We start from the raw sequence: 72,089 nt of genomic DNA, 5'->3' as shown, positions 1-72,089 counted from the left end.
AAGCTAAATCAGTGCATTTTGAAGGTATTTCAGTAACTGTATTTTTGTAGTAGTCATAGTGAAAAATCATGTACTAAGTTTTGAAGGGAAATACAGAGAACTGGTGAATTTATTTTTAATTCATCATATTTATTCCTGTGTATTTTTATTCCTTCCTTAATGAAGCCTGGTTTTAATCATTTGAACTATATCGCAACTCCACAAACCTGTACACCACTTCAGAGCTGCTCTGCACTGAGGTAGTCAAAAACAGCCCCAAAAGCCATATCATTAACCAGGTGAGGCATGATGTCATGGCTGCACAATTACCTTTTCAGATACAAGTAGAGTTGGACGAGTCACCATAATGTATGTAATTCAGGACACATGCTGTCTTACAGACCCTGCATATGTGGAGATTTACCAGCTATGTGATCTGTTTACCCTTTTCTATATTGTAAATACAATACAATAAAGCATTTCAGGTCCCACAACTGTGTCTTGAAGGGCTGTTACAGATTTACTGCTTCTGATCATTGATTTACACAAGGAATAAACATCTTAAATATCATTCCTTCTCCCTGTGTACATAACTTGACGTTCAGACTATATTGGCAGGTACATATATGTCCATATTAAAAATTGGTGACAGTTAGCTTTGGTGGAAGCAAACATACTCTGACATCAGCTACAACAATCATAATTCACAGCTCAGCTGCATTCCAGAACATATAGGCAGATGCTTTTTTTTCACACTTCACCTAACCCAACCTGTTTCAGAGATTTTATTGTGATACACACAGACACACACATGCATACACACACACATGGGTTTCCATGGCAAGGGTTTTGCTAGCAGAGAGACAATAAGGGTGACTTCTGTGAGAAAACATCAGAATCTCCTCTCACATCAGGCAAAGCCAGTTTCAGCTGGCTTCAGTGATGCTGATGATAGTGACAGCTGAGACAATTTGTGACTTTGGTAGAACCTACGTGGCAACATATTTAAGTAAATGTAAAAACTGTCGGACAACAGCAGCTGGAGAGAAGACCAAGAATATGTGAAAGAAACAGCCCTGCAGACATGAAGGTCAGGGAAGCAGGAGGGGGAGAAGGTGCTCCAGGCACCAGAGCAGAGATTCCCTGCAGCCTGTGCTGAAGACCATGGTGAGGCAGCTCTGCCCCTGCAACCCATGGAAGTTCATGGTGGGGCAAAAACCTACCCTGCAGCCCATGGATGATGTCACTCTAGAGCAGGTGGATGTGGCTGAAGAAGGCTGTGACCCCATGGAGAGTGTGTGGTGAAGCAGGCTCCTGGCATGACCTGTGATTCTGTAGAGAGTCAATCATGCTGCAGCAGGTTTCCTGGCAGGACTTGTGATACTTGAGGGGGACCCATTCTGGACCAGTCCATTCCTGAAGAACTGTATCTTGTGGGAGGGACCCCACACTGGAGCAGCGGAAGAGCAGAAGGAGCAGAACAGAGACAAGATGTTATGAACTGACTACAACTTCCATTCCCCATCTCTCTGCACTGCTCCAAGGGAGGAGGCAGAAGAGTTGGGGGTGAGGCTGAGCTGGGAAGAAGGGAGGGAAGCATGGAGAGAGAGGGGTTTTTATATTTTTTTGCTTGTTTCTCTTTATACTCCTTTCTTAATTAGTAATAATATAAATTAATTTCTTGTCCTGGTTAGAACGGCTGGGACCAATTCATCCCTGGATGGGTGTAACCCAAAACTGTGTATTCTATAGCCTCCATGCCATTTCCCAAAAACTGCTGTCAGTAGAGGCCTGCAAGGTGGGAAGATGTTCCTGTACCCTTTTATGGAATTCCCCGCTCTGATATCCTTATACGGAATTCCCCGCTCTGATAAGAGGGACTGAGCATCCACATGCCCTTTTATGGAATTCCCTACTCTGAGGGAGGGACTGAGCACTCCCGCCTGAACTGGAGAGTATATAACTGGGAGTTTCAGAGCCTTGGGGCTCTCTCTCGTGGGACCCAGAGGAAGACAGCAGACCACCGCTGCTCCCAACCAGGCTGAGACCACCACCCTCGACTGGACTGCAATCACCACTTCTGACCAGACTGCAGCAGCTCTCCCACCAGCAGGTTTATTCCCTCTCCCTTTGCTTTGGACTCGGGGGGTGGGCCAAGGTACACCACTTTTGTTCATACCCCAGGGTGCTGGGTTTGTACATTTGGGTTTTGTGGATTAAAACCAATTGTCTGTCTGTATAATTGTACTTATTGCATTATTTTAATAAATTGTTATTCTGACTTATAAATCTCTCTTTTGAATTGAGTTCATTTTGCCTTGCTGGTTAACTTTTAAACCAGCACATTTCTACAAGTTGAATCTGATCACTGCTGAGTGATCTCTCTGTTCCTTATCTCAACCCACAAGCATTTTTGTTGTGTTTTTTCTCCCTCTATGGAAGTGGAGTGATACTTAGAAGTCAGCCAAGATCAATCGTGGCCCACCGCCTTCCCTCGGAAAATTAAAATACTCCACACCTTCCTGTGCAGTATCTGCTGGTTCATTTTTATATGTTTACATATATACACATATATAAACAAAACATACTGAGATCCTTACCAAGGCTAGAACTGGGAAGCACTGTAGATAATTTCTTTTGAATGAGGTAGGCTTGTTGTTTACTTGCATTGCTGTATCAGACACAGACGATGTTACATTCAGTCAAACAAAAAGTGGTATTCATGAACAAAACAGCATCACAATAAAAGAAAATTCTTCTATTGAGGGAATCTACATTTGTGAATTATTGAGATGGTGCATCAGTTTTGAATTTCATTCCTTTTATTGCTACTAATATTACTGTTGTTGCTGCTGCTGTTATTATTAATTTTAGTCAAAATTTGAATCCACTCTGGACTCTGAAACAATAAAACTAATGGAATCTTGGTATCCAGGTTCAATTTTGGGAAAGATAAAGCCTAGGAGAATTACTAAATACTGTGCTGTTGACTTCTCGTGTCTTCTTCTTTTAGGCTCTGTAGCTTCTGATGGAACCAGCTCACTTTCAGTGTACCTGAGCAATTCATAAGAAGTTGTTGTTACCACTGATATAAAAGAATTTCTTTTGAGCTGGTCAGGAAGAGACATGAAGAAGGACAAAATGCTCTCATTTTTTCCCCTATCTTTCTATGAGAATATATATATCCAAAAATATTGAACAGTTTCATGCTGTTATTCCTCAGCAAGTCTCAAATTCAAATGATTGATTTTCAAAAACATAGGTTTTTCCTTCAAAAGACAGTGTTTTATTGATAGTCCTCAAAGATGCAAATAGCAAACTAATCAAGAAAACTGATTTTCTACAAATTGTCTATAAAATTCATTCTAGAAATATTTCTGATTTTTTTCTGAATTGTTTGAAATTTAAATTTCTTCCTTTTTTCATTTTTTTACATTTCATTCTTATTCTTTCATTTTTCTGTTCTTGCTTTGGTGGTTAATAGAAATGAGAATGTCTTGGATTTATTTTTCTTGTCATTGCTCACAAATTTTTTAAAGTTTGTTCTACATAATTTGCATAACTTTTTAAAATAGCAGAAATATAGTTTCATTGTTGCTTTCATTTGCTTCTTATTCTAGAAAAGTCAGTGGTAAATAAAGGGGAAAGAAAAATAGGAGGAAAAAGGACAAAATGTTCTTAAACAAGCCTTAGGTTATACTGTTAAAGTGGGCAAAAGCAAACTATAAGAATAAATATATAAATTATGATTAACAACAATTTTAATTTTTTATGATATCCTGTGAAATTTGAAGTATTTTGAATGAAACATTTTCAACAAGGAAAAACCCTGAAAGATATAAACCAATTCACAGTATGTTTGAATATAAGATACCATTAACTATGTAACAGAAAGAGAAGTGTATTGAATGTATTAATATCAAATGAAGATTTGGGAAGGCAAAGCATGAGAAAATGAAAAATTCTTAATTATCATTCAAATTAATAATTTCCTTTCTATGTCTCATCATATTTTCTTTCAATATTGCCTATTCTCACAGTTTTATCGTGCTGTAAATCTCCTTCCCAATAGCCTCGTGGGGGTAGTAAAGTGCACAATGTCCATACTTGCTCAAAGCAAATCCATCTAATTCAGCATTTAATCTCTGAAGTTGACAATACACAGATATCTGCAGAGGATACTTTGATGCTGAGAGACTGAGTTTGTTTATCCTTAAAGAGAAAGCTAATGGGAGATCTTATTGATGTCTTCATGCCATGGTACAAAGGGCACCTTTTCTGTAAGGCACAAAATAACAGGGCAAAAAGCAGTGAATACAATTTGGAACATGGAAAATTCAAATCAGATAGAAATAAAAGGTTTCTTTGCTTCTTCATTGGTTTATTGAGGTTATTTGTTTAGTTCTCTTTCTTTCTTTGTTTTAATCATGAGGATGGCTAAACAGCAGGTGAGAGCTTGCCTGCAAAGATTGTGGCAAATTCTTGGGTTATCTGGTCTATTAGGAACTGCTTCAAGTGGGGGACTGGACCAGAGGATCTCTAGAAGTCCCCTTCAGCCTAAATTATTCTATCAATCTATGAAGCTGTCATTATTCAAGAAATTCATCACTTAGTGATGAAGAACCACTTTTATTTCTTTTCAGCATTTCTCCTAACAGCTTCATTTCAAGCCCCTAGGTTTGTTGCTGTAGTAAACAACCCATAATGATATCTTCTGTAATTTCTAATATCCTTCCAAGTTAGTTTTTCTTAAGGTTGAAGTACCCTGGCTTGCTCAGTTGTTTATCACACGCAAGGAAGTTCTCTTTGGACATTTTTTGCCATTGACTGATTTTTTTCCTTCTCATATGCCTTTTTTTCAAATGGAAGGCATTAGACGCAGAGGCAATTTGCAAGGTGTAGGTATTACTCTGAGTCCACTCATTGCAATAAAGATATCTCTGCATTGTCCATTCCTTCAGGGAAAGACAACACACAATAGAAGATTTAACCACTTAGAGAGTGCTTTTGGTAAGACCTCCCTCTCCTATTTTGTCACTCGCTTTTGCTTCCCATCACCCACTCATCTTACTTTCATTTTTTCTTCATTTCAGCAGGATACTATTTTCTTACCCAGGTATTCAAAACCTATCCATGTCCCAGCTGCAGCAAAAAGAGGCCTGGATAATTCAGTCATTTTTTTCCCCTTTTTATCAATGAATCTAGACAGACATCGTCCTTTCCCTTGGAACCTCTGACTGTTCAGGGTGTTCAAGTAGAAGTATGCCACTCTACTGAGAGATTTCAGCAGTAAAATATTCTAGTCCTCTTAAGTCTTCAGAGCATAGGCTAAAGCAGATGCAGCTGTCCAAACTGATTTAGAAGATGCAGATCTGTCCTCCCCCAAGTCCATTTAAACAAACCCTTTTTTAACTTTCTTTGAAATTTTGCTTTCTCTGTTTGTATTGTTATTAACTATTTCTTGTGTCACAGCATGCTGCAAGAAGGACTATCACAACAGACATTTTCAATCAAGTAAGAAAGGGTGAGATGTGAAGGAGCAAGATTCAGGATGGGAACAGTTTCAGGCGTGGAGAAAAGCATACAGCAATTGGCAGGACTTTATTATATGGACCTTTCAGTTATCATATGGACTTTACTGTTATTATGTGGTTTCATTGTATTCACACTACACAGTGCACAACCTGGACATGCCCAGGCTTGCCATGAGTTTGCCAGCTGCCTGCTTCCCCCACTCCTCCCCCTTTTGCCCGTGTCCCTATTTGTTCCCCTGCTTGTCTGTCTCATGCTCCGCCCTGTGTTCTGGCCCTTTCCCCTCCGGAGCTGATAAAAACCCCCGTGGGCGCTGGAATAAACTCTCTACCTGCATCCCACCTTTGTGTCCCTGACCCGTGCTGTGTCGCGGCCCCATTCCCCTCCCCCCTATCGGACCGCAGCAGGCTAACATTTGTTATCTGATAACTGCACTATCCTCAAAACACATGCATATGAAAGGACTACAAAGAGAGCCTGCTAATATATGCCTCACTGAGCTTTTCTTTACCTTTTATTTTCTTTATTTTTAATTTGCACTACTTAAAATGAAAATAATATTGCATCACATATTTTATGTGCAATTTCTTATTTTGTTTCCATCTATCCTTAATTTTAATGCTACCTAAATCTGTCTTAAGTTATTGATACCACTGTTTCATCTATCAAATTTTTTCTGATGTTACTTTTCTTTCTTCTCTTTCTAAAACTTTTAGAATGCATTGTGTAAACTCATGTACCCAGAGAAATATGAGTACTGCTCTTGGCATTCAACTCTGAAGGAAAAAAAATTGCTTTTCATTCTTCTTTTACTTGCATGTTAACATCCACGCAACATTGTAGCAGCAAATGTTAGGTACATCTTAAGTTCAATCTGTCTCTTTCTTTAAATTACTTCTAAGTGTTTATTTTCAGCAGACTTCTATTATTCTGTCTTGACAGCCAGTTTCTTCTTGAACTTTTCTGTTAGTTTCATCAATGAAAATATCACCTTTATCATTTTGAAAAGTATGTTACCTACTCACCTTTATACATCAATTTTTTTTTCTTTTCCTGAGTGTTCTCTTATCTTTTGGTTCAAGTCAAGCTCTTTTTCAAGTCTAGTTAGGAGGTGGTTTAGATATCTGTATTTTATATATTAATAAACAAATACTAGAAAAATATTAATCTGAAAGGAAATGTCCTCCTTTTATATTTTTTCAAGGTGAACCTGACCTCAAGAAATGTTCTTGCCTCTGCTGAAACCCTTTCACGAACTATGAATATGTTTGTGAAATGTATCCAACATTTTTTTTTATTTAGAATTTATTAGTCACATGGAACCATATCCAACACTTTTTTAGGATATAACCAATTAAGAGTAGGTTCCTTTTGCTTTCTGATTGGAACAAGAATCAGTATCATGTGCAACTGTGTGCCAGATACCACAGATACAGAAACAGTAAGATCTTTGTATTGCACTAAACTATTAAGAATTGTGCAGCAATGGAAACGTGTGACTCAGTCAGACAGATTAACCACTCTGCTAAGGGAACTGTAGATCAGTCACATTATGCTGTCAGTGATTATGTCACATGCTGTATCTTTCTCATAGATTCTGTCTCATAATATAGATATCTAGCTATATAAGTCTGAAAATATGATTAACTATAAAGAAAAATTAAATTCATAAACACTTTTTAAAAACTTCTGAAAATAACAACATTGCCAAGAATCAGTTGTTTCACTCATTCCAAAATTAAATAAAGAAATGTCAACAGACAAAGCTGTTGTTGATTGTTATGAAGACGACAGAATCATCTTGTATGAAGAAAGAGTATCAGAGATGACAGAGGTTGAAGATGTTTAGATCAAGGTAAAAATTTAGTTCCCTTTCACTATAAGCCAGAAGATTGACACGAAGCCTGTTATTCCAAAATCTTATAGTGTAAGTAGACAAAATAGGTCTAATGGTGGTGATTAATCAGATCTGATTTTAGATGTGGACACATTATAAATATCCAATCAACTGGGGAAAACTACCACTTCGGAATGAGATGAACCTGAGTATTTTAGATCTTGGCTCAGATGTCTATATGAACAAGGTAGTGGTCTGCATCTGCTCAGATGAATCCCAATTGAAATGTTGATTATAATTTGGCTGAATTTAGAATGAAATAGAATCACAGAATGGTTTGGGTTGGAAGGGACCTTAAAGACCACCTAGTTCCAACCTCCCTGCCATGGACAGGGATGTCACTCACTAGATCAGGTTGTTCAGGGACCCATCTAACTTGGCCTTGATGACTTCCAGGGATGGGGCATCCACAAGCTCTCTGGGCAACTGCCTCACTAGCCCCTCAGTAAAGAATTTCTTCGTAATATCTAGTCTAAATCTGTCCTCTTTCAGTTAAAAACCATTCCCCCTTGTCCTCTCACTATCTTCCACTATCTTCCCATATAAAACATCCCTCTCCCTCCTCTTTCTAATCCCCCTTCAGGTACTGGAAGGCCACAATGAGGTCTCCCATAAGCCTTTTCTTCTCCAGGCTGAACAACCACAGTTCTCTCAGCCTGTGTTCATAGGAGAGATGCATCGGCCCTCTGATCATCTTCATGGCCCTCCTCTGGACCCACTCCAACAGGTTTCTGTGTTGGGGACCCTGGAGCTGGATGCAGTAGTCCAGGTGGGTACTCATATTGCTCATGAGGGCAATATAAGAAAGCTATTAAGCTCTTAGTGTCCAAAGGAAGGCAATGAAGATGGTAAAGGGCCTTCAGGAGAAACTGTATGAGGAGTGGCTGAGGTCACTGGGTCTGTTCAGCCTGAAGGAGACTGAGGAGAGACCTCATTGCAGTCTACGGTTTCCTCGTGAGGGGAAGAGGAGAGGCAGGCACTGATCTTTATGGTGACTAGTGACAGGATCTGAGGGAATGGCCTGAAGTTGTGTCAGAGGAGGTTTAGGCTGGATATTAGAAAAAGGTTCATCACCCAGGGGGTGGTTGGATGCTGGAACAGGCACCTCAGGGAAGTGGTCACAGCACCAAGCCTGGCAGAGTTCAAGAAGAATTTGGATGATAATCTCAGGCACGTGGTGTGACTCTTGGGTATGGCCCTGTGCAGGGCTAGGGGTTGGACTTGATGATCCTTGTTCAAAGTTTCTGAAAAGTTCTGCAGTTTACCTAAGAGTTTCCTGGTTTTGTTTGTTGTTGATGTTTGTTTCTGTGTACTATGAAACAAGGAGTTATAAAACCTGACTTAAAGCAAAAAAGGTGAAAATAGCACTGGGATACTGTTGGAGGATGTTACACAGAAGACAGCTATGTTCTTGTTTTTATTGCCAGTTAAATACTGTCCCTAGAGCATACTCTTCATTGAACTGAATCTAGGATATGCTTCAACAGGAAAAGGCTGGCATCCTCCTCACAGAAATGTAAACCTGAATTATAATTAATGAAGTGTTCCTGATGATAGAACTGAGATCAAAGACTGATTTGGAGTTTAAATTATATGAGAGTATAGAGATATACAAGGATAAAACAAAATTTTTTAACAATAATGACAGGGTGTTTTTTTTCTTTATCATCTGAAGATAATTAAAATAAAAACAATAAAAAAAACCCCTAGGCCTAAAATAACCCTTGGCTTGCATAGAAAAGTATTTTAGTCTTACATGGTAATGTTCTTGTCATGGTTTCAGCAGGCCCAAAATCCAATTCTGATTCCTAGCCCCCCACCCACATCTCAACCCCATGTGAGATGGGTTTTCCAGACAAAAACACAAGACTCAATATGGGGGGAAGGAATATATTACAATGACTATACACGTGAATAAATACTATAATACATTACAAACAATCTTAACTCTATATCTATCTCTACCATGACAATAATATTTACAATAGGCCAAATCTCTTCTCCCTCCAAATAAAAGTCCAGGAGAGAAGAAGAAGAAAAGACCCCTTCCAGTCTCTGAGCAACAGGTCTTCCTCTCTAGGCAGCAGGTTCTCTTCTTCTCTTCCACCAGAAACAGTTGCTGGCTCTCTGCCAGCACACACGAGGGAGGTTTCCAAGTCTCTCTCGGCCCCTGTCTCCAAACAAGGGGTCTTTCCATGGGCTGCGTAACCCCAGACACGGCCGCTACACCATGGTCATATCACGAAGCACCGGGGTCTTCGTGACGGTCTGGTATCTTCAGGGGAAATCAAGCCCCTGTGCAGAGCTCCCATGCTCTGCCTCAAAGATGGCTGCCAGCTTCTCTGAAGCTGGAGCAGGGGGGGCCAAGGTCACCCCCCACACACACACATTCCTTCGGCCGTCCTGGCTTATCTCTCAGGAGGCCATGAGCTTCCTAGCTCCTCTCAGCAGTGCATACTGCACTTTAGGACTCCTCTCAGTCCACCACCCCCTCCTCTTTCTCGGAGGGGTCTCTAGCGAGTTTGGGGGTTTTGGTTTATCCAGTTCTTACCCCGCGAAACTCTGTTCCTGCTGCTGGCTTGGGTCTCTTGTCCTGCTTTTCTGCTGTTGGCTCTTCTCTTTTCTTTCTCTTTAGACAGCTCTCTGTCTGCCCTGGTTGCATACTGGCTTATGTTGTTCTTTTGGTCTTTATCAGTTGGCTCTTTGCCACTGTTCTTCGGACACTGCTGTCTCCGCTGCTGCTCCGTCGCTGCTCTCAGTGTCTCCCACTTCTACTTACAGGGGAGAAAACTCTCCCAGCTCCTAGCCACAGGCACTCAGTCCAGTCTGACACTGTTCTGAGTCCCTGCAGCCCCCCAACCAGGGGCTGGGGGGGGCAAAGGCCCCCAAGGGGCCGGAGCCCCTTCTCCTCGTGGCCTCTACAACATGGCCACCTCTTCTTCTCACCACAAGAACCACTGCTTCTTTTCCAGTCTCCAGAGATATGTTTATATTTTGCAGGAGCACTGATTGGTCAAGCCCCAAGGGTCACCACCCCCTGGGGGTTACCACTTTCTTAGTTTCAGGGGGAAAACCTGGTTCAAACCACTACAGTTCTGTATTTGATTCTCTTATGGGTAACTTCATATTGTCAACTTGCTTAGTTGAAGAGAAAAAAATCTGTACTAGTTTTTACTCTAAGATTTTACAATCAATCTGCATTCTTTAGTCCTTGTATCTCATCACCCATAAATAATGTTCTTGCTGATAGAACTACAATTGCATTTCTCCAAATTATACCCTAAGGCTATGATCCTCTAAAATGACTTTGCTGTGATTTGAAGTCATCTTGCAGGAAGCACAGAGAAATACAGCAGGATGACTCCAAATAAATTATCTCAGAATCTTAAAATGCTTTTTCCTTTCCTGATTTTTTTCAAATGAACTGATTTCTGTATAATCAAATACTTCTTGAATAATATTCCTGAGCGATTTTCCATAGAAGGAATAATGAAAGAAGCTTGCTTTATAGTTCACTAGCCAGTAGTTATGTGTATGTTGAGATTTCCCCTGACTAAAAGACTGAAAATATTCAAAAGAGAAGAAAAATGAATGTTGAGTAGCAATAACTTTGGCATGATTCTCCTTAATCCCCAATAAAAGTAAGGTGGATAACCACGCAATCTAAACAGATGTATGAACTCACAAAACCTTTGTAAATCTTTGTTACAAAGTTCATCTGATGTTGAAAAAAATACCGATGAGAGCTATATTTTGTCTTTTTTTTCTTAATCTTTGTTTTTGCTTCCAGACACTAACTTGATTCCTAACATTTTAGTGTTTCTGTATCTGCAAAATTAAGATAATACACCACCTGGAAAACTATTGTGAAGGTTCCTTAGATAATTTTCATACTTTGAAATTTCAACATGCTAATAAAAAATTACCCCAGCTTGTGAAAGGAATATTCTGTACCATATGACATCATGCTCAATAAAAAACAAAATGGAAAGAAGGAAGGTGAAATAAGAGTTATGGCATTTTGTGAAGGAACAAGATTCAGGATGGGAGAGGTTCCAGGCATGGAGAAAGACATACAGCAATTGACAGGACTTTATTATATGGACTTTACTGTTATTATGTGGTTTCATTGTATTCACACTACACAGTGCACAGCCTGGACACACCCGGCCTTGCCACCAGTTTGCCTGCTCCCTGCTTCCCCGCTCCCCTCTGATAGGCTGAAGAAGCTGCAGAGAGGAGAAAGTTACCATTTGCCCTTTCCTTCCCCGGGTCCTCCCACGTTCCTCCCCCTTTTGCCTGTGTCCCTACCCCGATTTGTTCCCCCGTTTGTCTGTCTCATGCTCCACCCCATATCTTAGCCTTTTCCCCACCTAAAACTCATAAAACCCCTACACACCTCAATAAAGGATCCCATTTGCACCTCTACCTTGTCTCTGAACCCATCCGTGCTGTGTCAGGGCCCCATCCCCCTTCGGACCGTGGCAGCATTTGTTCTGCAAGTAACTATTAAGCACGATGGAGCCCTGCTTTCCTGGAGATGGCTGAACACTTGCCCACTGATGGAAAGTACTGACTGAATTCCTTCTTTTGCTTTGCTTGCACACGCAAGTTTTTCTTTATCTATTAAATTTTCCATACCTCAGTCCATTAGTTTCCTCGGTTTTATCCATGCAGTTCCCACTGGAAGGGAGTGAACAAGTGTCTGTGTGGAGCTTATCTGTAGTTAAACCCCAACTATAAAAATGATTGCTGTTATTCTATTCTATCCCATTGCTACTGCAATGAGCAGATGACATTCAAAGAAAAACTTAAATGAAAACAAATGCAATTCCTATTAGGGCTCTAGCAGAGTTTTCCTGGATATGAAATAGCTAGAATAATCTGATCTAGTTTTCACTTAGGATTTCAGTGTTTAAGATTTGCTAGGTACATAATTTTAGCCTATATGTAACAAAATCCTGTTGTAAAAGCAGTTGAAAAATCTCCAATTTATAAGTTGATCAAATGAACCTTTTTAAAAAATATTTTAGTTGTTCTGAGATAAAGCTTGGAAATTCTAGCTGTAGTAATCAATTGTTCTCAGAATATCCTGGAAGTAGATTTTGGAAGGGAATGGCTACCGAATTTAATTACTGAAAGTGATAGAGGGAGAGCTGTGGCTTGTGAGGTCAGTGAACAATGAAGCATGGAAAGGCTGATGTCCTTTCAGGTCTCTCTTCTTGCCCTTTTTTCTTTGTCTCATTTCCCTTTCTCTTTCCCCAACAATTTGCTTTTGTTCAGTGGTCTGTACTGACTGCATTGAAAATAATTTGATCAAATTTGTGTAAATTGAAGCACAATCCTCCAGACAATATTTTCATAAACCTATCACATTCTCCATTATTTGGGTGTTCAAATCTACCGATATCAGTGAGAAATGATGACAAGGTGAAATCAAAGCAGTGTAATGTCATCCCCTCTCCAAACGAAAAATGCCATCACTGTGAATTGAAGGATTGTGTATGCTCACCCCAACAGCCACTATGCCTACTAAGTTTCACAGAGTCATGACAATCTCTCTGTGGTAGCAGAACTTGGGCAAAGTGATGAAATTTTTATTACTGAAGGTGAATTATACAGTCTTTTCCTTATTCCTTTGGAGAATTTAACATTTGAGGAAATACCACTCCTGATTATAGCTTATAGGCTGCCACACAATGAATTTCACAATATATGACTGACTGCACTGCTGAGCTTATACTGCTTTGCATCCTATTTGTTTGAACTGTGAGTGTGATTCAGAACTATTGAGGCATCTGTGTACACGTCAGCACCCACATATTTGTGTTGTGTCCAAATGCAACTCATTTCCACCCTAATGCTCAGGCAATGCTCAAATCAGATTGTCCTTTGCGGTCAACTGAACTTCAACACGTTTCATTTTTTTTAGGGAATCCTCAGTTTTAGGGTTGAGGCATCACTATAGCCAAATTGATGACAGCTAAAATATGAAATCACTTTAGAACTGTCATATTCAACATATATTTTGAATGTGTTTATAGTTTATGACAATGATTGAAAACTTAATTTTGGCATTTGAAGAAAAGGAATAGCAGGGGGGAATTTAATTATACTGCTAGAATAGTTCTTCATAACAGCAAATAGAAAATTTCAAAATGTTTAAATTGGTTTGTAAGAGCAACATAAACTGTAGTGCAAAAGTTTATTCCAATAATTGGGGACTGTATGCTAGAATTAGATATTTTAGCAAAAAATGCCTTTTTTTAAAAAAAAACATGCTGCAGTTCATTTTTAGCTTTATATAACATGACAATTCGATTGTACTATTATCTGCATTTAAAAATATTTCTGAAACGATCAAATTAGAAAGAGTCAATGTATGGAACCAAGCAATGTATTATCCAGCTGATAAGTAAAAGACAATAACAATAGTGAGTACAGCAAAACAAACTGGTTGAAAGTGATTGCCAGTTTGGGTTTGGTAAAGTGTTTTCAGAAACATTTTTATAACAAATCCTTAGCTGCTTCTCACACCAGTTTCCTGTTCTTATTGGGCTTTCATATATAACTTCAAATACTGAAAACATATGCCTTAATTTTTTACATTCAAAGGAAAATTTGGAAATCAAAGTACATGATGAATTTTATACTAATACATCTATATGCATATCACATAGTTTGTCTGGCAAATTAATCTCTCTGGTACTTCAAAAACATTTTGGAAAGCCTTCAGGTGAGAACTGGTTTTGAATAGGATAATTAACCTTGACAGTAATTTCTTCATATCCGAGCCAAATAGCGGTTGGAAAGATGTATTCACTTTTCACAGAGGGCCAGGTACTTATGGCCTGGAAAGAGGTTATAATGTGTTCAAAAACTATGTATTTCAAGCAGGCATGGAAAAGTATTCCAACAGAGAGTCATCCATCAAAATCCTGGAGAAGGACATGATTCACACTGGAGGTAAAAGAGGCCCTGGCTGAATGTTTATAGTAGGTTATTTTCAGTCCTAAACCAGTGTAAGTGATTATTTCCTGAACTAATATGATCAAAATTATGATTACATTGTCTTAAACACTACTTTACAGATTATTGGAAAATTAATCTTAATTTATTTCCTCTTGAAAGGAAATTGTGAATAATTAGTTAAAGTTTTATCAGCTCTGTATCAGTAGTTGTGTAGGTAAATCTACTTACAATGCAATCTGACATACATTTTTATGGTTTTAGCAAGTCAAAAACAGGTCTAAAAGGCTCTTTCCATGTTATCCATTGCGTATTTTTCACTAAGTAGTATTCTTCACTGATTATATTAGTATTTCATTGGTCTGCATATGGTGTAACTCCTTAAGTTTCTAATATTCAGATTCAAGCTGTTTGTATACTTTGAGCAGAAAACAGTTGTCTCACATGAATTTAACTGAGACATTTTAAAATAACCAGTATAAATGCCAAAGGACACATTTCAAGTTTTCCACAGGGTGCTGCTGCTTAGAATTTTTTTTTTCTGAGGCAGCATGTAAATATGTAAAACAGAATTTGAAAGGAGCAAAGCTAGACCCATGGTTAAATGTTGTTGAAAATCTTAGCTATCATTTGAATGAAAATTTTTCTTTAAGTTATTCAGATTTCTCTACGTTTTCTTACTAACTGGCTTTTCAGGCAAACCATGGGTGAGATTTCCTAAGATTATTAAGAAAGCTGATACAAATTAATTTTTAATCTACTTGCAAAGCCTAGCTAAGTAGAGGGAATGTGCAGAAGGTGCAAATTTCAAGTCTGTTTTGAAAAATATGTAACTTCAGTTTGACCTGAACAGCCTTATATTTCATGTTTGCCTACTGAATTCCAGTCACTGAAGTCTTGAGAGCTACATTGGCAGGAAAAGTCTTTGCAGTTCACATACAGCTGAATAGTTCTCTGAATTCTGATAAATGCATTACTTAGATCTTTATAAAATCATAAGGAGAGTTTAGAAGTTGCTTAGACAACTGTTTTAGATTCCTACTCTATAGGGGCTGAAAAGATTCAGTGAGCCCAAAAGATTCAGTGGAATACAGCAATTATGAGTGAGTAAATTGTGCCAGTTAACTACAGTAGTAATTTTGGTTGTATCAACGGGAGTTATCCCAAAAGAATGAGATCTGTTTTGCAAAATATTTTTAACGGATAAACGTAGTAGTCTTAAATAACTTGCCATATGTTGTAAACTCTCCTACCGATTTATTGTAATGCATGAATTGTCCTTGGAAACTAATGGAAAATTCATGCCAGTCTGTTGCTTGCGGTATGACATTTAAGGGAATACACTCTTCCATGTTTCTTTCAACATTTCAGGGACATATCTCTCAAATGGACAATTCAGGCACTTGAAAGAACCTGTGTTTACAGATATGCTTTTGTTGCAGGAAGATACTACTGCTTCTCAGCTGGCCTGTAATGCAGCCTTTTGCCTCTATGTTTCCTTATATATGTCAATGTCTAAGGAGATATGTTATTGTAAAGTATGTCACTATAATGGAATTACCTGAACAAGCTTAATTTTCAACTAATTACATTTATTAGATATTGTGAGGGACAAGTTTTTATACTGTGAAGAATAAACACACTTAATACTAGGGAATAAAAAAGAAAAGTAGTCAGTAATATATATGCAAAACACAGGTTTCCCTGTTTTAGTGCTGGTGATATCAGTGGGGGAATGCTAAGCACAGTCTCAAGATGCTGTGTCTTAAAAAGAAAGAAAGACAGAATAAGGAAGATAAAACTTTAGTGGACTTAAACAGTGCCCTCTTTTTCATAGGATTCAGGTTTTCTGGTAGAATGCACATACCCTTTGTTAAGAAAATAGCAAATGTCCTCAAGGAGTGATAGCACTTATACTAGAGGGGGAAAAAAAAGACAAAGATTAGAATAAAAATAAGTAAGTAAACAAATGATGTGTTTAAAATTCTTCCTGCTTATGTGTAGGCACTCTATCTTGGAAATCCGCTGTCCCAGACACTTCTGAACTTCTGTGGTTGACAAACAATAATTAGAGCAGTAATCTCTAAAGGTAATTCCAGGAAGGTAAATAAAAATGTGGCAAAAAATATGTCGTACTCTTAAAGATTTTACATTCTTAGCAAATTTTTAACTTTAGTCTCCAATTTTAGGATTATTTTCTCTACAAATTTAAACTAGATATTTCAGATTTGTGCCACTCAATCAGCAACTAGATCTAGTCTCACCTATCATTCTTTAGAGGACTATATAATTGTCTGAATACTGTAATTCTAAATCATAACTCTGTTTTCTTTAATATATAAAAAAATAAACTAACCTGCAAAGAGGGAGCTGAGTGGTCGACAATTTTCCACTCTGAAATAGGATTGAATTTACTCTGCAGTTCAGTCTGTCACAGCAGATCAGACACTGGTGATGTCACACCTGTAATACTGTTTCCAGTTCTGGTCTCAACACAAGGGAGACAAGGACATACTGGAGAAAGTCCACAGAAAGGCCATGAGGATGATGGAGGGACTGGAGCAGCTCTCATATACGGAAAGGCTGAGAGACCTGGGACTGTGAAGCATAGGGGAGGTTCTCATCACTATATATAAATACCCAAAGAGATGGTGCAATGAGGATGGGACCAGACTCTTTTCAGCAGTGCCCAGTGAGAGGACCAGAGGCAATCAGCACAAACTGAAACACAGGAGGTTCCATCTGAACATCAGGAAACACATTTTTATTGTGATGATAACCAAGCCCTATCATGAGCTGCCCAGTGAATTTGTGATCTCCGTCCTTAGAGATGTTCATGGTTCTGGGCAACTGTCTGTAAGCAGTCCTTCTTGAGAAAGGGGATTGGACCAGGTCACCTCCAGATGTCTCTTGCAACCTCACCCATTCTGTGAATCTGTGATTCTGTGATCTGTCTTGACGTGGAGGATTCATATTCATATTTTAGAAACATAGATTAAAATTTCTAAATATAGGACTTAGTTTGAACATCTCATGCTTTTGAGAAGCTACTGGATACTGACTTAACTTCCCAAAGTCATATTCTATCTGCCAGATCTGTGCAGATGTCTCAGATGCCATACAGCATGTAAAATGGCATTCTGTGGGAGCACCTAAATCAAGAAAGCACCAGCATGAAGATTGAGGTACATACATATGATAGGTGTTTATTTTTTTTAATGAAAGTAAATAGAAGAAATATAAAAATCTCTATTGAGACAGAGTTTGAAGAATCATTCTTCAATTCTTTAGTCTAGCTCTAACCCCTATTGACACTTACCCTGCAAGGGACATTCATTTCATCAAGCAATGCCAGTTCTCTGCACTTCAGAGGTAATTTTTTTACTGAAAGCCATTATCTATTCTGTGTGCTCTTTGAGAACTTCCATAAATAACTTCAGAATTAGGGGGATTATGGCTTGTGTGAAACTTAAAAAATCTATGAATGGTTGCTAACCAGGGTGACCAGAATGGAGTTCAAATTAAACTTCACATATTTCTCAAGTTGCTCTAAATACTGTGCTAGGCCTTGCCTCGGTATAAATTAGGCCAAACATGATGTCTTTCAATCTGATCATAATATGTTTTCCCACTGTTTCCCATGTCTTTATTTCCTGATTTTTTCCTCTCCATCTTCATCATGGGCTTTAGCCCCAGTTAATCCCATCCCAAATTTCAAGTCATTCTAATCTCATCATTCTAGCTGTAGTCACATATATATATAAAATATATTTCTGGATTATCAGAAAGATTAAACATAAGATGCTCAGATCAATTTCATAGAAAACCCTCTTGCCCTTTTAATATTTTTCATGACTATGCTGTTGAAAAACATAGGTATCTATTAGAACAAGTAAACACAGTCAGCAAATTAATATGTCAAAACACAGAAATAGTTGCAACAGAATCTAGACTTCCATCATATATTCCCACACATTTATTTGAAACATAGGTAGGGTAATCTGCTTTGTTTTTCTACATGCTGGAATCAATAAAACACTTTTACACTCCAGAACACAGTATCACTTAAGCAAAGTATCATTTTGCCTGAGAAGTCAACTGGACATTTCAGAATGGAAAAAGTCATGTGGCCACTGTAATTTTTAATTTTTGACTTGAAGAACCATGGGCACACAGAGCTACTTACTTGGATCTATTGTCTGAAATAAGTTGCTAATGGAAGAGAATAGAAACTCTGCCCTGTGAAGGACCAGTTCCAAGGTACACTCACACAATGAGTGTACCTTAATTTCTTGAAATAAGGTGGCTTCAAAAAATCATCTATAGCAGCAAGGTAAGCACTTGAATATATCTTCTTACTAAAACACTAATAGAAGTGTCATGCCTATTTTTTCAAGGACAAGAAAAAATACCCCAGGCTTGATGTCCCTCTTTTTGTTTTCTCCCTTTAAATGACTTTATGAACTACATTGCTCAGTGAAATCTTGGTTATGAAAAGAGTAAGTTTTCTCCATAATCTGACCACTTGAATAAAGGCACAATAAGAAATGAAATGCTTATATGCAGGTTATAGTAGATGCTGCATTAAAATATTTTTTTTAAAGAAAAATAGTCAAATGAATGTGTCAATTAGTACACAGCATACAAGAGCCAGTTATGGAAATGACAGCCCAAGGTTAGCGTGCTGCAATATTTTTTAATTCAACAAATAGTGAAATCAACTTGTTCCTTCTGTAATAGATGGTTTTGACAGAGCTAAAGAGCTCAAAATGTTTTTGTAGTTCCCTGTCTAATTAACATTTCTCTTGTATGACCTACATTTCCCAGAACTGTAACTGCAGAGTCCCCCAAAAGCCCATTTTTCGTCTGAAAAATCTTTTGTAACCTGTTTAAGATATCAAAGGCAGAGCAATCAATGATTATACACCTTCTTCTGTTGGAAACAAGTGACAAAGTCATGTTGGAAATAAGTGACAAAATAAAGTCATATTGCTGAAGCAGTTTGCAGATGAAAACCTTTCCATACTAGTATATCTCGCTTGACTCTAATGGAAGCTTACAGATGCTGTTCTGTAATTACATATGTTTAGGCTATACAGAAAATATTCTGCATGAGTTACATTCCATTTATATTTCTTCCTGTTGCTTTTTCATTTTAACTATCTTTTTTTTTCTTTTAGAAAGAAAAATATAGAAAGAAAACAGACTGAGTGTTTTAATGCCAATGATGTCAGCTAAGTTTCAGATATAATCAGAATCTAACACATTCTAGATAGATTTACTGCCAGAATATATTTATGGAAAATGCATTACTGCAGTCAATGGGAATATAAATATTTATTTTAAGGAAAATTACTAAAGTCTGCTTTACTAAATCTTTTTGAAATTTTTATTTTTCATCTATGTTTTGACATTAAACTCTGTGTTGGATGAATTATATCAAAATGTACCTTTTATGTTTTTTTCTCTAAGGTGCTAATGGAGTGAAGCCTGAAACACTGATTCCAATGTCTAGGTCAGTCCAGTCTTGTCACTTTCTACTTAGTATAGTACTATGTACTGCAAAAATGCTACAAATGTACCAATTACAAGCCAAAGGGAAAAAAAAGAAAATGAAGGAGACCTAGTGCAGAGATATTTGAAATTTATACCTCATGTAAATGTATTGTTTCCCTAGTTATTCTGAAATTTTGTTTTCTCTAAGGAAGATGACCTTGTATTTGTATTCTGGTTTTTATAAGCAACCCCAAAAAGCATATGGAATTGACCAGAGAATTGCAGAGAAAGAAAAAAAATCCATAAAACTAAAGGCAGATAAACTTCTGAATCATTAGAACATCAAGAGCAGTATTTCTTTATAAGTTTGGAGAAAAAAAAGTGTCTTTGAATTCTCTGAGCAAAGAATATGCATGAACTACACTACATATTAAAAATAATTATATATCATACAAGTTTATTTTTAATGGTCCAGTAGAATGGTAAACACCAGAATAATTTTTTTTTTCCCACAATGAACCTGTTGTGATTTTACCATGTTATATATACTCATGCAAAAAAATCTGTCTATTCATATATTGTAGAAATGAGTTATGATTATACATAAAATTTTCATGCTTCATGAATTCAAGACAGGGACTTGAGGGATAGAGTTGAATGGAAACAAGTGTGTGCCTGGGACAGTGGGAGAACCTCCTCCTTGTCTACCCTGTCTTCCCAGGTGTCCTCACACAACCGATGTGAGACTGGAATTAAAAGAACAGGGACATCCATCTATGTTAGAGGAGTCACCAAGGTCAGACCAGTTTATCCTCTACATCATTATTACCTCCAGCAAAGAGGTGAAATTTCTAGAAGACATAAATTATGAAGAGTGACTGAAGATATGAGTTTTGTTGAGCTTAAAAAAGAGAAGACTGGTGGGGGGGTTGGGGAGTGACCCCACTACTGCCCGTGATTTCCTCATGAGGGGGAGCAGAGGGAGGTGCAGATCTATTCCCTCTGCTCATCAGTGATAGGACACGAAGGATTGACTTGGAGCTTTGACAGGGGAAATTCAGATTAGATATTAGAAAAAACTTCTACGGTAAGGGAGTGTCAAGTACCAGTACAAGCTCCCTAGGGAACTGATCGTGGCCTGAACACTGTCAGTGTTCAAGAAACATTTTAGAAACATGGTTTAACTTCTATTTTGCCCTATGTGGAGTCAGGAGTTGGACTCGAAGATCCTTCTGGATCTCTTCCAAATCAGGACATTCTATGAAGCTATGAGCTAACATCTCATCTTATCAACTTTTTAATCTGGGTAAGTGAACCCATTTTGTTTGTGTGCCCTCTTTACTGAGTAGAGCCACAATAGGTAATAAACACATTGCCTTTGCTTCCTTGATTGAAATCATGGCTGGAAAAGAAAAATTGGTGAGTTTAAAATGTTGTTCTTATCTTTATCTGTGTAAAGGAAAAAGTGTTAATCTGGCCTCACAGGCTCACACCACTCGGTTGATAGATGTTGGCAATCTCATTTTAAAGTCACTGTGAACAAGGATTATTTGCATCCCAAAATCTCTGTTTTTGAAACAGATGGAATAATTTGAAAAATAAATAAAAAAAAAAAAGATATGAACATTACCTTGAAAAATAGCCATAAACAATTTACATTTCATTTTATATATCAATAGGGGGAAACTATTCACTAACATGCACAGGATACCTTTATATTATTAGAATTTTTTCAGATTCTATTTTTATTTAACTTTATAAGTAACAGTCCACCATGCCTTCTTTTTCCACTAGGTAAATAATATATACTCATGGGAGTGATTTTTTTTTTTTTTTTATTAACCCAGATGATTTATCTCATCATGTCCATTACAGAGAGAACTGTCTTACACTGATGGTAAACTCATATTGAAATTCCTTCTTTCCCACAGCTTTCTGAACAAAATATATAATTATCTTGCATTTTTCCTGTTTTCACTTACAGCTTCTTACAATAGAAAATATTTGAAAGGTCTATTAACCTTCATGCTTCATTGGGAAATCTGAACCAAAGCTAAGGTCAAAAAGATTTTTCTGGAAATGGTCTGACACTAACATCGGCTAAATTATTGTCTTTTATTCATTAATCTTGCTCTGAAACATGTGATACAACACTTCAGGGGAAAAAGATAACTATTCTAACATTTCTGAGTGATATTATTCCTTTCTAAATTATAGTGTAGGCTTCTGAACACAGATATATTGATTAGCTTGTTATACAAGTTAAGGGCAAGGGCTCTTTTTAAATTCTTTTTATAAGTCAAGTGTCAATTTTTTTAATCTTCTTTCATTGCTTCCTAAGTTGGTGTAAGCTAACGGTTTTTTAATGTAGACAATCACGTTAAAGCAGATGAACATCTGGTCAGATGAGTCTAGCTAAGGCAAAAATGCAAGAAGTCTTTCCACACTAAAGATACTTGGGTGAGATCTATAGAATCTGATTATAGCTTCCCCTTACTCCCTTTTAACCAGAAGAGAAAATCATAATTTTTAAAGGCTATTCATGTTTAAGAGGATTTTGATTTAGACTTTTAATACTTAATAAAGCACTGAAGTCTAGAGATATCTTTAGATCTCTACTGCGAGGGTTGTAGAAATGACAAAGGCTTTTCAGAAAGGGCACTCCAAAGTCCAGGAGGCAATTAACACAATTTGTGGCAAACAGTTAACATGGATCATGGAGACTGATAGAAATCTTTGAACTACAGGCCAATCAGCTTCACTTCACTTCTTGTGAAAATCATCAAACAAGTCCTCTTGGAACATATTTCTGGGCACATGTAAGAGGTTTAGTAGCCTCGATCCTTAGATGTATTCTAAACCTTTTTTGAAAATATAGTTATCAGCCTAGTATGGCCACATACTTGAGCCTACTTTCAACAGGAAGTTGACCTAAATGATCTGCATTCCAGTCTGAATTACCCTAGGATCCTATGATCCTACATTATGAATTGGAAGTAAAGAAAAGGAAACAACTCAGTGACCATGGCACAGTACCGAAATATTTTCCAGGCAGTCTTTGAAATCTGTATCAATGAATACTAGAGTGTTCATACAGATGGGCTGTTACTTTGATGTAATCTAATTATGAACAAATATGAGTTATTTTGAACAGTTTATGAGTAAATGTTTTCTCTGAGGGTTCATACAGTCCATCAAAAAAAAAAAAAAGAAACCATTTTATTCGTCAAAAGCAGATGGGAAGTGCAAAATTCATATTATCTGCAAAAATTTTACTCCAGGTAAGGCTTTTCTGGGGAGGCAGTCTTGGCTTGAGGGTGGGTGGAGGATTGTCCTTTTTTATCCAGGATATAAAAGTTTGACTTAACCAGAAGTTAAAGTTTAAGTCAGTGAAAAAAAAAAATCCCTCTTATAAAGCAATAATAATAACATTGATTTAATCTATAAGGTGCTGGTTTATTATCCTAGGTGAAAGACTAACTCCCCTTCTTCCACTGTTTGTCTATTTCCCTCTATTGTAATAGATCAGATATCCTCCTTATATTTTCCAATGTTTGCTGCTATTTTTATTACAGGACTAGCAATTTACTCTTACTTTCATTCTAAAAGTGTTTTGATGTCCTTTTCACAGATAAGCTTTGTCTAGCTTTGAAGAAATAGGAATCATCTCATCATGTAATTTAGTACACCTAAGATACATTCAAAACCTGTGATTGCATATAACCACGACTATTTTTTACTTAAAACACTCAAACTACTATACATGATTATTTTTAAACTAGCTATTTAAAGAAGATCTGATGGCATTTCAAGGTTCTTATAAGAACAAAAAGAATGTAGGAAAGAAAGAATTCTTGCTTATTTGTTTTCCTACATTACAGATCATTTTTTGTCTCACTAAGAGTGTCAGTGGCATTCCTTTTCAATACCCTGTGCCTGTCTTGTTCATTGGAAAAAAAAAAACAAACAGATTTTTCTTTATGTTTCAGTGTCTCCATGGGTGAATATTAAGTTAACTGGATTTGATTATCTTCTCAGTAATATAGCCTTGCAAGACCAATCTTAAAACTAAAAGGGAAGAAGAACTTACTAGAAGAACAATGCAATGATGATTTAACTGGACAAAACTCTGAATAAAGAATAAAATTATTTGTCCTCAACAACACACATCAGCAAAGGGTTCAGCTGTGAAGATTAAGGTAAATAACCCTAAGGGCAAGGATTGTTCATAACTAGTTAGAAAAATGTATTCAAAATCTGATCTGTCCCCATTTTGCTTTTCAAGTCAAAATGCTATTTTTAAAAGCAAGTCAACGTGATACAATGTCGGCTCTGTGTCAAAACAATATGCAGCAAAATGATAGATATCTATATCAACAATGCACAGAAAATGTTGATATAAACACACACATTCATGTGTGACAGAGTACAGGATTAAGTTCAAAGATGCTAACATATCTAAAATAGAAAATACGGTTCACACAAATAAAGAGAATGGTGGTTTTCATGTACTGGGAAGGTTGCTCTTGATACCTCTGGAGGAAAATTTCTGATGGAGAGACTAGGGAGAACAACTGGTTATTGTCAGGAAAACAAAAGGGTGCACAGAAGAGCTGTGAAAGTAACTGGGACCAGGGAGGGGGAGATAATTCTGCAGACTCTCTCAAGGACTAGACAGCTGCAACAAGTGAATTTAAGAGAACCATTGTAAGAAGGGCTCCTAAAATAACAATTCATCACTATTAAAATAATTAATATCTGTCTAAAAAGTACCACACCATTATATTCTGAGGCATTATAGCAAAGTCAGTTTGACTGTAAACAACCTGTACATGGGTATAAAGTTTTCTAAAGCCTTTGAATGAAGGAGAGTAATCAAGATTCATTGGGAAGATCAAGTTTGATCTGAAGTGTTAGCTAAGAAGCAGGTTTTCATCTCCATATCATCATATGGATATATTCAGAGGGACTTAATAAATTTTAAGCATATTTTTTTAATTACTCTTATAGACTTGTGAGCTCTTGCAGTTTTACATCCTAGTCACTGCACAGTTTCATTAAAAAACATATGTTGTACAAAGTCATGCACTTAAATCCCATATAGAAGTTTTAAATTTTGACTCTGTTATCTTTGCAGAGGGAATTTTGTTTAAATACAGTAGAGAAATCTGTCATTGAGTCTGCTCAGATTTCTGCAGATCTGTGGTCATGTGTTGCTGTTACTGGTCACAGACACAAGCTTTTTATCAGTTTAATAACACTGACTTGCAGAACGTAGCAAGCCTTTTTGGACTATCTATTCTTAAGACAAAAAGTAATCTAACGAGGCTGTAACAAATGCCTGTCTTGATTTTAGCTGTACCTTAGCTGTGTGCAATTGCTTTTACCCTAAAAATATGCCATATGTGGTAAAGCTTTAAAGTAATCATTGTACAATTAAACTCGTGGACCGACAAGAAACATATGTCAGCAGCAGACAATTTGAAACAAGGAAAGTAACTCCAAGATGAGCTAAAATGGAGGGGGCAATAACTCTCACCATCAATGTCCTTCTTCCAGCAAAAACCTCAGGGCACTGATGTCTCAGTGTAACCACCCATCTGGGGAAGACAGACCTTGACCTCAACTTGAGAGTACTTGAAAGAGTGACCATAACACCACAGGAAAGGGCAGATATTAACAGGTTTGTGCATAATAATTGAAACTGTATTATTAATGAGAAATAGTTGCAACAGGCAGATAATTTGGACTACAGGTATTAATGTAATTTTAAATGAACTACTAAAACCACTCAGACTTTATATTTGACCAACGTTAAATTCTCATCTCCATATATATGAAGCATTTTTCTTTCACTCACGTAAAGTACACTTGATGTATTTTACTCAATACAGCAGTTCAGACTCATGCAACTTTTGAACCAGTTATATTTCCTATAAGATCATCACTGAAAAATAAGAAAATAAAATTGCAGACATGGATCCAGAATTTTAAGTGTTCCTCTCCTCTAGGTGAATCCTCTGGCATAATTTGCCTTTTATTTGTCTCTCTGTTCCCAACTACCTCTAATCCAGGGTGTACTGGCAATATCTTTACTTATGATATTCACGATCTGATGGAGAAGATACCTGTAGGATAGGAAAGCTAAACTGTGTCTTTCTCAACCTCATACATTAGAAGGCAGATTCTTATTCCATGAGTGGATGCTTTCACTCTACAAGTATTATGTAAAAACAGTCATGCTTCTCCAGTGTGTGGCTGTCTCCTAGAAGGACCAAGATCCGAAGTGGATGCTTACATATAAGAGAACTGGGATTGATCTTATAGCAGTCTTCCAGTACCTAAAGAGTAAAAAAAGGGAGAAAAAAAAAAGAGAACAACTTTTTACACAAGCAGATACTGATAAGACAAGAGGGAATGATTTTAAACTAAGAGTGAAGATTTACATTAGACATTAGGAAGAAATTCTTCAGTCAGCAGGTAGTGTGGCACTGAACAGATTGCCCAGAGAAGTTGATTTCTGGAAGTGTTCAAGGCCAGGTTGGATGGGATCCTGAGCAACCTGATCTAGTGGATGGTGTCTCTACCCATGGCAGAGGGGTTGGAATTAACTGATCTTTAAGGTCCCTTCTAACTGAAGTCATTCTACAATTCTATAATTCTGTGCTTTCCTGTGATCCTTTGTACTGTAAGAGGAAAAAGTAGAAAACAAATACAAACAGCATCCTCTGAAGGCCTTGAAAGAAAAGATACATTAAGTGGAAAGGCAAAGCATCAAAATTATGTGGATTGATTTATTCACCCCTACATATCATCAGAGTTGTCTGTCTGTTCATTGACTAGAACATAGAACTAGAATAGAGAATTTATTCAGTTAGATTCAACAGACCATAGCAACTCCAGTGGGAATTAAAGTCTAAAGTGCTAGTGGGGCATTCTTCTTCCTCTGAACAAAAGATATGATGTCCTGTATTACCTTTGTCAGAATGAACAGATTTGCATTACGAATCTGGATCTACATGGATCCAGAGTTGCTTAAACTTAATATTATTTCTCATTCTCACTTCAGTCATGCAGAACTACAGTGTGCTGCTTTCTCACAGTTATAATAATTGTCTCACAACTCATTTACAATAATTTTATTGCCTCATACGTTCTATGAATTATAACCGTGTACTTCTACATTGATCTTTACAATATTCAGTTTTTTGACTGGCTGGACACTCAACTTATTTTCCTGTTTATTGCCTTAGCAAGCTACTCATTAGACTCTGACCAAGTTCAGATAATGAGGGCAATAGAAACAGATACTAACTGCCTATATCAAATATGTTAGAGCAGACAGAAGTAGAAAGCAAATAATTTCAATAGATTTCAAATCAGTTTATCCCCAGTTATCAACTTTCAAATTATCCTTAAACACTTGGGTCCTTCTCTAATGTATTCTTGAAATATGCTTCATTGTATTGAAAAGAGAAGAAACTTGTATGTTGACTGTGAAATTTTATTCATATAGGGCTACCTGAGAAAATGAACAAAAATTAAATAGAAAGTCAAAGTAATTATTGTTCTGTGTGTTAATATAGTCAAAATGAGAACAAAATTTTGTGTCCATCTAAAGTACTTGATTTTGTGTCTGATTTCAAAGCAGGAAGGCATCCCACTTGAGTATGGTAAAATGGTAACTTCTCTTGGCTGAACTTTTGGAAACAATTCCTTATGTAATTTTTAAAATTACTTAGACCGCTTGGTGTTTGCTTATCGATCTTATTTGTTTTAAATAAATCCCCAAATGAATCTTCTTTTTAATGTAAGAAGCATTCTTGTTATCTGAAATTGTGCAGTCTTTTCTTATGTGTATTTTTCTTATCATGAAAGAACCTATTCCTACAATTCATTAAAAACTCCAATCTATTTTTCTCCTAGCAGTATTATCGTTACCTTTTATCATTGCCTTTACTAATCATTACCTTTACTAATCATTACCTTTGTTATACAATTTTTGTTCATGCTTTCATTTTATTCATTTTTTGTTATTTCATTTTGTGATTCTGTAACCAAAAAGTTTGCTCATTTTTGAAGAACAAATTCTGTACTAGATCAAATTTGAATTATCTCTTCATAGATAAATTATTTAAGATGTATTAAAGAGTATGAAGTTAATTGTATATTATCCATATTTGTCTTAGAAAATATTTCTAGACGGTAGTGTAACGAAATCTGAGGTTCAGGATATTCACAGACTCAGCACTATATTGTTTTTATATGAGCTGAGTAAAACTGTAATACAAAACATTTTCCAGACTTGTTGGTACTTTTAAGTCTTGCAGAAACACATGACAAGGAAAATACCAGGAACTTCTGATGAAGAGACTAATGACATACAATCCTTCTTATTAATAAAATTTTTATGTCTCTAGTCTCTTCTTCACTCAAAAGAAAAGAAGTTCCTGATATTTTCCTTACTATGATCAACCAGAAAGAAAAAAAAACCAAAAAATGACCAACACAGGAGCCATGCAATCACATGGGAAAGCCTGAAACAGATTTTCTAAAATTGTTCATGAGAGAACTCGAAAAGAATCTAAAGACAGTAAAAGAGGATGTGATGCAAGTTTCTGGCATAGTCCACAAATGACAGAGACTGTGATGAAACAAAAGAGGGGGGGGGTTGTTATCTGTACCTTACGCTTTCATTGTTTAGGTTTTTTTTCAGGAATCTGCATGGAAGAAATGAGATGTGCCCATTCAAATAATTTTCAGAAATTAAACATGCAATCTGCATATATTAGTTGTTTGGTTTGCAGGGTATTTGTGTGAAATGTCTGTATTCTTATAAATATGTGTGTGTTTCTCCATGTTACTTATGCTACAAAAATCAAAAGTCACTATTAGTATTCATATGTATTATGGTGTTATCTGATAACTACTATCAGAACTTTAAAATATTAGCTGCACCCTAAAAGAAGACATTTTACCTCAACATCACATTGGAAAAAAGGGAGGTAGGACTGTGATTTCAAAGAATAAAATATTCCCAGAAAAAGAAGGAAGCAAATGTTGACAAAGTCTCAACAGAGAGAGTCTATAAAAGAGACTTCTTTGTTTGCTCAGGGAAATCACTGTCTACCTAGTTAAAGTTCCCACCAGGTTCTCCCATACTCATAACTGTAAAGTTATGAGAGGAGCAATACTTCTTAAGGCACTTTGCACCACAGTATGCTTAATTTCCATTTAGGATTAATATGCTGGAAATTAATGGAGATAGTTATTTCATCTTGTGTCAGAGTGTTCTTGCACTGGCTAGATAAAGGAAGTGTGAGAGAGATGAAGTAGGAATCCAGCTATCATCCTTTAAGGACCTGTACAACTAAAGAGCCAGGTGAAGAGGAAAGAGAGAAAAGAAATAATGAAGAGGTTTTAAAATTCAGAAATGAAGCCATAGATAAATCAGAGAAGAAAAGTGGAGTAATTCCTGAATTCCTCTCATCTTTGAATATGTACAGTGATGTAGGGGAAATTGAGGCACTGGGCTATGTACACTAATGATTTGTTGTTTTGCCATCTTCTCAAGCTACTTAAAAAAATTTAAAAGAATCTTGGGAGCACTTGTAAAAATATCAATTTTTCTTCACTTTTTACAAGTCATTGTAAATTATATCTCATCATGCCAGCAGTCTGGGAAAGGATTTTTTTGGTTAGTGTCTTAGTGTCTGTGAAGGGAGCTGCAAAAAGGATCTAAACCAGTTGATTGCACTTCGTGGATAACCTGTGTAAGATTTATTTCATTTAACTTTAGAACTTTGTGACACAGTCACTTGGGTTCCCTCCTAGCTCATTCACAGAACGTTTTCCAGCTTAAAATTACCTATTTAATCATATCTCATTCATCTGTGCCTGGAGGAAAGGACAAAGCTAAGGCAGGCAACACTTTACTGTAGGTCATGCTCTAGCTTGAAGACTTTGGGCTGAGACGATAAGACTCACATAGAGAAATTTACTAAATGTGGCTGACTGTAAGGTCTTCTCTGAAAGATTAAAGTTGTAAGCATCGCCTATAGTGCATTTAGGAGAGAGAGAATAATCTTGAGAAAATTACCGAGTCCTGTGCTGTAAACTCTATAACATCACCTCTATATGAAATAAGCTCTTTTGATAGAATGGTTGAGGAACACTCATAGACACAATGCGGTTAGCATCTTATTTGAAACACAGATTTCAAAAGTAATTTATGCAGACAAAACACTTTACAGGATGTAGTTATAAGATTATTCAGTTTCACATTTTTTGTTATTTTTCTTTGAACAAAGAGATTAAAGCAAATTAAACTAAATGTCATTCTTGTACTACTGGGATTTATTTTTCTTTTTAACTAAGTCTTTGTAGCCAATGTCAGTGTTCTCAGAACAGTTTCAGAGGACTCAGTATCTTTTCAGATAATGTAACTCACTATGGCACTAGAAATGTCACACATACACACACACACATACAAAAAAAAGAAACTATTTTTTTCCTAATTTTTGCAGTGAAAGAGTGACTGTTTATCCAGTTTCCTATTCTGTGATTCCTGACAAATCAGAAAGAGATGTAACTGTGAGATACCAGAGGGAAAGAAAATTGACGATGAAAGCACTAATGTGCATCTGCTTGAGAATGTGGGATCAGGACGTGGCTGGAGAGGACAGTATGAGCTCAAAAACTTTTCTGTATTTGGTAGCTTGGATATGGTGTACAAGGTTCAGGCTACAGATAACTTGAATCTTTAACTACTGGCACGGGAAAGACACTGAAGTTTTGAGAGGGAAATAAAAGATTGCAGGATACCGTAGAATATTTTCTTCAGTTTAGGTAACACTTAGCATCCAAGCAGAGGGTGAAACTGCACCAGTGTGCATATGCTGATGTTCTCATGTTAATATTCTAATAGAAATGTAACAAGGTATTCATTACAGCAGTCCAAAGCAACAAATCATTCACCCCTTAGAAGCAAATAGAGCCTATGTCTCCTGTGATTTACTGTCACACAAGTTAAAAATTTAGAACCTAAACAAATATTGTTGTTAATGTGACACTGGTGAAATGCATTGTCTCATGATCAGACTAAACCATTTAATAGTCCCCCTGGCCTTAGATTCTACCATTATTCAAGTCCAAAGGAGGGCAGTGAAGATGGTGAAGGGCCTTGAGGGGAAGCCATATGAGGAACAGCTGAGGTCTTTTGGTTTGTTCAGCCTGGAGGAGACTGAGGGGAGATCCATTGTAGTCTACAACTTCCTTGTGAGGGGAAGAGGAGGTGCAGGCACTGATCTCTTCTCTGTGGTGACCAGTGACAGGACACGGGGGAATGGCCTGAAGTTGTCAGGGGAAGTTTAGGTTGGATATTAAAAGAAGATTTTTCCCTCAGAGGGTGGTCAAGCACTGGAGCAGGCTTCTCAGAGAAGTGGTCATGGCGCCAAAGATTATATGTGCACAATCAATTCTGTATATAACTTAACTAAGATTTCAAAGTTTATTATGCTATTAGTCACTTAGTGGGAATCTGTTGTGGCAAGGAATCTCTCAACCTAGAGCAGTAACCTTGAGAGGCATCCCTACTCAAGAGGAGATCCTCTGCAGCTCACAGTTGTGCAGGACAGCTCAACAGGCCCTCAGCTGACCACTATTTATAGAGTAATGAATGACTTATAGTTATATTTGCATACTACCAAGAGGTCTGGGTCACTGTTTCCAGACAGCCCTTGGCCACCATGTTGTCATTGGTCCCCCAAAATTTGGAGTAAGCTGGATGCAGCCATTTCCGACCCCACTGGCGGTCATGGCTTATTCCATGATCTTTTAAAGAACTCCATAGTGTTGCATTTCTTGTATATTGCATCCAAAGTTGTTTATATTGTCTTTATATAATTTTTTTTACTTGCTTACTTTATTGATCCTTTACAGTATGTCATAGTGCTTCACTACAAAGAAAACACTTACCACATACTTTGCCTAAGTGAACACCGAAAAAGATTAAGGATGAGTTAATGATATCTTCTCTTCACTTTTGTAGGTTCTCTCATCACTGGAACTCCGGGTGTTGTACAGGACTTGTTCATTCAGTCTGTGAGAGTGGTAAGTGTTATTAATGTTCACTTCACCTACCACTGAAATGCAGCAAGGACTGAAGAACACACATAAGAAATTGAGGCAGAAAGTCTGGAAAAATAGCACATCCAATTGAAATCCCAGGAAATATAGGTAGACAAAACCTATTCCCCCAAGCTGGAATGAAGCCATAATAGTAGGAACTAGTCTAATGAAGTGTATAATGGGATCTTTAGTTGCCTAATTCTCTGTTCTCATACAAATGAGGACATATCAAGAAGCACTAAACACCTTATCAACAAGGGATTGTGGACAAACTTGTGTCTGCTATCAAAATGCAAAGTCAAGCATAGGCAAAAGAGCATTAGAATCCTATGGCTCTTGTTTTAAGCAGCCCAGATTTTACTATTCCATTCTTATTAACTTATCTCAGGACATTTGAGTCATCTATAAATATGTGTCAGGCAATACATTAAACTCTTCAGGATGGAATTCGCCAGATCTAATTTCAGTCATTTAAAGTTTAGTCAGCTAGATTTAACTCTATTCAGTAGAGGCATCTCTCTCCCTCTCTCCCTTTCATTCTTCATTAGAGTTGAACACCTCACTAGACACCTAACCTTTAGATAGCTAACATCAGAATAAAGGAACTACCTGCTGAGGGACTGACCTCTCCTGAAGGCCTTGCAATATAAATATTAAAATAAAAAGGAAAAAAAACACACCAAAACCAAACAAAACATAAACCCAAGAAAGACAAATAATAAAAGGCAAGAGGTCTAGAGTACCAAATATCTTAATATAAGTTATTTTTGTGATCTGTAGAAAAGGTTGGAATACACTTTACATTGCCAATACAGTGTTTTGTATTTTGACTGCTTCAGTTTCATTGTGTAGGAATTGAAAGATGAGTTTTCATGGTTAATCCCGTTTAAAAGGACAGCTTCTTTGTTCCTAATACCTTTATTTTTAATATTTCATCACAGTGGAAATAAAACATGCTCAGTGTGTTAGTGTCAGGACCACGTTGCCTAGTATTTTATGTAAAAAACCCAAGTCTGTCTCAATTCTGTGCTCACTGTGCTTGCTATACAGAAGTCCATACGAAAACAAAACCAAAAAAAAAGCATGATTAAATCTAATGTTCATTCTTGTGACATGCAATATTTTTACAGGCAGAGATGTCAACAAATAAATAGGCATAGTACTTAATACCACTTGATACTCCTTTGAAAGATGAATCAAGAGCAGAATGAAGATACATGCACTGCTAATGCTCAGACCGCATTTGCTGGCAAGGTTATTTTAGATTTCATAGCAAGTGAAATTATTTCAAGATGTAATATAAAATGAAACACGTGGGAAGAGGGATTCCCAATTTCATATTTAACCTTCATATTTGTTTAAAAAATATTAACTTTAAGTTACTACACAGTAGCAACATGTTGGGCTTATTGATAGTTACACAAAAATGCCATCTGGAAATGGATGGAGTCTAAGATACATATATGGAAGTGTCATATATCCTTACCCTCTTCTCCTTATATTACTTAGATACTTGGTTCTGGCTGCCATAGGCTAGATGGACCTTTAGTCTTACTCCTTTTTATATTAAGAACTTAAACCTATTCTGTATCAGAATCACTACTCACATTCAGTTCTGAAAAATTTGTAAATTAAATGAAACTATTTTTCTTGTACAAGTAGCCACAAAGCAAATGAAAATAACTGCAGACATTTCACATACCTTTGGAATGTTTATACGTGAAGATTAAAAATTAATAAATATGACATTGCTAACATTAAAATAAGAAGAAAAAAAACCTAAAAAAGTAACCCCCCTAAGGTAATAACAGGATTGATGCTGAATAAAAGTTAATTTTTGCCAAAAACCATGTCTGCAATTCCTAGAAGATAAAAGTCATCCCATTAGTGATAATATACCTATACTAAACCTCTGCTTGCAATGTAACTTCCCCATTTCAAGGGAACATTACTTTTGCTTTCAAAAGTTTTTATTGCAGTAAGATATTTTTGTCCAATTAACTAGAAGTATTCTAGAAATCTAGTTCTTCTGCCACCATGACCTTGAACATTACAGAAGGTAGTGTTAGATAAATAGAGCAAGAATGGATAAACAATCTTTGCAATTATATAACAATAAATGAAGTTTGACAGTTCAATGTTATGATAAGAGACTCTGGAGCATTTCTTTATTTGCTTAGTTGTTTAATACAAACATCTGCATGATAAATTCCATGTGCATGTCGACAGAATGCGTTCAAGGAGATTCTATACTAGAGAGTTATTCACTATTTAACATACTTATGAACTAAAAGAGCAGATTCAATAAAAATGTTTTAACTATAAAATGTATAAACATGTAAAATAAAGAGGCAATGAAAACATGGAATTGATCCAATACCACAAAATGTAGTTTGCTGTAGTGTTAATCAACTAAATAGAGTTGAGAAATATTTCCTATATTTTTATAGGAAAGTGGATCTGCAAAAAAGATAGGTTAAAATGTTTAACCATTATGACGACTTTTAGATTCCTCAGTAACAATTTTGACATCTAAAGTCTCTTAATTTTTCAAATTGAATGCATTTAATGGGAGGCCAGATGTTCTCCATGTCATTTACAAAAAATGAAGATAGATAAACAGTCCAGAGGATGTTTCAGCTCACTAAATTGTCCTTTTTAGGTTTCCACCGATTATAGAAAAAATCTGAAGTGGCCAGGCTCGCAGTTTTGGTACTTCGGTGAGGGTTCAGCAGGGTGCATCTATAATTTTTTCCTGTGCTTGTCTTTAAGCATAGGTAACAACACATTTCTAAAAGGCAAACTACATTTTTCCTATGTGCTGAAATACCAAACAGTCTCAGAGAGAAAAAGATCCTTGAAATATGTATGGTTATAGCGTGAGTCAAGTTCTAATGCCCTTTGACCTTCTACAGTTTTGCAACTCCATTCCTGGCACAGAGATATTGATTTTTAGTAGAGACAGGACTTCATAATAAGCATTTTAAAATGATGGGTTACTGGAGGTTGGTGAACTACTTATTCCATTACTACCAAGTTAAGAAGTTTTCTTCTTTGTTTTTGTTTTGGGTTTTTTTTTGCCATTTTTGTTGTTGTTTTGTTTTGGTGTTTTGTTTGGTTTTTGTTTGTTTGTTTAATTTGGCATTTTTGTTCTATTATTTCATGATATTTTCAGGATTCAGTAAGACATATTCCTATTCTTATGTACTATTTGACCTAGTTACATAAGGGAAAATACCATAATCTAATTTTTTAAAATATTGTATAATAGAGAGTTTAGTACAATAATCAGTGCCAAATCCACATGCATGTGAATAGACAGAACTCCAGCCTAAGTTACTACTGAGAATGCAAGCTACTGACATCTCATATATTTTTGGTTTTCACTACAAATAGTAACAAGATTAGTATAAAAAAGTGCTATAACAAGTAATCACTGTAGTAACATCACAGTAGAAAAGCAAAACATGGAATACAGAAAAACAGTAGGGTCAGCTATGTGAAAATCACGTTATATTGTTTGACCTAGAACATAAAACATGTTCTTGTTTAGAAGCCAAGTGTAACAGTAGCAGAAAAAAAGATTTAATTGCTCAGTTAGCTTTTAATTGTTAATCATAAATAAATAAAAAACTGCCAGATAATTGAAAAAAAGGGGAGAAAAAAGAAGAAAATGAAAGAAATAATATGATAAAGTACTGTGTTTTTAGTACAAATACCTGGCATTAAAGCAACACAAATATAAATGTTGGGATTTCAAATTAATTGGACATCTAATGGCACATTTTGCCCTGACATGCATCAGATGGGATAAAACCATGAGTTCTGAAGGACTTTGCTGACATAATTACAAAACTACTCTCTGTTGTCTTTGAAAGATAAAAGTATCCTGATGTCTTCAAAAATGAAAATGTCACACATCCATAAGAGTGGCAACAAGGAGAAAATAAGGAATGGGATCAGTCTCATTTCAGTATCTGAAATGAGGATATCCTCTAGGCATTAATATTGGACCTGATTCTGTTTCCAATCACTATCAACAACCTGAGCATCAGATGAGAGTACATCAGCAGAACTGCGTAAAACATTAAACTGGTAGGAGTAGAGAGAGACGGAGATTACGATCTCTGTTTAAACAATGCTAAATTTCTCTTGAAGCATAAATACATTCATCAATGTGAAAGACATTTTCACGGGATAAGAGAGAGATAATTCTTTAATGGATGGAGAGAAAGAAAAATATCTACTGAAGAACAAGTTTAAAGAACAGTTAGACAGTGGAAGAAACGGAACAAACACAGTAATGGAAATCAGAAAGGGCTATTATTTCAGAAAGAGCATGTTTAACAAGGTTGAAGGCAACTAGCCAGGAGAAGAAAGGATGAGGTACCTGAAATTAGAAAGTAATCACTAAACAAAAAATTACTTTGGACAGAGTAATTTGATTAAAGCATAAAGTATAGAATTTTCTTCTGGGAAGAACGTGAGTATCGTTGACCAAAAGAAACCCAATACAAACAGTATGACAAAGCATTCATTAATGATAAAAAAAAATTGAAATGGAAAAATATGTAAATTACAGTGATATCTTAAGGTTGCAAAAAATATGATGTTTTCAGTTTGACAAAAATGATACTGGAGCAAACAAGTGGTAAAGACAGCAGCAGCCTATTATAAAACATACCTTCCTCTGACTCAGAAGAAAATTCTAAAAGGCAAATGGAAGATGAGGTAAAGAAGAAAAGATAGTCATAATGTTAATTGTATATTCGGAAATACAAATGTCTGTGGAAAAGGGAAGGCAAAGAATATTTGATTCTGAAAAATAATAAAGGAGAAAAAAATGTCTTGAATGAGTTACACAATTTTATTAAATTAGATAAGCAGGAATACTGAGAGAAAAATGTCTAACAGGTACCCTTTTCAGTATATGATTTTATTTAAAAGACATTTGCTTAAATGTTTAAAACCGAAAAGATTTAAACATCTAGAGATGTATTTAGCACAGCTGTATGATGCTTTCTGTCATTCAAGAAAGGTTATGGTTCAAAACTGAGTTGTATCCACATATGGATACAGTATTTTCAAACTCCATAAAAAGGAGTTTTCGACGAACGATCTAAGGTTCTATTCCACTGACTGTGTTTATGTTTTCTTGTTTTTTACTTTTCTTGATTATACAGTTGTATAAAATTTTTGTTAATGCATTCTGAGTATTATCAAGAGCTTCTGATAAGGAATTAAAGTTTTGACATAATGGTGAAAATCTATTTCATGGGATTGATCCAAAAAATCCCCAAAGAAACTTAAGTAAATCATAAAATTCGTTAAAAATATTAACAATTTACTTGTGGTTAGTGTTTTGTTGTTGTTGTTTGATTGGTTTTGTTTGGGTCTTTTTTGGTTTGGTTTGGCTTTCTTGTTCCTTTTTTTTTGTTAGGGTTTTTTTCTCTTGTTTGTTTTTGGTTTTGTGTGATGTGGGATTCAGTGTTTAAATCCATGCCAGAAGTCTGCTCCTCCTAGTTGGTATAAAATGTTGCTTACCTCAACAGAACATCTGCCTAGCAAAATGAAGGTGTAAGAACTCTTAAAGAGTAAATGTGACTTAAACTCCTAGTGATGATACCATTTGCAAGAGCTGAATGACTATGAGTATTATATATGTATTGTGACTTTGCTCAAAGACAACTAGGCTTGAGTTACCATGTATGGACTCTGGTATCCCTAGTTTTCAGTTTGGTATTTACCTAGACACAAGATTCCCAAAGGATGTACAGTGCCACCTTCATTTTGCTCAAAGAGTATTTTTTGTCAATTATTTTTGTTGTTAGGTAGAGACTAGATTGTGAATAAAACAGTTCAGCCACAGAATTAGAAATGTGTTGCTGTCAAGGCAAGGAATCTCACTGTATCTGTGTTGTACAGTATTAGGTCAGCATATAGTGCATGGAAATGAATTGTTATAATTATTAGTATTTGTTGTTCCTTCTTGAGGTCTTTAAGTCCTACAATTAAACTGGACTATACAGATAAAATAATAATAATTTTAAAGATTAACTGACTTGAAACAAACTATCATAATTAGTTGAGAATGTGTTTCCTCTTTTCATAAGTAATTCTGGTACTAGATGGTTGTTACAACTTTCCATCCCTAATTTCTCTTTTCAGAAATACCATCTGTGTTGTCACTTGCATACACCACATTTGGTATCTTTCAGTGCTTTCTGCTTAGAAGTCAGTGAGCTGGAAGGAGTTCAAACAGGCAAAACAAAGAATCCAAGGACAGAGATTAAAAAAGCAGGAAAGACTAAGGGGGTGTTTACGTGGGAGAATAAGAATTTTCTTAGAACAGAGTTGCAGGTGTAGAACCTTTTCCCAGTAACTTCACAAGTGCTGCACAGATGCTGTTACGCAGCAAGGTGAATACAATAAAGCCAATTTCAATGGTAATGGCTGCATCACCCCAATAAATCCTAAGACCTTCAGACTCATACTGACATAATGATGTTCCAGCTACAGTTATGGCTTATTTATTTAACCAAGGGCAAAGTTGTTGAGACACAGTTTCATTTTCAAGAAAGGCCTGACAAGGCAGATGGCAGTAATGGCACAGGACAAATGAACTTCTCTGCTAGCCAGTCAACACAAAAAACAGAACAGCTCAGGAGGACAGAGTGTGTGCTCTTAAGAGGAAACATAAACCAATGAAATGAAATACCTACTGAGCATTAATAAACCCATTATTGAACATTAATAAAATAAAAAGGCTCACTCCTTCACAGCTCTGGGAGTCAGCAGCTCCAGTCTCCGTGAACAATTTAGTGGGGCTGGAAGAATGATTTGAGGGGGAGAGCTGGGAAAAGAGTAAATCAGTAGGTACATTTTAGTTAACGGGCGGGGACTGAATATAGGTAAGGGCTGAATCAGCTGAAGTGAAGGTTGGAATGAGTCTATGAGGAAATTAATAATTCTGTATACAGAGAGGGGTTTCAACAGCATGCAGTAAATAACACCAAGGGACACACACTGAACAGTGAGGATGAAAAAAATCATTGAATAGCTGCAATATCCTGAGTCACTGTCCTTTGGCCTGCATGAGGAGGGGGTAAGGTAGAAAAAAAAAGGTCTGTAATTAATACCATATCAGAATGAGACAGCATTAAGGTTGCATTGTTTCCTTATTTGGGGTTCCCATCCCAGTCTACTTGTCTTCCCAATCCTGACTGGATTTAATTTTTCCATGACAGACTTAGTTATTTCTCTCTCCTATATTTCTCCTTGACTATGTCTAGCCTCTTTCAAGTACACCTCCTTTCCAAATCCTGCTGTATGCAGAGCTAAGGGACTGTATCCATATTTTCAGCTTACTCTTCCAACATCCCATCTATTCTTTGTTCAAGAGAGGGTCATAACAAGAAATTGCACGGAACTGATCTCATTCATTCAATGAATGAATTCTGTTCTTCTCTCTGTGCCAGCCTGTCATGATTTCTATAGCAGAAAACAGGACATTAATGGTTTTACAAACAGCACAATTTTTTATTGTACTCTTAAAATGTTGAGTCAAACATCAAGTTTTGGCAGGGTTGCTTTGTTTCTCCAAGATTCCAGTATTGACTATGCTACCTTTAAAAAATGAATGCAAGACAAAAATTCATGATGAATCTGGGTACCTAGAGACGTTTTGAATAACAAAGCCTTGGAAAATAAGTCATGACAAATCAAGAAAACCAGGGTATTTTTTATTTCCTTTCTGAATTTTGATTCTACACGGAATTTCCAAATTTTTGTGTAACAAGAAAAAAAGTATGGCATGAAAATATGTCTTTATTAAAAAAGAAATCTGGTGTGGGTTGTTTCTTTTTTTGGTTTGTTTTGTTTTTCTCTGAGAGTCAAAATAAATCATAAAAGGGTCCTTTAGATGAGACATAGCAAAAAGTCTTTAAACTCTGTGTATTTTGCAATGCCCCACTAAGTAATTAAAATCTATTAGCAGGGTTGTTGTTTTTTCTGTAGACACAATTATTTCACTTATAATTCAACATAGTTTGTAAGTCCCCAGTGATTTTTTTTAACAGTAACAAAAAAAGTCTATATGTATAGTTACAATATATGTAGTTTCCAACCCTTAAAAATTTTACTCAATGCAATTATTTAAAATACATATCTTATACCCATGTCCTCAATTTTTATTTTAGTTGCTGGATGATCCAAACATGCTTTTATACCTACTAAATCGAGATTGGGTGCAATTAAGAGAAAATATTACTTTGTAGCTTAATTTTTTAAAGTCTCATTTTTATATGAAGTTATTTTTACTATAATAACATTCATTTGTTTTTATTCAATATAGAAAAATGCAAACATTGCCTTTATTTCTGCCTATAGTAATGTAAAATTTCAAGTGTTTATAAAATTACTTTCTTGAACATAGTTGGTGTCAAATTGCTAAAATCATGACACAAAGCTTCTGAATGTAAAAATCCCTGCTCCTTAGAATGAAACTAGGAAATAAAAGTAATTATTTACTGAGAAAGTAGATGTGATTCTTATTTTGCCTCCATAATTGTAAATAAAGTAGATGTAGTTAGCATAAAGACTTTTACAAGAAAAGAAGATATTCTCACTTATATCAGTTGACATATATCACTGCAACAGAAACTTTCAAGAAAAAATACTTCATTAATATATTTTTTCCAAATAAAATCTTGCCTTAAATATTTAAATTTAAAATTATTTGCAGAACTGCTAGTTCTTACAAAGTCCATTTTTAGAAGTTAGTATTTCAGCAGTTTTTCCTTAGATTTCTGTTCTTTGATTTCTTATATAAAACAGATTTGTCTGTAACATTAGCTGAAACTCAAAATTATCTTGCCTAGTGAATATAAATTTTTTGTCATCCACTCAAGCTGAAAAAAAATAGAAATTAGTCCACTATACTACAGTGTTTTTATTCAGCCATTTGTCTAGCAAAAATATGGGAAAGTACATAAACCAAACACGTATGTGAAACTATCCTAATCTCAGGAAATATTTTTAATAGCACTTATTTTCTCCTCTGGGCTAAAAAAAGATAATTTCAAGGATCTTTACATCATTGTCTTATGTGAAGATCTTTGTCATAAATCTATATGTCACTCAGATTTTTAAATCATGTCCTGTTTAAATGCACAAGCTGTGCAGACACCTAGAAAAAAAGTTGGAGGACTTTTGCTATCATGAAACATTGGTAGCACAGCTAAATTGATAAATTGATCTTTTTGAGACTTATATCCTACTGTAAGTTACTGACTTGCTGAAATCAGACATTCCATACAAGCCTTCCTTAACAGTTGGCCAGGAGCAATGAGTTCCTAGCTCATTTTTCTGGGTAGAGTGTCGAAAACACCTTCTCCAAGGAACTAGTTTTCTTCACCAGAAAATAATACCCTTGAAGTCTCACTCTTTTACATCTAAAAAAGAATTCTAGAACTCAAAGTGATGAAATCACAGAAATGTCACAATTAGTGTAGGTGAAAAGTAATTGTAGAAAGGGCCCAAACTACCAGATTTTTGTTATACAGCTTCTTGGCCAAAATACTCAGATTGATAAAAACATTGTGTTGGGATTTTTATTTTTTTCTTGGTCTGTTGGTTGGTTTGGGGTTCTTTTCTCCCTGCATTTTCTTTCATTTATGATTTTATTTTTTCCTATGATTACCTATTAAAAATTAAAAGAGTTCTAGGAGCAGACCATCTCCTAGGCGACGCGTCGATAATGAGAATTATGATTAATTTTTATATTTATTTTGATGGGTCTTACAAAATTATACTTTAATGTGTTTGAGGTTTTTTTCATTAAAAGACTGTTAGTCCTCCACGTCATTTTATTGAAATTTTTTTTTGCAACTCTTTGAATTAATCTATCTTAATTATGATCAGATATTTCTCTCATATACATTTAGCCAGTGAATATTAGATATCTAAACTAGGCCAGTTGTTTACTTTTATGATTAAAATTTTATGATTAATTGATCTCAGACATCTACTTCCATGAGCTCCAGGGAGAACCTGGATGGTGCTTATACTATTAATATCCTTTTTCTGCAACTAAAACTGCTTAAGAGCACACAACAGTGAAAAAAGAATTGACTTGATGCTCCAGATGAGAACTCATTAACTTTTCATTAAACATACTGTTCCTAGTAGAAATACATTTTCAGATACATTGTAGGATCATTTGTTGTATATTCATGTTAAATTGACAATTTTCTGTAGTCAGACAACCCTGGCCTCTCCTCCTCAGCTATTTTCTCATGTCCAGCTCTTCTATTACTTACTAAAAGCATGAATATACCACTGCACTGTTAATTTTTTAATCTCATTTTTGTATCAAACAATCAAAAACATCTAATTCTTGTACTATGGTATCTTAAAGCTCTCCACCAGAGAAAGAACTTTATAACCAGACTGACTTTTTTTTTGGGTATGGGTTGTTTTGTATTTTTTTCCAAAACTCATTCTCCTTCTGTCTTGTCTGAATTAAACTTGATCAACTTCACCACACTAAAAAACTTCAATTTAACTGAAAATATAATAATAATGCAGTTTCATCTTTGATACATATTTCAATAGGAATGAACTTGTAGTTAATGGAATCTTTTTTTATCTTTATTTATGACATTAAACATATGTTTTCTAAGAGAAACTTTGACATATTTTGATTTAACCCCAGGCTTTGTTTTTCCACCTCTGGCTTATTCCTTTTAAGTTTTGTGACCTTTGACAAAATTTTACATGACTTACTACAGAATTAAAGAATTTGACCTTCATCATTCAGGAGCTACAGGAACTAGAAGACATGAGGCATAAGCAGCATCCATCACCCAAATGCCAGTGAAAATTCCGTAATAAATGAGGTAGAACTGCATATTAATCATAAAGTTAACATAAAACTGTTTAGGATTAAGACATTTCTTTCAGTGCATAGAATGCCCCCCTGCTGAGAGTAATAGAAAAACACTGCTGCTGTTGGCTGCAGTGGTGATTAGTGTCACACGGTACATAAATACATATTTGGTAACATAGAATGAAATCTGACTTGGTGAAACCCAAGTTTCACACACAGAAAAATTAACCTTTACATAGATTCTTCGAAGCAATACTTTTCAGTGTATAACATAGCATACCCAAAATTTGGTATTCGCAAAGAGTCGGGGGTGGGAAATAAATACATGAAATTAAATATTACTATCTTTTAAAAGGCAAATACCTATGTACCTTCTATTGATAGGGAAATGGAATTCTGCTTTTGATGAATGTTTCAATGATTTTTTCATACTGTTGCAGTTTTGAAAGTGATTTAAGTGCTAACAAGTGTAAATACTGTTTGCTTTGCTCATCACCTGCTTTTATTACACTTTCAATTAAATATGATGATTAATGATGTTTTTGGTCCATCTGCCAGAGCATATAGTGCATGATGCTGCAGTTTAAAGTACTCACATTGTTATTCATGTTGTGTTCATTATCTTTTCCTTTATGGATTTTTCAGGGATGAGATTTCTTGTGATTCCTATCAGTCAACACAAAGTTACTCATTAGTTTCAAAAGCTATTAGAAGGAATGCATGAACTGTATGAAATGCAATGGTTTCTTCTTTTGTCCTTGTGGAACTTTCTAAGGCTAAGGGTCACCTTGTCTACCAACATATGCTTATAAGTTAGAGATCTAGCCTGAGTCAAGTACATAGAGAAGTATTATGAGTTATATATTCTATTATATGCATAGACTTTAATTTAGTTTTGCAGAGTTACTGATTTCTATTAGACATTTCCACATGTCCTCTATTGTCTCCACTTCACTGTAAGATAATATGAATAACTAGCTCAAATATAAACATCTTTAAGTTGACTTTGGCAAAATGAATTACATTCCTCAATCTGTAATTTCTGTCCACCAAACTTTAATAAAGTATTTAATATAAATAGTATTAAAGGGTATGACAGAGTTTCATATTTTATTCCTTTAGCTTTCAGAAAGTGCTAGCATATTGCTTATTATTTAATGGAAAGAAAATAAAATATCAAACCTGAAAAAAAATTAACCAAACAATTAACCAAACAATCATAGAGTGCTACTTCTTCCTTAGGCAAAAGTCAGTTTTAGACAAAGCATGGCACATTTAATAAAGCATAACAAATGAGGCAGTTTGAATCATACTTCAGAAATATTTACTTTTCTCCATTTTATAACAGTGCTATAGTTGATAGTCTATTAAAATGCACATAATGTTACAAAATTTATAATTTCTTTAATGATATTATCTATTTCTTCACTCAGGTAAAATGCAAGAATGTTTATAATATGTATGCCAGTACGAAGAAACAAATACAGAACATCATCGAATGGTTTGGGTTGGAACAGACTTTTAAAGACCATCTAGTCCGTACCACTTGCAATGGACACAAACACCTTCCAACAGATGACATTGATCAAAATGCCATTCAATCTCACCTTGAGATAGGGATAGGCCATCCTCAACTTCTTGGAAATCTAGTCTAAATCAACCCTCTTTCAGTTTAAAGCCATTACCGCTTGTCATATTACTACAGGCCTTGAAAAAAAGTTTCATCTTTCTTATGAGCCCCCTTTGAATATTGAAAAGACCACAATAAGGTCTCCCCAGCACTTTCTCCAGGCTGGACAACCTCCAGTCTCACAGCCTTTCTTCATTTAAACAGAGGGTCATGAGGGAATTGGCTGATGCAGTTGTCAAGCCATATTCCACCATATTTGAAAAGTTATGGCAGTCAGGCAAGGTCTTCACTAACAAAGAAGGGAAACATCATGATCATTTTTTAAAAGGGTGAAGAAGAGGACCCTGGAAACTAATGACCAGTCAGCCTCATCTCTGTGCCCAGAAAGATCATGGAACAGATCCTCCTGGAAGGAAGGAATTGGTTAGAGACAGGCAATATTACTTCACCAGTGGCAAATCATGCCTGATTATCTGGTGTTCTATGATGGAGGGACAAAGGAAGAGCTATGGATGTCATGTATTTGGATTTCTATAAAGCCCTAGGTACTGCCTCCGCCAACATTTTTTCCACTGCACTGGAGATATATGGGTCATGAATGGATTGAGAGCAGCCCTGGAGAGAAGGACTTGGGGATACAGGTGGATGAAAAATTGGACATTAGCTGGTAACGTGAGCTTTCAGACCAGAAAGCCAACTGTATCCTGGGCTGCATAAAAAGAGATGTGACCAGCAGAGTGAGAGGTGATTCTCATCTGGAGTTCTGCATCCAGCTGTGGGCCCCAGCATAAGAAAGACGTGAACTTGTTAGAATGTGTGCAAAGGAGGGGCATGAAAATGATAAGAGGAGTAGAACAGCTCTCCTATGAGGACAGGCTGAGAAAGTTGAGATTGTTCAGCCTGGAAAAGGTTCTAGAGAGACCTTATTGTGGCCTTTCAGTATTTAAAGAGGCTCATAAGAAAGGTTGAGAGAGACTTTTTTACCAAGGCCTAGATTGATCCGTGATATAGATAGATGATCTTTAAAGGTCATTGTAATACCCCAGGCTCCAAGCTCATTGAAGGGGTTTTACTTTAAAAATATACAAGGCTCCAAAAATTAGCCCACCAAATTTATTAGGGGAGCCTTCAGTTCTTTTAAAACCTTAGGAGAGAGCGTAAAGGAGAAATGCTGCACACATTTTCTCAGGAGGTAAAATAACACACTTTCATGGGTAAACTTTAGAAAATGAAGGAACTTGGCAAACTTTAAAGGGCAACATTCAACCAAAATAAAGCAAGCACTCCATAAAGCATTGACTTAGCACATACTAACCCATACAGCTCAGCAAAATCCAACACATCCAGCTCTTAAGTTACCCAAAATATTAAGAAGGGAGATTAGGAGAAGAAGAAGTAAAGAAAGAAAGAGAAAAGAGAATTGTAGCTACTACCCCTAGATCCAGCAAAGATCAGCTACCAAGAGTCCAGAAAATGGAGTGCTCGAACAAACATGGACAGCACATGTTGCTGCTTTTATTTGCTTCGGTCCCTTTTAGCCATATCCCCCACCCCCAGGCAGGACTTCCAGTGACAGCCATTCTGGGGATGGATTAGGGGCTCCAAGGAATATGGTATAGGCAGTGTTCCCTGGTTGCTTTTGACTGACAGCTGCCCTGGGGCTGCCCAAGACAGCTCTGAGGGGCTGGGGTATGGGACAGGGCATCGCCTCAGCTCTGTGAAATTCGACCTGTCCCTTGCCCCCCTCCCCGCTGGTCTGAGCTAATAATTAATATAATAACCCAGTGTCTCACAGTTATCAGGAAGAGTGTGGCCAGCAGGTCGAGGGAGGTGATCCTCCCCCTCAGCCCTCGTGAACCACTTCTGGACACTCTGTCCAATTCTGGGCTCTTCAGCACAAGAAAGACAAGGAGCTCCTGGAGAGGGCTGAGTGAAGGGCCACAAAGATGATGAGGGGTCTAGAGCACCTCTCTTATGAGGAGAGACTGAGGGAGCTGAGCCTGTTTAGTCTAGAGAAGAGAAGACTGAGAGGAGATCTCATCAACACATATAGATATCTCAAAGGTGGGTGTCAGGAAGATGGTGCCAGACTCTTTTCAGTGGTGCTCAATGACAAAGCAAGGAGTAATGGCCATAAAATAAAACACAAGTTCCACCTAAACCTGAGGAAGAACTTCTTCATATTGAAGAAGTGGCGGAGCACTGGAACAGGCAGCCCACCAAGGTCATGGAGAGATTCAAAACCCTCTGGAGAGATTCAAAACCCACCTGGATATATTCCTGTGTAACCTGCTCTAGGTGATCCTTCCTTAGCAAGGCAGGTAGACTAGAGGATATCCAGAGGTCCCTTCCAACCCTAACTGTTCTGTGATTGTGTGTCCCTTCCAACCAAGTAGTTTTTTGATTCCATGATTCTGTATTTAAGGAACATAACAAAAACACTGTAAAATACCACAATTTCAACATTAGCTCAATGGTTCTTTAACTGCCGCTATAAAGGCAATGGATTCATTGCATTCATACTGTTACTAACCATAACTCTTTTTTTCTGTCATAATAAAGGTTTCATTTTCCCCCGGTGAGCATTACAGAGATTTTTCTCTGACCCTTTCATACTTTTATCTTGGCAAAGGTTTCAGAGAAGGCTGCCCTCAGCTTTTCGGGGATTGGCTTATGACAAAATGTTTAAGGAAGCCAATTTTTCATTAAAAGAATGTGCTGGGATGGCACAGTGAAAAAAAGTGTTATCTAAGGGAACACACTGTGCAAAATGTGATACATCTTTCTGTATCTGTCAACCAAAGAGAAAAATCCTAGAAATTTCAGTGGAATAGGATAGATAGGTAAAAATTCAGTAAAAAGGTATGAGTATAGCAAAATTCCTTGGATACAGCATCCAAAAGAAGCAAAGCACAAATAATCTAAATTGGGAAATTTTAATTTATTTAACTTAGCGAGTACAAGCTCTGGAAAGTTACTGAAATATTTCACAGTAACGAACTTAAAAAGACCTGCTTAGAAAGCCTACACAGCTACCTTTTTTTTCCTAAAATTGTGGAACTCCTGTGTCTAAATGAGAAGTTTTAAAAGTTAGTCTCCTTCTTTCTCTTTCTTCTTCAATCAAATGGCTCCTTAATTGTCAATGTAAAGAAAATAGCATGAGGAGTTAATGAAATATTTGCCCCACAATCCTAAGCACACCTATTCATAATGAAAGCCTTTTCTGGATTAGTACTGTCTCTAGCCATCTGTCTACCAGTCAACAGTCTGATTGCCTATCCTCTGTGAGTACGTAATGCAAATTCTCTACAATTTGCATCTGCTGCTTTTGCCAGACTTAGTAAACATCCCATGACAGATGCTGCATAAATCAGCAGCTGTTTAGTTTTCCAGATCTCGCTTACTGCTCTTTCTCAACCAAAACAAAGGGGAAGAGATGAGGAAACTTGATTTCATATGCCCATTGCATGTACATGCTTACTAAGAGAAAATCCAAGGCAAAATATTGCTGAGCAGGATCTAGGCCTTGACTTCATCTTTATTATCTTTCCTACTAGCCAATTTCTTTGCTTCTTCTCCATTTTTGTGATATGATTTTAATGCTATTGGTAGTGTCAGTAAAAAAAAGTCAAGATAGGGGACCTGAACAACATTTCAGGATAAAATTGTGAATACACTTAAGTTACGGAATGTGCTATTAAAAGTGACTGTTAGAACATTGAATATACAAGTAGATTTCCACTGTCATAGGTACTGAAAGAGATCCAATTTTTTAATGCAGCTGTTCTCATAGTCAGGTTTGCAAAAGTATATAATGTAAACAGGCGTTTTATCATTATATCATGCAGTTCTTCTCTGAGTGCAATTATCATGAGGGACAGTAGTAAAATTTAAAAATGTAGTAATATGTAAGAACTGGTAAATTAAAAGTAAGAAATCTCACATCAGCAAGTGTTTCCAGGTAGACAATAAGATATATCTGGGATTACTAACTCAAAAAAACAAGCTCCATTTATTTCTATATGGTATTCTTCTTGCAGTAGTCTACCAGATTTTCTATACCATGGAAAAAACCACATTTTTAAAAGAAGTATTTAGGAAGCTGGTTAAACACAAACATTTCGGGTTAAACTGTCTCTTTGAGTAGATGGAGTCACCAGCAAAGCATGAGAAACAAGGTGCATTAGCCTAATGATCACTGCATAGGGAAACCTATGCATGAATCAGTTGGGTTAAGTTCCACTAATAGAAAAAGTTTTGTTATTTTAGGTGTCCCATTGTATCCAGTCTGGCCTCTATCTGCCACTCCATAAAGTCAGGGGCTTTGAATCATAGTTAGTAACCTGACACAGAAGTATCAGATAGTCTAAGGCATCTGAAAAGAAACTGGGTGTCTAAGATTGAAGAACTGTATCACTTCCAGAGAGACAGATTTTTCCTTTTGGTTATTGTCAGGACATGTACTTATTCTCTGCAGAATGTAAGAGGAAAAACATTCTGCAACACTTCTGTTATTAATAGAAAAAGATTGCAGTTCCCAAAGTAACTCTAAAGCATTTTTATAATAACCAAGATGTATACAGTGCTGTAGCAATTCCTACATTATAATTATATTTAATGGGTTATAGTTATAGACTATCAATATAGTATAAAATGCATTATGTATGCATCCTAAACAGGCTTTGAGTACCGTTATGCAACCAACAGATGTCATGATATTTTCTGTCTATAATTGTTTAAAAGGATTAATATTTTCCCATTTGTTTCCTGTGGCCACAGTTTGTGCAAATTGCAACTCTCACCATTTTTTAACTGAGAAATAGTTACTATTTCCTGAATTATGTATTTGTGTTCTTCTAACCTATGGAAATTTTAACATAACGTAATAGCCATACTTCTTAGCACCCATATAAGACTATGTACTGGTTACCCTGGCAGAACTCCCTGGAAAATGTGTTCAGAATTTCAGAGCAATACATTTGTGAATTACATTAGGCTCAGCTCTCAGCCAACACCTCCCAATTACCACTCACGGATGGTGCTTTACCTTCAAATGAACTCTATGAAACCACTAGTAAAAAGGCAGTAGAAACTTAAGACATCAATTATCCAGCACTACAAAGTGCTTAAATGCAACTTTAATACCTAGATAGATCATTTAGAACTGAAATTTAAAGCACCGTGTGCCCAATTCAGGCAAAATGTACTATAGATTGGTAAGAAAAGGTACTACAGATGATATTGAATGGTCAGAGATTTAGATTAGAAATAAAAGGCGTATTTAAGAGGTAGAGGACACATTTCTTCAGAAGAAACTGCCTTTTTCAAGGCAAATGTTCTGGAAGAAACAAAGAGGCCTAAAAGTCCTATATACAGGCAGATTTATGGCTACATATCACAAGGCTTTAGCAATAGTAAAGTAATTGAAGAAGCCAGATTATTCACACGCTCAAATTCATTAGCTCTTCTGGGAACTCAGCAAACACCAAGAAATAATGTGAAAAATCCTTAGAAGAGCTAATACAAAAGTTCTTCTGCAGCCTCAAGGAAGCAGCAATCTTGTATCTCCTGCCTTTCTGCATTGCTGTTCTATTCGAGAAAGCCACAGGCACTCTCACTGAACATTTCCCTTTCCTCACTGTGCAAGGCAATGCTGAGCACTGACGGCAAGCTTCCACCTCTTCAGAGGAAGAGGTAGTATCTGACTCCGCTTGAAAGACTACACTAGCCCTTTGCTCCACTGTAAAACAGCAATTATACTTGTTGGTGTCTTAAATCATATATATCATAAAAACATGTATCCACGTTTTAAATATCTTACATTTATATTTTTTTTGGAAACGCCTGAGAGCAAAGTGACACAGCGGATACCTTTAATAAATAAAAACAGTGAAGAAAGAGAAAATAAGTAAAGTTATCTCCATCTGAAGATAGTAATTTATGTATAAACAGAAAATTCAAATGCTCTTTTAAGGAAACTTTGTTAGAAGCAACCACTATTGATTTTACTCTACTTCTTTTATCAAGGGTATACTAAACATAACACAGTGCACAGGACAGTGCACTGAAAAAGAAAAATTATGTGTTTTTCATAGAATCATAGAATCATGGAATCAGCTGGGTTGGAAGGGACCTCTGAGATCATCAAGTTCAACCCTTGATCCACTACCGCTGCAATTACTAGACCATGGCGCTAAGTGCCACATCCAGTCTCTTTTTAAAAATCTCCAGGGACAAAGAATCCACTACTTCCCTGGGCAGCCCATTCCAATGTCGGATTACCCTCTCTGTAAAGAAATTATTTCTAATATCTAACCTAAACCTCCCTTGGCACAACTTGAGACCATGCCCTCGTCTTGCTGACTGTTGCCTGGAAAAAGAGACCAACCCCCACCTGGCTACAACCTCTTTTCAGGTAGTTGTAGAGAGTGGTGAGGTCTCCCCTGAGTCTCCTCTTCTCCAGGCTGAACAGCCCCAGCTCCCGCAACCTCTCCTCATAGGACTTGTGCTTGAGTCCCTTTACCAGCCTAGTTACCCTCCTCTGGACCTGCTCCAGCACCTCAATGTCCTTTCTGTCCAGATAAGTCTCAGTTGGTCATCATTTTATATTTACTCCCTTTTCCTCTGCAGCACAAAATTTACTTTTGGAAAGTGATCTTCTGCAATGCTCAGATAGTAATCCTTTGGATCTTCAGAAATACTTTTGACACTGGTACAACGTAAAAGCAGTTTCAGATAAATATTTGTGAACATCTCTAAATAGGTGTAACTTGTGATTTAATTATAGCCAATAAAATATTTACTTAATATCTACACTGCATGTCCCTCTTAGTGGAAAAACCTACTAGATGACATGAAGAAAGTACTCACTCATTTTACCTATTTCAACAGGAGATTGTTATTTGACCAGAAACTTAGCTGCATTGCATTGCAGTGCAGTGCCCCCTAGTTTAACTTTGATTTATTCACTGTAAATGACTTTGATCAGAATTGAACTAGTAATGAAAACAGAAATCAGGATTCATTATTTCATTAGTCGGAGAAAAGGTACATCCCTGAACTTGACATTAAAGTTAGATTCTACAATCAGTTGACCAATAAATGTTATCTTCTAAGTTGTAGATACTTCAGTGATATCAGTACTGATGACTTAGTTTCTCTCACATAACTTTTTTATCTTGCCATATCAGTGGTCACTGTTTCAGATATTCTTGGATGGTACTGTACCATTGTACTTAATAGCACAAGGATTTTTATGGAAGTCAAATGAAACTGTTGATTAATTGAAAAAACAAGATAAATATGCTATTTCATATCCAAACACATTCAGTTTCTAAATGTTTACATCAGAAACATATTATGTTATTTTAACAGTTTAAATATAGAAAACCAAAAACTAAGAATTTTTTTCTTTTTGTTTAAACTGCTAAGTATTATTAAGTCACCAAAATCTTTAGGGACAAAGTTATAGAGAAATGGAGATAAAAATAATGGAATACCACATTAAGAAGCATAAGATCAGAGAACTGATTTTTATATATGGTCTTTATCTTTTTTCCCACGGAAGAAGTCAGTAGGGAAGCCATTTACGTACCAAGAAATAATGTACAGTTTTAACATAGAAAATGATTAAAAGATAGGAGACCAAATAGAATAAACAGAGTAACTAGCAAAGTGATAAAATTTTAAAATTGACCTCAGTCATGTAGATCAGTTAAAACTAATGAAGACTATAGAAAAAGTTTATAGATCCGAAGGGAGAAAAGTTGAATTAAGAACTTGTTATCTAGTCAAATATAATCTATGTATGAGACAAAATATATTGACAGATATAATTTTTAACTACTGAGATTAAATTCACTAGATTAGAAAAAAAAATAATCAATCAACAGCTGAAATCTGTCTTAGGCTTGCAAGCAAAATGTGGAGCTGGGCTGGTGAGAAACTCAGGTAGCAAGTCCTGGAGCTGTGTTCACAGAATCACAAATCACAGGTTTGACTCAGGAGGTCATCTGGTCAGACTCCCCTGCTCAAGCAAGGTCACCTGCATCCAGTTGTCCAGGACCATGCCCAGATGGCTTTTGAATGTCTCCAAAAATGGAGACTTCCTCCACAGGCTTTCTGGGCAGCATGTTCTTTCAAGGCATCTCTTTGTTCAATGATTCAATTCAAGCAATCAGTTTGTAGTCCCTTCTGTGGACTCTAAGGGCTTTTTATAACTTCTGAGGCCAAATTCCACTCTTCTCAGTAGGCTTTCAAACCTGTCCGCCTTCAATAAGATATGGACATCTGACTTTCTACATTGTTTATATGTTAACTCTCTTCTTGGTCCTGTTTGCCCTAATCTAACTAAAACAAAGTGCTATTGTTATTCTGGGGAAAGTTCTTCAGAGGACCAGCTGCCAGAAGTCACTGTGAACAAGAACACATATGGATGTTTCTCTCTATCCTATGAAATCCTCCAGTACTGGTATCTGATTCTTCATCCTCAAGGACAACCAAGGACCTTCCCACCACATACCAAAGTGTGCAATATATGCCTTATGTTCGTGCTGCAGAAACACTACTCTGATGGGCTACAGCAAAAAAAAAGATAGTCCTAGAGATAGTTTGGGACTCAGAGAAAATTGAGGCCCAAGTGCTGTAGAGTTTTTATGCAAACTCTCAGTTTCAGAAGGACTTGCTGCCAAGAAAACTCTCTGTGGGCTAGTCTATACTCCTGGCTTCAAGACCGTGTATTGGTCCCCAAGATGTCATTTAGCAATATAGATGAAGCAAGTAATTCCCCATTTTGTAGCATTAATTTGAATCTGGAAATTTTTCAGCTCTGCCCAAAGCATTTTGTTCTTTATTTCATTGCATCTTATTCTTGGTTAGGTCATATGTTGACAGCCTGTTTAATCTGCACTACTGTGAAGATATAGTGAATTAGATGACTTACCTAAGACTGCATAGAATGACACAGCTGGGAATCAAATTTATGTCTCCAAAGCTCCAATTTTCTCTTATTACCCATTCTCCCTCCCTAAATAAATAAATTAAAAATTTTTAAAAATCTAGACAATATTAATTCCTTGAAAGATAAATGTAATTTAGATGTCCTGCACAACTTCTGAAATAAAAATTGTGGTATAATAGAAACTTGTGTTCCCAACATCTATGCCCGCAAAAATCTTCTATTAGTCTATGAAATAAAGTTTAAACACATTTTTTCTTTCCAGAATACTTGATAGGTTATCGTTTACCACTTTTTGGACCACAAAAGAAATAGGTTAGTTTAGTCACTTGTTTTGTTCATTTTGTACAAGAAAGGCTTAGGGATGCCCTTGTTGCCGTCTGCAGCTTCCTCAAGGGGGGCAGTGGAGGAGGAGGGGTTGATCTGTCTCTGGTGAGCAGCAATAGGACATAGGAAGATGCGTAATGGCAAGACTGGAGGAAAAAGTTCTTCACTGAGAGGTGGTCAATCAATGGAAGAGGCTCCTCAGGGAAGTGCTCATGGCACCAAGCCTGTTCATGTTCAAGTAGTGTCTGGATGACGCTCTTAGTCACACGTTTTAGTTCTAGGTGGGTTTGTAAAGATCAAGGATTTGGACTCAATGATCTTTATGGGTTCCTTCCAACTAGAGATATTCTATGATTCTATGATTCCAAACTCATAGGCATGGAGAATTTATACCTTGCCAAGTGCCCAGAAGTTCTCACATGTGACATTCCAGCTGATTATAGACACTGAGATAAATAACAGGGAAGATGTTTTCTTTGAGACTACTGAGTCTCAAACATTAGAAAACACAACAAACTGTAATTTTAAAGAAGAAATTGGAAAGGAACTGTAGCAGCTACAGCAGCCTTAACATGTTGAATACTCCATGAGAAAATAAGAATCCTTTTATTAAGTATGTGCAGTGAAAATTTTAGACGTGTTTTATTTCATATACTAAACAAGTCACGTTTTGATCTAGATCTACTGAAGGCTAGTTTACTATTCATTTGTGTCTCTTGGCTGATTGATTTCTTAACTGAATTGCATTATCATTTGCTGCATATACCCACAGTGTCTATCTGCAGTGTCTGTCAGAGACATTCAGACTGCTGTGTTCAGCTGTGAAACCAGCAAGATCACAAGTTATTAGGGTTTTTTTCTCCTGCTGTAAAATTTCTGGGAATGTAAATATCTCAGACATATTAATTATTCTGCCACATTAGAATGAAACTAGTCAATGGATCCAAAACCTGTGGTTAAGAATGAGATACTTGTATTCATAAAAAGTAAATAACTACATCAGCCCTGCTTTGGAGGAAACTGCCACAATTGCTATTTTCCTTGTGTTTTCTTTAATATTGATTTTGATGAAAACATATAGTGCATAATCAGGATGTTGAATAGGACTCTCATCTAGGCCAAAATCTATTTTTATGAGATTTCTAGAAATGTTATATTTTTGAGACTTCTACATCTCTGTCTAATTCAGATGTCATACACAAAGATTAAAAACTACATCTGTACAACATAGCAATATCAACTGAAAAGATCTAAGTTACTTTTGTGCAAAATTTAAAAAGCTATTAACTACATGGACACACACATAAACAAACAAGAAGATATTAAGTTGTTTCGGAAATAAACTAAATTAAAAATACACAAATGTATATATATCCCTTATATTCGCAATTCCTGTTAAATTTTTACTAATCTTCTATTGGTTAAGTGAAGTCAACAGAAAACATGAACAATTAGTGAGTTGAATTAGTTTAAAGATAATATTTTAGCTTACTGCAAAAGTAAGTTTCTTTAATATTACATAGTATTTATTAAGACCATCATTTATTCATAACAGAGAAAAACATTGTACACAAGAAAAAAACAGATGAGGTAGATTACTAGGACAGAAAATGAAGATTGCTGTTCTCTATGTAAACAAGTCTGTAAAACCAGGTGCACCTCACATACATTTATTTATTTATTCTAATGGAGAATTTTATTAATATCATTCCTCTGAAGCTTCTGCAATTCTGATTGATGTGAAGCAAGACAAGGAACAATTTTTAGAGAGGTGTTATTTTTGACATGTACTTGTCAGCTTGGCAAGCTTTAATAATTCTTCAGTATCGTAACATTTTTTTTACAAAAAGGGTGTTTCCAGAAAGCAAGTAGTTAACATAACAAAATAACATTCTCTCCAAAGTTAGAACATACACAAGACTCTAACCTTTGAAAAATGTATGCATGCTTGGCACAATAGGGCACAAATGCCAACATTTATATTTGAATCCAAGCATTTAACAGATGGTAAACTGAAGAAGGTTCACCTGGAAGTATAGCTCTATGTAGGGAAAATGTACATGACAGAATGTGCAAACACAAATTTAAAAGAGTAATTTTAACAAGGTATCTTGGAACAACAGTGAAACAAGGTCAACCTAAACCACACTATTCAGGTTTCCAGCTGCATAAAATAAAAGGACAAATAAAAAAAAAATTCTGACATTTATGATATTACTTTAGATACAAAATATGACATTTTACTGCATGATGTTCCTTTGCTTTTAGTTGAATATGTTCTGGTATAAATTATATGAAAATTATTATTTCATGAATATTTATTTCACATTTCTTCATGCATAGTATAAAAATTACATGATAAGAAAACATATCTTCTCATTCCCTGTTTTTAAGCTGAAGTAAGTAGAATTAGTCTCATGAGTATATATATATATATACATATATATGATTTGCAGCAGATTTTAAATTTTATCAACAATGAGAAACAACTTGATATAATACACAAAGCTTAAGCTGTCTTGGCCAACATTAGTGCTACAGGACCACGTTTCCTGTGTTTCCATTTGGGTCTCTCAGTACTCACAGTACTCTTCTATTAGAATCTATGTGCTTTATACAGAAAAACAGTAACTTTTCTGTCTTTCAGAGATGTGTAGAGTGAGCTACAAAGGAATTGCTTGACCAGTGTTATTCAACTTACCTCCTTTATGATATAGGTAGAACCCAAGTTGCAATGTTGTACTTCTTATCATAGTGGAAGCACTTGCTCAAGAAAACAGCTTAACTTCCTGTAATCCCATAGCAAAACTTTCAACTAAAAAAAAAATCAAGTTCTGGAATCCTTTAATATATAGCAGTATTGAAAGAACTCTGTCTATAACATCTAATTATGAATCGTAGTTCTCATAGAAAAACATTTTTTTTCCCAGTTATTACCACTGCATTATAATTAAAAAAATAATTAACTGTTAAATTCACAGAGACGAAGGAATTATAACAACCATTAAATTTTTTATTTTTTAAATTACAATAATATTTGTATGGTCTTCAGCTCTGAAAACCTTTTTGCTGGGCATTTTTTGAAGATTAGTGGAAATATCTTTATCAAGTGTCATTCTAAAGGAGATGAATGTGGATGGTTAATGAGCAAAGCAGTAGTGTAGAGTTTTCAAAAGATGAAGCTCTAGAATATGTTAAAGAATGCTTGTATTATTTTTCCAAATTAAAAACAGAACAAAACAAACAAACAAACAAAAAAACCTGACTAAAAAGAACTCAGCTATGTTCCATTTTTGTAGTTTAAAGGGAATTTCAATTTGAATCAGACAGTGGTTCATAATAGCTTACAAGTAATAATTCTTTCAACTGCTCGACTGCAGAAATGGCAGTTGGAGATTCAAAGTCCAGAGAAGAAAGGATCTGTAGGACCTTTTGTTGGGTATATTCCCACAGCTGTCATACCCTTTTTATAAGGTAGCTCAGAGAAGCTAGATCAGTTTGAAATATGTAGAAAGCATTTGATCAAACAGAAAAGTTAGTTAACAGTAAGTCATCAAGTCTGCCTGAGATATCTGGCAACCATCAAATGTGAAAGTGCAGAACTACTGACCAATATGTGTGTAACCTATTATTAAAAAGAGCTACAGTGAGACAACAGTAATTCCAGCATCACTATCACCACTCTGACAAAAGGAGTGTACAATGCAATCTCCAGTTCCATGAATGAGTCTAGGCTTTTTCAAGTAAACTTCAGCATGAATAAATGTAAATCAATGCAATTAGGGAAAACAATATCTAAAAATTGCTGAAAAATACCCATGTGTTTATGAAACCAGATCTGGCTGCTACAACCGGGGAAAGAGATTTTGAACCCCCAACAGTCGGTACTCTGAAATAAGTATGCAGTGGCAGAAAGTAAAGTCAACAAAATCATGGGTATAATCAGAATAGGGTATTTCTGCCATGTTTCTATTTATTGGTTCAAGAATAATCACAATATTTTCTTTGTTTTTCAGTTCCCTGTAAAAAACCTGCTTCATTAGGTATCCAACAAAGATTATTCTCCTGTTCTGGCATAAAATGTTCAGATGCAAGGGATAATTGTTCATGTGACGAAGTCAACCTGTATCTGGTAAATCACCTGGAAATTCTATCTTTTTCTATAGATTCTGCAACAACTTTTCCAGAAAGCCTTTTTCAGGTTGATTTTTTAAATTTGCCTGAGTCGTGTGACTACAGTTCACATGCAGTTATCACTGATGGTAGCTATTTCAGGTAAAAAATGGTCTTGTGGTAGGTTGACCTTGGCTGGAGGTCAGGTGTCCACTAAATCCACTCTATCACTCCCCTCCTCAGTGGGACAGGGGAGAGAAAATATAATGAGAAGTTCATGAATTAATATAAAGACAGGGGAGAGGTCACTCACCAATTGCTGTCATGGGCAAAGCAGACTCGATTGGGGGGAAATTAGTATATTACCAATCAAATCAGTGTAGGATAATGAAAAATAAAATCAAATCTTTAAACAACTTCACCCCAAGCCTCCCTTCTACCTGGGCTAAACTTTACTCCTCATTTCTCTACCTCCTCCCCCAAGCAGCACAGGGAGACAGGAATGGGAGCAGTGGTCAGCTCATTACACGTTGTCTCTGCTGCTCTTTCCTGCTCAGGGAGAGGATTCTTCATATTCTTACTCTGTTCCAGTGTGGGGGCCTACTCATGGGAGACAGTCCTCCATGAATTTCTCCCATGTGGGTCCTTCCCATAGGTGGCCACTCCTCTGAAACTGTTCCAGAGTGAGTCCCTTCAGGAACAGACTGCTCCAACATGGGTCCCCCGTTGGGTCACAAGTCCCACCACCAAACCTGCTGAAGTGTGGGGTACTCTTCCCATGGGTGCACAGGTCCTGCCCAGGAGCGTGCTCCAGAGTGGGTTCCTTCACAGGCTGTAGGAAGATCTCTGCTCCACCGTGGACCACCATGGGCTGCAGGGGACAACCTGCCTCACCATGGTCTTCACCACATGCTGTAGGGGAATCTCTGCTCCGTTGCCTGAAGGACCTCCCCATCTTTCTTTTTCACTGACTTTGGTGTCTGCAGAGTTGTTGCAGGTGTATTTCTCTAGCATATTCTCACTCCTATTTCCAGCTGCATTTGCTGTCACACAGCAAATTTTCCCCCTTCTTAAATATATTAATCCAGAGACACTACCACCATCACTGATGGGCTCACCCTTGTACAGACAGTGAGTCTGTCTTAGAGCTGGCTGGCATTGGCTCTCTCAGACACAGGGCAAATTTCTGGCATCTTCTCACTGAGAGCCACTCCTGTACTCTGTCTGCTACCAAAACCTTACCACATAAACCCAATATAGATCTATTCTCACAACCATCTTACTGAATAGGGTGAAGAGATCTGCTTTTCCCCTTTGTTAAAAAGTGGAGTCAGAAATGGCATAAAACCAACTTTTAAGTATGTCAGTTTAGTTCCAGCTTAGAAGTGCATCAAATCAAAGTTAGAAGCAGAACAATTTAAGGAATTAAGGGAGGTGATAATGACTTACAGAAAAATTATATGAGAGAAGTGAGAAAGAAATTATTATACCAAAAGATTAAATAAAGAGAAAGATAGTATAACATAGGAGGATTGTATAATATTTAGAGTACTGCTGAATTGCCATTAGATTAGAGAGCTAGAGAGCTAACTCATTATTGGAACTGCCAGAACTTGGCTTTTTCATCTTCCATTTTACTGTCCCAGAATAGTCAGTCCCACAGGACAGGCAAGAATTTTTATCCCATGATATGTAGGAAAAAAATAATTTTTTTATTTTCTTGGTTCTGAGGTTTAGTTTAAGATTTGGTAGCAACAGGTGAAGGTATGACAGACATAAGTCACAATGCACAAGGTGGGAGACAAGCAAGACTATTAATCTCAATGAAAGAAACTAGTTCCTAAAAGAAACTGATAAACGACATTGAAGCACTAAGACTTGTGGTAGCTCAGGTCTTCCTTGTTTTCAGGAACACCAGTGAAAACACTTACAGTTTGTTTCAGTTATAAGGGAGGTTGAATAGCAGTCAATCCAAATTGTTGCAATGTCATGAAATATTTGTGTTTGACATGAGTAGTAGATAGTTGTCTTGCTCATCACTACAGTAGTAAAATTGAAGTTTGACATTTAAATCATTCCCTGCATCTTATTTTCTTTGTTTACACTTTTTCTCTGAATCTCCTAACTGATGTCAAAACCATGAAAGTGTATACCTGTCTTACATTGACTATGCTCAGTATAATAACTAGCATTGTGTAATTGTATAGGGCATTGTAGTAGGTTAACCCTGGATGGGCACCAGTACTCACTACAGCCGCTCTCTCACTCCCCTATGCAACTGGACAAAGGAGAGCAAAAAAACAGTGAAGGATTCATGAGTTGACATAAGAGCTGGGAGATGTCAGTTACTTATCACCATCACAGGCAAAACAGACTCAAAGTGAATTTATTACTAATAGGGTCAGAGCCAAAGAGTGAGAAGTAAAATAATCTTAAAAACAGCTTCCCCCCACTCCTCCTTCCTTTATGTTCTCTCCCCCTCCCCCAGTGGGGACAGGGAATGGGGTTTACGGTCAGTTGTTGTTTCTACCGCTGCTCAGGGAGAGGAGTCCTTCCCCTGATCCTGTGGGGTCCCTCCTACTGAAGACAGTCCTTGATGGACCTCTCCGTCATGAGTCTATCCCACGGACAACAGTTCTTCACAAACTGCTGTTCCCGTGGTTCACTCCTCTATGGGGTGCAGTCCTTCACGAATGAGCTGTACTGGCATGGGTCCCCCACAGGGGCCACAAGTCCTACCCGGGAAAAGCCTGCTCCAGAGTGGGCTCCTCTCTCCATGGGCTGCAGGTCCCTGGAAGGACCCTGCTCCGTCTTGGGCCTCCCATGGCGTCACAGCCTCCTTCATGCATCCACCTGCTCCAACATGGGCTTCTCCATGGGCTGCAGGTGGGTCTCTGCACTCCGATGGTCCTCCATGGGCTGCAGGGGCACAGCTGCTCCACCATGGTCTGCACCACGGGCTGCAGGAGTCACAGCTCCGGTGTCTGGAGCACCTCCTGCCCCTCCTTTTGCACTGACCTTGGTGTCTACATTGTTGTTCATGTGTTCTCGCTCCACTCTTCCCTGGCTGGAATTCTTTCTGTGCAATGAATTTTTAAATGAATTTTTACTTCTAATTCCCCAATACAGACAACATGAGTATGAATGATAATTTTATAATAATTAAATTCTATGTCATTGAGCATGGCTGTAGAAATAAGTGCATATATTTAATGGTTTACACTCAACATTTTTGTATACATTTTTAAGTAATAAGTTACATTAAAGATGTTTACTGTTTATTCAGAATTTCTATATTTTACTATGTGTTACCTTTTTTTATTTGCATCAGATAATATGACCTACAAGTAAGCACTGCTGTGTTTTGTGCTCAGCAAACAGAAAGCAAGCAAACAACATCATCAAAGTATCTATTACCAGAGTATTGTGAATGGAAATGTGAGAAGGAGATACAAAAATGCAAATCAGTTTGCGAAAAGAGGAGGAAATGTTGATATAGTGTATATATAGTATACAGTAGACTGTAATAGGCAGTTAACTTACAATAAAATTAAAAAAAAATCTTGGATTTCAAAGGACTAAGATCATTTTAGATGTTTACAGGGTGCTTTCCTTCACTATTAAGGGTAGCATAAAAAGAAAATTATGTATGCTACTTAAAACTCTATGACAATGAAAGTTGGAATTACTGGTATAGGAAAAGTCAGTCAATATTTTTCTGACTCATGAGGGGGAGGATGGGAATAACAGCCTTGTATTAATTTTGATTTTATGTATTATATAAAGGGAAGCCAAAGGAGGGATGTACTGCTCTTGTTAGCTTTGGTTATTATATTGTCAATTTTCAATCTGTTTCCATAAATTCTGCTAGAAGCAAGAACTTCCATTCAAATTAATGAGATATTTTGTGTAATTGGGCATTATATCTGCCCTACCTTGCCATACCTCTGTTAAGGAAAAGGAAAATTGAATGAAACGGCTACAGAAACTTGTATTTTCTGGTCCTCCCACTGCTGGGACTGCTCAGCAAGAAAAAAAAAGTGAGGAAGTCAGACCCATTTTCTCATTAGCCTACTGAGAAACAGATGTGGAAGCGTTCAATTGGCTAATTTTTCAGCCAGCAGGCATTGTTACAATTCTACTAGCAGGCATAGAAGATAACAATGAAAAAAATTAATAACTATATATCAGCTCTGTTGGCTAGAAGGTTATCAGTATGCTGTAGTGATCAGCAATGTACTTTCATAGGAAACTGATGGAGTAAGTAATTTCGGGGTTATTTTATTGCAGTAAATTCAACTCAAGAAGAATCAAATGAATAAGAATAACTTGTTTCCACCAGATAGGCTTTTGAAAAAAAGATTTCAGAGATGCTAGACAGTGTCCTATGCTAGTTATTGGTGCTATTCCAATTTCTTACTGTTATGAAAGACAAAAAACCCCCATATTCACAAAATAAGTCACTTCAATGGAGCTGTAGGTATCTTTGTATTTACTGATTTGTGAAGATCATGAAGAACACTTAGAAAATGGTTTTCAATTCTTCTATTTCAAATCTACACTAATTTCTATTGGAGTCACGTTTAAACATCTAAAACCAGAAATAGAATTTTTATTGAAGTGTATAATGATATTCTAAATATCAAGGTCTGACAAATGTTTTCAGGAGATACCTACTTGTTTGGACTTTTTTTTTTAAAGGAAGTGCACACATGCGCTGAAAACTGTACACACAGAAGAAACTGCAGAATATGACTGGTCTCTCCATAGAGGGAGATAAACTGGAGTCAGTGGTATACCTTGTCAGTTTTATAACCCCTAGTTTTTGTTGTGCTTAATTAAAGACTTCAGAGGACAGAGGAAAGAAAGAATCTTGATACATGTCTATGTGTCACTGCAGTAATGTCAGAACAAGGCCAACGCATGTATTCAGACCAAACCAGAGAGCCTGAAGCTAGTCCAAGACAGTAGTAGGGAAGTATCCTGTTTTTATCAGCTGCAAAGGCCAAGATGACTCTTTATTCACTTTCAAATTATTATATTTCTGTGCTAAAACTTTGAAGTCACAAATAAATCTGAAAACAGATTGTTCTTCCATGAAATTAGCTACAGCAATGAGCCTTTTCATAGCTTGAAAATGCATAATGGTGAGACTAATAATATGCAGCAATTATGTAGGGCACTACTTCAAAGCATTTTATAACATTTCATCCACTTCTGGAACTGCTTTTACATCCTCTACGATATGATAAAACCTGTACCTGTTAAATTACATGTTCACAATTTGCTCATCTATTAAATTAAATTAAAATATGTAATACAAAGGAAAAAAAAATAAAATTAAACAGTCACAAAATTAAAATAAAACCAACTTCCTTAACCTGGCTACATTGAAGACTTGATGAACTATTTTGAAAGTCAACAAACTCAGGTCTAGTAGACTAGCTTAATAAATGCACTGTAAAATTAAGGACCTGTTATTCAAGAAAGGTGAGTTATAAAATACTAAATGCACTAAAGCACACTGTAATACATGCTGGGTAATTGATTCAGGGCAATTAGTTTGAGGTAACCAACTACAGAACCATAAGACTTCCAGATCTAAACTACAAAAGCAGAAGCTACATAATGAATAAATAACTTGTGTCTGAATATTACATGTGGTTGAATTTTTAAATGTTTCAAAAGAAAAAGAGGAGCACAGGATATGCAGTTAACTTAAAGGTAAGTATTTCTTTTTCTTCTAGGTAAGAAAATTTGTTCAGTACTACAGAGATTAAACTGGTGATTTCTTGCCAGTTCTAAATTTTCTAATTTGTACCTGAGATAAAATGGTTAAACAATATTTGCACATACATTCCTCTCTAAATATATTTAAGGCCCCATCCACAAGTGACATGATACAATGTGACTACACAGTTCAGTGGAGGAATACAAGCCTGGTTCTCAGCATCCTGCTCAAAATTCTGAGTTCACTATTGCTTGAATTAAACACAGGAGTCTGTTCTAACCATTCCTTTCATGGATTTCATGACAATTTTTTCAAATTTTTATAGGTTTCTGTTTGCCTCTAATCTTAATTGATTTTCTGTTTGCTTTCCATAGCTGTAGTTGTTCTAATTAAATCTTTAGTCAAGTAATCATGATGATCTAATTAAAATGTTCTAGTTAATCTCTATCTGCAGTAGTTGTTTTCTTTATAAAGTTACTTTATGTAAGGAAGCTTTAATCATTTATTGTGTCCCATGGATACTGATCTCCACTTCCTCCAATTTAATCTTTCTCTCATACTGTTTTTCCTTTTGATTTAGGATCTCAAAGTCTAAAGTAAGTTGTAGGTTCTGTTCCTTGCTCTTCAAAGACCAGCTATTTTGTTCTTACAGCAAAATGCCCCCTCTGTTATGACAGAGATTCCTGGGGTTCTGTGACTGGAGCTTTGGTGAAAATTTAGCAAAGATTAAGTGTTTAATTATATTTTAAGTGTATGTAAAGCAAGGTGCAAAATTTCTTCGGTCTGAAATAGGCCTTAAATCACACTGGTGAATAAAAAAAAATTGCCTCTTAAAGTGGATATTAATATAATTTTAGTATTTTTTAATGTGGTATTTTTATTTTAAAAGAGTGATTGTGACAACTGTGCAAAGTCTATGCTCCTATTTCCACACCCATCTTAGAATAAAAGAAGTGTATGACATTCAGTGGAATAATTGTTGAGAATTCCAAGTCTATATCACTGATAGCTTTTCAGTAGCAGGGAAGTATATTGAAAGGAACAGACAGACCTAACTGCTCAACATGTGACATAGAGGCTAGTTTCAACCTTGGAATTTGTGGGTTTTGAATTATGGGAAGGTCTGTACAACACCAGGGCTACTGACACCCAGTGGGATGCACCTTTCTCAGAATGGGAAAAGGGTTTTTCACAGAACTTTTCAGGGCTAAACAATAGAGCTTTTAACCAGATTGAAAGAGGAAAAAGGACAAAACCAGGTTCACCAGGGATAAGCGTTGGGATAGCATACCAAAGTGCAATGATGATTTCCCTGTGGTAAACTGAGAAAAATGATATGAAAAGAACTATAACTTATTTTTGAAATCTATCATTCGTTACCCACTTTTTTCCCCCATTGATTATGAAAATTAAACATTAGTATAAGATTCTATTTCCCTTCCTAATTTACTCATATGTGAGCTCTCCTACTAATATTATTCCGTTTCAAATTCAAAACAATAAGGAGTATGAATGTATATGTCATCAAATCTAATGGTTAGAATTCTCAGTTTATTAGTTCTACACACTAGCTGTATCCTCCTGTTTTCTGAGAAATAGATAAATAATTTTGTTCATTTTACTTTCAGAAAAGCTGTTTTTAAAAAACATAGAGGAAAATTAAACCCCAGACTATATATATATGCTGAATACAGATATCTAAACGTGTCTACACAGATGCCCTAGAATACCAACTTTATCCTCCCAAAATGTTTTATATGGGGACCAGCCTTTTAGACGTGCTTAGCCATAACTGTCAGTTCTGTTAGCATGATTCGGACACCAAGAGGCAAATAGAGTATATAGTGAAGAAGTCATTACTCAAGTGCTGAAACCTACAACTCTTGAGAAGTCTGAAAATATACAATTCATGCTCCATGAGTCTGGAAGGTAGGGAACAGGACCTATGGAAGCCATGAACCTTTTAAAGAACCAGCTGTAGTTAAGTGATTAGTCCAGTGCTTTTAAAATAACACTAAGTTTCTAAGTTCAGGCAACTGAACAACACTTTATAATGTTTCAAACAGTGTCAAAAAACTGTCCAAGGGTAGGTAACTGAATTAAGCCTCGGAGAATCTGAAGACCTCCTCAGCTGACTAAATGCAGGGACTTGTTTCAGCTTCTTAACCTTAGAAATACACAAAGTTTGAAATATATTAGGATATCTGGACTGTTTTTCAGGTACTATGTACAAAATAATAAAAATCCATCAGATATTCCTCTTTTTCATTATAATACTGGAGTGTACATTGCTATGTAATATAAAGACTTTATACAAAGCTTTAAGAAAGCTGATATGGATAATTTCAATATGTTAACAGTAGCGGCAAAGCCATGAATTTATGATCACATGTCTACTGAGAATGCTGTACCAATCTAGAAGTGATATAAAAATGCAAAAAAATAAGAGGCAATATTCCTCCGGTCAAAAAGGCACAGTATCACATGCTGTTTTTTTACTGGATAGACCATTCAGGTCATGTGATTCTGATGAACCTTCTTATCTGAAGCCCTGTGCGGTGGGGTAAGATCTACTGAATGCCTTGGTTTTCAGAAAGTTTTACAGAAAATTCCTATTTTACTAAAATGTACAGTCTGTTTCTGTATGCTTTTCTTTAAAATCTCTGTTTTTAGATAGTAACAGTTCAATAGAAGTGTGATTTTCATCCACATAAAATTATTCATTTTTGCTTCATCTTAAATAGATGTTATTCAGAAAGGAAATTATCTTAAATTCAGAAAGTATGTCTTGAATTTAATCTTCTAGACTTGCAAAAATGAAGTTTAAATCGATTATGAAAAAATGAAACATGGATGAGAATTAATCTAACATATATGCTATCAAATTACATCATTGTTTCCATAAATCTCTTCTGCCTGGGAAAAAAAAAAGGAAAAAAAGTAGAACTTTATGATATATGTTACTATCACTTTAATTATGTTAGTGTCAACCTTCATATGATGTTAATAAACATTTGTATTTATACAGTACATTTATAGGAATCAATAAATTTACTAAGTTTTAGATCTAAATTCAATGTAAAAAACCCTCCCTTTTATATAATATTCAGGGCAAGAGAGGAAAATTACCATATTAAATTACTTCAGGAATTTTACTTCTCTGTGCAATTATCTCAACATTTACACAGTACATTTTCCTACAGTTTCACATGGTCTCTAGCTGGGCTTTATCTGATTGATATATTAAACTGATACCCTGAAAGAAACCAGGTCAAAAGCATCCCAGTCACTGTATAGTATAGTCCCTTTGGCCAGTTGGGGTTAGCTCTGCCAGCCCTATCTCTTTCTAACTTCTTGCTTGCTCCCAGCCTACAAGATGAGCGTATAGAGTGGGATAAAGAGAAAACCTTCTCAGCAATAGCCAAAACACTGGTCTGTTATCCACACTGTTTTAGACACAAATCCAAAACACGTGTTGCTCTGAGGAAAGTTTACTCTGTCCCAGCCAGAACGAGTACACTCATGATGAATTAAAATGAGAGGAAATAATAAGCATGAATTACAGAGGACAGAGCCAGAGTTGGCTATGTGTGCTGGTTTTGGTTGGGATAGAGTGAATTTTCTTCATAATAGCTCTTATTATGTTATAACATAATAAAACACAGCTCTTATATTAGCTGTGTTTTGTATTTGTGCTGGAAACAGTGTTGGTAACACAAGACTTTTTTTTTTTTTTTTTTTTTACTGCTGAACAGTGCTTACAGAAAGCCAAAGCCTTTTCTGCCTCTCACCCCACAGCACCAGCGTGGAGGTTGGGGATGCACAAGAACTTGGAAGGGGACACAACTGGGACAGACAGGACAGACCTCAACTGATCAAAGAGATATTAGAGACTGCATGGCATCATATAAACCTTGGGGAAGAAGAAGGAAAGGGGGGAGGGGAGAGATGGCATTTTTTCTTCCCAAGTCACCATTACATGTGATGGAGCCCTGCTTTCCTGGAGGTGGCTGAACACCTGTCTTCCATGGGAAGCAGTGAATGAATTAATTGTTTTGCTTTGCTTGCATGTGTGGCTTTTGCTTGACCTATTAAATTGTCTTTATCTCAACCCACAAGTTTTCTTATTTTACTCTTCTGATTCTCTTCCTCATCCTGCTAAGAGTGTTAAGTAAGTGATTATGTGGTACTTAGTTGCCAGCTGGGGTTAAACCATGACAGTCCTTTTTGGCATCCATCACAGGGTTTGAAGGGCTCAAGATCACAACCTATTTTATTGGAATGTGCTAAATCGAATTTATAGTTGTTGTTGCTGTTATCTATCAATTGGCAGGCTCCTGCACTTGCCATAGGACCTGCTTGCCTTACTGTATATTAGAGTCTAGTGGCTGCTTTTTGCTTTTGCTGCTTACTGTACTGCTGTGCTGCTGCTCACTTTGCTGTGCCTAGGAACATTTTGATAACAGCAATGATGATGTGCCTGGATTGGCAAATGGCTAGAGCATCACTGCTGTTTTTGTGCTGCTGTACTGGACAGACTGGAACTCCAGTGTGAACTCAAGTCAGAGGAACTGTGACCTGTGGATAAGTCCAGATGAGAGTAGAACACCTTCAAGCATCTGTGGCTATGAATATGTCCCCACCAAAGCAGGAGCTCAAAGTGGCTGTGGTTGTGGCTATGTTTGTGCTGCAGCAGATGTACTTAATTTCTGATAATCCTGCCTATCCTATGGGATCAGATCATTGAACCATAGCATCATTTGAGCTGGAAAATACCCATAAGGTTATAAGTCCTAGTGCTAACCCTGCACTGTGAAGTCTAGTACTAGACTATGTCCCTAAGTATCACATTTATATGTCTTTCAAATACCTCTAGGTGACAAAACCACCAACCCGGGCAGCCTATCCCAAAGTCTGACAACCATTTTGGTGAATATTTTTTTCTTAATATCCTAAACCTTCCCTGACACAACTTGAGGCCATTTCCGCTTGTCCTATAACCAGGTTCATAGGTGAGGGGAGAGTAGTCATTGTCTTTTCTTCAGTTTTAGCAAGGCTTTTGACACTACTCCACAACATCCTGGTTTATAAAGTTAGCACATTATGAACTGGGTGGATAAACAACCAGATGAACAATAAACTGTTTGGATGATCTGGCTCAGAAGGCTGTGGTTAAGAGATTGTTCTCCATACCTGGAGTCAACCACAGGAGTAGTGGGTCTGCACACATGTATCTGTACTGACAGGCTGGAGAATGAGCTGATGTTAAACTAATGAAATACTAAAGGACAAATGCAGAGTCTTTTACCCCTGAGAAAGGAGATTCTGGCATTGTTGCAGGCTGGAGTTTTTAGGGACTGGGGCACAGATCTGAGGAAAATGCTGAGTCCTTGGGGATGTAGAGCTGAAAACTAGCAAGCAGTGCATCCTGTCAGCAGAGATGGTCAACAGCATCTGGGATTGTGATAACCAGATAATAGCCAATAAATCAAGGGAGATGATGATCATCCTCTACTCAGGACTCATTAGATCACATCTGTAATAAAGCTTCCAACTTTAGGCCTGCTGAGTAAAAAAAAGGTCATAAATTAACTGGAACAACTTTAGCAGAGGGCTACCAGTATGGTCAGGGCTGGAGCACTTGTCCAGAGGGTGACAGATGGGGCACCATTCAATCTGGAAAAGAGACAGCTTCAAGGGGACCTAACAGCAGCTCCTCACTAACTACAGGGGATAGGTGAAGTGATGGAGGTTCTTCGCAGCCATGCATGATGGGGGGATTAGAGGCAACAGGTACAAGCTGAAACATGAGACAGTTAGACTGCACATAAGAAACCTTTTTCCTTAAAGGAGAGTCAGGCAATGGATCATGTAGCTCTCAGAAATTGCGAGCTCCAACTTTGGAGATTTTCTAGACCCAAGCGGATAAAGCCCTAAGTCTGTTGTGCCTCACAGGTGGACGTGCTTTGAGCAGGAGGTTGGCCTAGATTTCTCCCAACCCCAATTATCTTATTATCCTATGAAATACGTCTATTTGCTCCTTTAAGCACAGCTCTTAATAGTGCTTCTCTGGAGATTTTTAATAGCATCCAGAGGAAATGTTTATATGTGCATAATTACTAGTAATTTTCTACCTCTCCTCAGAGATAAAGACTGTAAAAATGTTATTGAGAGACAGAAGCTGTTACATCTTTCTATTGAGTAGATGTTATTACAGTGAACATCATTATTCCTCTTCAAATGAATTACTTGCTAAATAGGTTACCCTTGAGAATATCAGAGGGTTTGTTTTTTTGTACAATATTTGATGAAATGTTTGTATATTTTTACTTGTACTAGTCCTAAACTGTGCCAAACTACCGATGAAGCCATAAAATTCACAAACTATGACTTTACAACATTAGTTTTCTGTAAATTTTAGTGTTGTGTTCTGAGTCATTGTACACCAGTTTTGGGGAAATTGAAGTGAGCTTCAGGGTTCGATGTAAAGTAGATGATTACTTAGTACCTATGTTTGAGGTAATTCACCTTAAATGTTACCAGCCTAATACATGTAGTTGTAATCTATCTACAAGGATATATATTTCAGACGCCTAAAATCAGCTGAGATGATCACAATATGAATGCTTTCTGTGTTTGAAATTTTAGATGCATCAGAAAGCACACAACTCAGTGGCAAAATCAAGACTTTAGGATGAATTTCAGAATTCCTATTTCCATTAAAAGGTGGTATGGTTTTTGTTGTGGTTTGATCTTTGGAAAGAAAGGAATTGAGTGGTTTGAATAAACTAACTGTAGGTAGACACATTTGAAAAAGATAATTTAAAAGGTAACCTTTACTCAAGAATCTCCTCTGACACAAATCATCTTCTAATTTTCCTCATGACAATTTTTTTTGTACCATTTGCTGCAATCCTGAAGTTAGAATTAAGTTGGGAGAATAGTTTCCCATAATGTTCACTATTCCATACAATGATACCTTGAATCAGTTTGTCCTCTTCGTGGCATGTAATGAATAACGGCATGTAATGAATAACAGCATATGCAGTTACCAATAATATTGAGAATAATCATTTATTGTCACTTAATCATAGGTATTCTGCAAGCTGTTTCATTGATATTTCAATAAAATAAACAAATAAAAATAACTTTCTGAACACTAGAAGCTCATAAAGTTAGAATGTTTGAGAAATATTATATATATGTAAAACGAAAATTAAAAAGATGAAAATACGTTTTGTCTCCAATTTCACTATTCATATCCATATTATAATATTTAAGACATGAAGAGCCAGACATAGGTTTTATTGCTTTTGTTAGTATTCATTAAAATTTTAAAGTGTTAGCATACATGTGTTTTTGCCGATCCTAATACGCGTGATAGAAATGCATCTGTATTTCTTGAGCTTAACATCATTAATGAAGGTAATAAAAACATGTCATGCATATCTTTTGATTTTAATGACACGAACATAACCAATCAACATTGTGAAAACATTTGCATTAATTATCATGTGATTAGATAAAATATTTATCTTCTCCTTACAGCTTTGAACTGCTATCACAGAGCTAAAATAGATTTACATCTATTTTATACAGCTTTAATAATTTCAGTATGTTAACTTGTTTAAATCTTGTGTAAGAAAATAATGATGACTCAGAAATTGGATATTGTGAAACCTTAGTGATTTATTCGTTTCAATAAATTAATGATTTATAATAACTTTGTGATGAGCTGAGGTATGACAACTTCCTGTTTATATCAGCTTTCATATAATTATATTATATAGCGACTTTAAGAAAAAAACTGTGACTTAATTACTAAGGTATAATAACCAAATGACATGTTACATTTTTGCTCAAAATTATTACTGAAGTATATTCCACCCATCACTCCTTTTACATAAAATATTTTAAAAATATGAATAGTGCAAAGTTTAGATTACCTACAACTAAAAGATTGCTCAACATTCCTACATGGATACTATAGATTTCCATTAGGTTTACTCTAACTCTGAGGCTAATTTTCCTAAGATATATACAAATGATGAAATAAGAATTCTCATTCATGCAATATATTATGCTATTTAAAAGATAATTTAAAAAAAAAATTTAGAAAAAAGAGCTTTGAGGAAGAAATATCTGTCAAATGTATCTCACTAAAACTGTTTAAGAAATTTATTATAAAATCACTTGACATCACAGCTGACAGCTATGGAAAGCTTGAATGAGTTTTAAGCCTCATAAATCTGAGTAAGAAATAATGAGAAGTGATTGGTATAGCAGGAAAAAAAATAATTTATTTGAAAATCTATTTAAGTCTCACTTTGATTACCCAATAGACTTGCATTTGGCTCTTAAATGCTGTGTCAATTTAATTGTCATTCCACTATATAGGAGGAATTTTCAATATATTAATTCCTTCTCTGTGTTTAAGATCCT

General features: G+C 36.2%; 1 long non-coding RNA gene across 1 annotated transcript; it reads left to right on the top strand.

Annotated features, from left to right (window-relative positions):
• The first annotated feature begins 21,172 nt into the window (after window positions 1-21,172).
• On the top strand, window positions 21,173-40,249 carry LOC113964899. The gene is made up of 4 exons (XR_003533332.1): window positions 21,173-21,233; window positions 25,433-25,556; window positions 31,923-31,984; window positions 40,201-40,249. It is a non-coding gene; the product is annotated as an uncharacterized LOC113964899 (long non-coding RNA).
• Window positions 40,250-72,089: the final 31,840 nt, after the last annotated feature.

This window comes from Neopelma chrysocephalum, unplaced genomic scaffold (genome assembly GCF_003984885.1).
Source record: "Neopelma chrysocephalum unplaced genomic scaffold, ASM398488v2 Primary Assembly neopelma1_43, whole genome shotgun sequence".
NCBI lineage: Eukaryota > Metazoa > Chordata > Aves > Passeriformes > Pipridae > Neopelma > Neopelma chrysocephalum.
Note: the sequence above shows the minus strand (reverse complement) of the source record. Positions and strands in the feature narration are given on the sequence as shown.